Raw genomic sequence first — 72089 nt, 5'->3', positions numbered from 1 at the left:
GGGGGACCCCGCTGATCCCCGGCTTGCGCATCGCGCCCCTCTGGCCGACTGAGTGCCGGCACGCTCGTTTCGTGGGTTGACTTAGGCATACGGAGTTCATTCCTAGTCTAAGCATACGGAGTTCATTCCCAGTTAAGATTGGATTGGACCCAGGGTTGCGGCAGCACATGCTGGGCTCGGGCATGTGCTGGTGCCGCATTTTTCTTCTTCGGGGCACAATCGGCTGAGCATCGTCGGAGAACCTGACCGACGATATTGGGGTTCCGACGATCGGGGGGGTCGGGGGGTATGCGCACATAGGTGCGATGGGTTCTGGTACTTGGCCCTTATATTGGCCCCCCTATCCCTCATCAAACCTTGAGAACTCACACCCCCTTAAAGGGCATTTGAGATTTTACAAGTTTGCTGCCAGTAGCCATTAAAGTGTCTAAAATGGGGACACTTTTTTCAAATGGTCACAAAATATTGTACACTTTGAGTTTTTAGCTGAATTTTTTTGTGCATGCCAACAAAAATACAATGATCACGTCTACCAAGTTTGGGGCCAAAACTCCTTCTGAAAAAATTTTAAAAAATTCCAAACTGTAAAAAGTTTCAAAAATTATGAAAAATAGAAAACGAGTCGTCCTACCATGAAACTTCACGTGAAGGCTTAAGGGACCATTGTATGAATTTAGAAGCCATAAAAATGGCATTGGCATGTAGAAATATGAAGATGTGCCTAAACCCACCTACCACCCTATCGATCCACGGCTTGTACATCCCGTCTCTTTGGCCGACGTAGTGCCGCCCGCCAGCCCGCACGTCCGCTTGTTTCGTCGGTTGGCTTAGGCATACGGAGTTCATTCCTAGTCTAAGATTAGATCGGATCGAGGGTTGTGGCAGCAGGATCGGCAGCACACAGAGGGGGACCCGATCGATCCCCGGCTTGCGCATCCTGCCCCTCTGGCCAGCTGAGCGCCTGCACGCTAATTTCATGGGTTGACTTAGGCATACAAAGTTCATTCCTAGTCTAAGCATACGGAGTTCATTCCCAGTCTAAGATCAGACCGGACCGAGGTTTGCGGCAGCACATGCTGGGCTCGAGCATGTGCTGGTGCCGTATTTTTCTTCGTCGGGGCACCATCGTCGGTACGTCATCGGAGAACCTGACCGGCGGCACTGGGGTTCCGGTGATCGGGGGGGCCGGGGGGGTGTGCGCACATGATGTGCGATGGGTGCTGGTACTTGGCCCTTATATTTGCCCACTATCCCTCATCAAACCTCGAGAACTCACACCCCCTTAAAGAACATTTGAGATTTTACAGGTTTGCTGCCAGTAGCCATTAAAGTGTCTGAAATGGGGACACTTTTTTCAAATGGTCACAAAATCTTGTAAACTTCGAGTTTTTAGCTGAATTTTTTTGCGCATGCCACAAAAAATACAAGGATCACGTCTACCAATTTATGGCCAAAACTCCTTTCGAAAAAATTTTAAAAAATCCCGAACCGTAAAAAGTTTCAAAAATCGTGAAAAATCGAACACAAGTCGTCTTGCCATGAAGCTTCACGTGAAGGCTTAAGGGACCATTGTATGAATTTACAAGCCATAAAAATGGCATTGGCATGTAGAAATATGAAGATGTGCCTAAACCCACCTACCACCCTATCAATCCACGGCTTACGCATCCCGTCTCTCTGGCCGACATAGTGCCCGCCCGCCCGCCCGTCCGCTCGTTTCGTCGGTTGGCTTAGGCATATGGAGTTCATTCCTAGTCTAAGATTAGATCAGACCGAGGGTTGCGGTAGCAGGATCGACAGCACGCAGAGGGGACCCGGCCGATCCTCAACTTACGCATCCTGCCCATCTGGCCGGGTGAGCACCTGCACGTTCGTTTCGTGGGTTGACTTAGGCATACGGAGTTCATTCCCAGTCCAAGCTTACGGAGTTCATTCCCAGTCTAAGATCGGATCGGACCGAGGGTTGCGGTAGCACATGCGGGGCTCAAGCATGTGCTGGTGCCGCATTTTTCTTCGTCGAGGCACCATCGCTAGAGGATCACCGAAGAACCTAACCGGCTGCATTGGGGTTTCGACGATCGGAGGGGCCGGGGGGTGTACGCACATGATGTGCATTGGGTGCTAGTACATGGCCCTTATATTGGCCCCTTATCCCGCATCAAACCACAAGAACTCACACCCCCTTAAAGAGCATTTGAGATTTTACAGGTTTGCCACCAGTAGCCCTTAAAGTGTCTGAAATGGGGACACTTTTTTCAAATGGTCACAAAAACTTGTACACTTCGAGTTTTTTGCTGAATTTTTTTGTCCACGCCAACAAAAATACAAGGATCACGTCTACCAAGTTTGGGGCCAAAACTTCTTCCAAAAGAATTTTAAAAAATCCCGAACCGTAAAAAGTTTCAAAAATCATGAAAAATAGAAAACGAGTCATCTTGCCATGAAACTTCACGTGAAGGCTTAAGGGACCATTGTATGGATTTACAAGCCATAAAAATGGCATTGGCATGTAGAAATATGAAGTTGTGCCTAAACCCACTTACCACCCTATCGATCCACGGTTGGCGCATCTCGTCTCTCTGGTCGGTGTAGTGCCCGCCTGCCCTCCCGCCCGCTCGTTTCGCCGGTTGGCTTAGGCATATGGAGTTCATTCCCAGTCTAAGATCGGACCAGACTGAGGGTTGCACCAGCAGGATCGGCAGCACGTAGATGGGGACCCGATCGATCCCCGACTTGCGCATCCCGCCCATCTGGCCTGCACGCTCGTTTCGTGGGTTGACTTAGGCATACGAAGTTCATTCCTAGTCTAAGCATACAGAGTTCATTCCCAGTCTAAGATCAGATCGGACCGAGGGTTGTGGCATCACATGCTGGGCTTGGGCATGTGCTAGTGCCACATTTTTCTTCGTCGGGGCACCATCGCCGGAGAACCTGACCGACGGCATTGAGGTTCCGACGATCGGGGGACCGGGGGGGTGTGCGCACATGATGTGTGATGGGTGCTGGTACTTGGCCCTTATATTGGCCCCCTATCTGTCATCAAACCTCGAGAACTCACACCCCCTTAAAAAGCATTTGAGATTTTACAGGTTTGCTGCCAGTAGCCATTAAAGTGTCTAAAATGGGGACACTTTTTTCAAATGGTCACAAAATCTTGTACACTTCGTGTTTTTAGCTGAATTTTTTTGTGCATCCAAACAAAAATACAAGGATCACGTCTACCAAGTTTGGGGCCAAAACTCCTTTCAAAAAAATTTTAAAAAATCCTGAACCCCAAAAAGTTTCAAAAATCATGAAAAATAAAAAACAAGTCGTCTTGCCATGAAACTTCACATGAAGGCTTAAGGGACCATTGTATGAATTTACAAGCTGTAAAAATGGCATTGGCACATAGAAATATAAAGATCTACCTAAACCCACCTAGCAGCCTATCGATCTACGGCTTGCGCATCCCGTCTCTCTGGCCGACGTAGTGCTCGTCCGCCACCCGCTCGCTCGTTTTGTCGGTTGGCTTAGGCATATAAAGTTCATTCCTAGTCTAAGATCAGACCAGACCGAGGGTTGTGGCAGTAGGATTGGTAGCACGTAGAGGGGGACCCGACCGATCCCCGGCTTGCGCAACCCGCCCCTCTGGTGGGCTGAGCGCCCGCATGCTCATTTGGTTGGTTGACTTAGGCATACGGAGTTCATTCCCAGTCTAAGCATACGGAGTTCATTCCCAGTCTATGATCGGACCGAATCGAGGGTTGCGGCAGCACATGCTGGGCTCGAGCATGTGCTGGTGCTGTATTTTTCTTCGTCGGGGCACCATCGTCGGAGCATCGTCGGAGAACCTGGCCGACGGCATTAGGGTTCCGGCGATCGGGGGGGCCGGGGGGTGTGCGCACATGATGTGTGATGGAAGCTGGTACTTGGCGCTTATATTGGCCCCCTATCCCTCATCAAACCTCGAGAACTCACACCCCCTTAAAGAGCATTTGAGAACTTACAGTTTGCTGCCAGTAGCCATTAAAGTGTCTAAATTGGGGACACTTTTTTCAAATGGTCACAAAATCTTATACACTTCGAGTTTGTGGCTGAATTTTTTTGTGCATGCCAAAAAAAAATACAAGGATCACGTTTACCAACTTTGGGGCCAAAACTCCTTCCGAAAAAATTTTAAAAAATCCCAAAACCTAAAAAGTTTCAAAAATTGTGAAAAATAGAAAACGAGTTGTCTTGCCATGAAACTTCATGTGAGGGCTTAAGGGACCGTTGTATAAATTTACAAGCCATAAAAATGGCATTGGCATGTAGAAATATGAAGATGTGCCTAAACCCACCTACCACCCTATTGATCCACGGCTTGCGCATCTCGTTTTTCTGGCCAGCGTAGTGCCTGCCCGCCCGCCCGCTCGTTCATTTCGTCAGTAGGCTTAGGCATACGGAGTTCATTCCCAGTCGAAGATCAGACCGGATCGAGGGTTGTGGCAGCAGAATCAGCAGCACACAGAGGGAGGCCCGACTGATCCCCAACTTGCGCATCCTGCCCCTCTGGCCGGCTGAGCGCCCGCACGCTCGTTTCATGGGTTGACTTAAGCATACGGAGGTCATTCCCAGTTTAAGCATACAGAGTTCATTCCCAGTCTAAGATCGGATCATACCGAAGCTTGCGGCAGCACATGCTGGGCTCGAGCATGTGCTGGTGCTGCATTTTTCTTCATCGAGGCAACATCGTCGGAGCATCGTCGGAGAATCTGAACGACGGTATTGGGGTTTCGGTGATCGGGGGGGCCGAAGGGGGGTGTGCTCACATGATGTGTGATGGGTGCTGGTACTTGGCCCTTCTATTGGCCCCCTATCCCTCATCAAACCTCAAGAACTCACACCCCTTTAAAGAGCATTTGAGATTTTACGGGTTTGCTGCCAGTAGCCATTAAAGTATCTAAAATGGGGACACTTTTTTCAAATGGTCACAAAATCTTGTACACTTCGAGTTTTTAGCTGAATTTTTTTGTGCATGCCAACAAAAATACAATGATCATGTCTACAAAGTTTGGGGCCAAAAATCCTTCCAAAAGAATTTTAAAAAATCCCGAACCTTAAAAAGTTTCAAAAATCATGAAAAATAGAAAACGAGTCATCTTGCCATGAAACTTCACGTGAAGGCTTAAGGGACCATTGTATGAATTTACAAGCCATAAAAATGGCATTGGCATGCAGAAATATGAAGATGTACCTAAACCCACCGACCACTCTATTGATCCACGGCTTGCGCATCCCGTCTCTCTGGCCGGCGTAGTGTCCGCCCGCCCGCCCGCTTGTTTCGTCGGTTGGCTTAGGCGTAGGGAGTTCATTCCCAGTCTAAGATCAAATCAGATCAAGGGTTGTGGCAGCAGGATCGATAGCACACAGAGGGGGACTCGGCTGATCCCCGGCTTGCGCATCCCACCCCTCTGGCCGGCTGAGCACCGACACGCTCGTTTCGTGGGTTGACTTAGGCATACGGAGTTCATTCCCAATCTAATGTTACGAATTTTATTCCCAGTCTAAGATCGGACCGTACCGAGGGTTGCGACAGCACATGCTGGGCTCGGGCATGTGCCGGTGCCGTATTTTTCTTCGTCGGGGCACCATCGCCAGAGCATAGCCGGAGCATCACCGGAGAACCTGACCGGCGACATTGGGGTTCCGACGATCTTGGGGGCCGGGGGGGTGCGCCTACATGATGTGTGATGGGTGCTGGTACTTGGCCCTTATATTGGCCCCCTATCCCTCATCAAACCTCGAGAACTAACACCCCCTTAAAGAGCATTTGAGATTTTACAGGTTTGCTGCCAGTAGCCATTAAAGTGTTTGAAATGGGGACACTTTTTTCAAATGGTCACAAAATCTTGTACACATCGAGTTGTTAGCTGAATTTTTGTGTGCATGCCAACAAAAATACAAGGATCGCGTCTACCAAGTTTGGGGCCAAAACTCCTTCCGAAAAAATTTTAAAAAATCTCGAACCGCAAAAAGGTTCAAAAATCGTGAAAAATAGAAAACGAGTCGTCTTGCCATTAAACTTCACGTGAAGGCTTAAGCGACCATTGTATGAATTTACAAGCCATAAAAATGGCATTGGCATGCAGAAATCTGAAGATGTACCTAAACCCACCTACCACCCTATTGATCGACGGCTTACGCATCCCGTCTCTCCGGCCGGCGTAGTGCCAGCCCGATCGTTTCTTCGGTTGGCTTAGGCATACGGAATTCATTCCCAGTCTAAGATTGGACCAGATCGAGGGTTATGGTAGAAAGATTGACAGCACGTATCGAGGGACCCGACCGATCCCCGGCTTACGCATCCCACCCCTCTGGCCGGCTGAGCGCCCGCATGCTCGTTTCGTGGGTTGACTTAGGCATACGGAGTTCATTCTAATCTAAGCATACGGAGTTCATTCCCAGTCTAACATCAGACCGGATCGAGGGTTGCGGCAGCACATGCTGGGCTCGAGCATGTGCTGGTGCTGTATTTTTCTTCATCGGGGCACCATCGCTAGAGCATCGCCGGAGAACCTGAGCGGTGGTATTGGGGTTCCGACGATCGAGGGGGCCGAGGGAGTGTACGCACATGATGTGCGATGGGTGCTGGTACTTTGCCCTTATATTGGGCCCTATCCCTCAAATAACCTCGAGAACTCACACCCCCTTAAAGAGCATTTGAGATTTTACAAGTTTGCTGCTAGTAGCCATTAAAGTGTCTGAATGGGGACATTTTTTTCAAATGGTCACAAAATCTTGTACACTTCGAGTTTTTAGCTGAATTTTTTTGTGCATGCCCACAAAAATACAAGGATCACGTCTACCAAGTTTGGGGCCAAAACTCCTTCCGAAAAAAATTTAAACAATCCCAAACCACAAAAAGTTTCAAAAATCGTGAAAAATAGAAAACGAGTCATCTTGCCATGAAACTTCACGTGAAGGCTTAAGGGACCATTGTATGAATTTACAAGCCATAAAAATGGCATTGGCACATAGAAATATGAAGATGCACCTAAACCCACTTACCACACTCTCGATCCACGGCTTACGCTTCTCGTCTCTCTGGCCGTCGTAGTGCCCGCCCGCCCGTCTGCCCGCTCGTTTCATCGGTTGGCTTAGGCATACGGAGTTCATTCCTTGTCTAAGATCGGACCAAACCGAGGGTTGCAGCAGCAGGATCGGCAGCACACAGAGGGGGACCTGGTCGATCCCCAGCTAGCGCATCCCGCCCTTCTGGCCGGTTGAGCGCCCGAACGCTCATTTCGCGGGGTAACTTTGGCATACGGAGTTCAAAAATCGTGAAAAATAGAAAACGAGTCATCTTGCCATGAAACTTCACGTGAAGGCTTAAGGGACCATTGTATGAATTTACAAGCCATAAAAATGGCATTGACACACAGAAATATGAAGATGTGCCTAAACCCAGCTACCACCCTATCGATCCACGGCTTGCGCATCCCGTCTCTCTAGTCGGCGTAGTGCCCGCCAGCCCGTCTGCCCGCTCGTTTCATCGGTTGGCTTAGGCATACGAAGTTCATTCCCAGTCTAAGCATACGGAGTTCATTCCCAGTCTAAGGTCAGATCGGACCGAGGGTTGTTGCAGCACATGATGGGCTAGGGCATGTGCTGGTGCTGCACTTTTCTTCACCGGGGCACCATCACCGGAACATCGTCGGAGAACCTAACCGACGGCATTGGGGTTCCAACGATCGGGGATGCTGGGGGGGTGTGCACACATGATGTGTGATGGGTGCTGGTACTTGGCCCTTATATTGTCCCCCGATCCCTAATCAAACCTCGGGAACTCACACCCCCTTAAATAGCATTTGAGATTGTACAGGTTTGCTGCCAGTAGGAATCAAAGCGTCTGAAATGGGGACACTTTTTTCAAATGGTCACAAAATCTTATACAGTTCGAGTTTCTAGCTGAATTTTTTTGTGCATGCCGAAAAAAATACAAGGATCACATCTACCAAGTTTGGGGCTAAAACTCCTTCCAAAAAAATTTTAAAAAATCCTGAACCGTAAAAAGTTTCAAAAATCATGAAAAATAGAAAACGAGTCGTCTTGCCCTGAAACTTCACGTGAAGGTTTAAGGGACCATTGTATGAATTTACAAGCCATAAAAATGGCATTGGCATGCAGAAATATGAAGATGTGCCTAAACCCACCTACCACCCTATCGATCCACGACTTTCGCATCCCGTCTCTTTGGCCGGTGTAGTGCCCGCCCACCCACCCACCCGCTCGTTTTGTCGGTTGCCTTAGCAATACAGAGTTCATTCCCAGTCTAAGATCAGACCAGATCGAAGGTTGCGGTAGCAGGATCGTCAGCACGTAAAAGGGGACCCAATCGATCCTCGACTTGCGCATCCCGCCCCTCTGGCCGACTGAGCGATCGGACTCTCATTTCGTGGGTTGACTTAGGCATACGGAGTTCATTCCCAGTCTAATATCGGACCAAACCGAGGGTTACGGCAGCACATGCTGGGCTCAGGCATGTGATGGTGCCACATTTTTCTTCACTAGGGCACATCGTCGGAGCATCCCGGGAGAACCTGACCGACGGCATTGGGGTTCCCAGTCTAAGCATACGGAGTTCATTCCCAGTCTAAGATTGGATTGGACCGAGGGTTACAGCAGCACATGCTGGGCTCGGGCATGTGCTGGTGCCGTATTTTTCTTCGCCGAGGAACCATCGCTGGAGCAACGCCAGAGAACCTGACTGGCGACATTCGGGTTCCGGCGATCGGAGGGACCGGGGGGGGTGTGCGCACATGACGTGGGATGGGTGCTAGTACTTGGCCCTTATATTGGCCCTATATCCCTCATCAAACCTCAAGAACTCACACCTCCTTAAAGAGCATTTGAGATTTTACAGGTTTGCTGCCGGTAGCCATTAAAGTGTCTAGGACACTTTTTTCAAATGGTCACAAAATCTTGTACAATTCGAGTTTTCAGCTGAATTTTTTTGTGCATGCCATAAAAAATACAAGGATCACGTCTAGTTTGGGGCCAAAACTCCTTCCAAAAGAATTTTAAAAAATCTCGAACCACAAAAAGTTTCAAAAATCATGAAAAATAGAAAATGAGTCATCTTGCCATGAAACTTCACATGAAGGCTTAATGGACCATTGTATGAATTTACAAGCCATAAAAATATCATTGGCACACAGAAATATGAAGATGTGCCTAAACCCACCTACCACCCTATCGATCCACGACTTGCGCATCCCGTCTCTCTGGTCGACGTAGTGCCGGCCTACCCGCCCGCCCGTTCGTTTCATCGGTTGGCTTAGGCATACGGAGTTCATTCCCAGTCTAAGATTGGACCAGACTAAGGGTTACGATAGCAGGATCGATAGCACGCAAACGGGGACTTGACCAATCCCCGGCTTGCGCATCCCGCCCCTCTGGCCGGCTGAGCCCCCGTACGCTCGTTTCGTGGCTTAACTTAGGCATACGGAGTTCATTCCCACTCTAAGCATACGGAGTTCATTCCCAGTCTAAGATCAAACTGGACCGAGGGTTGAGACATCACATGCTGCACTCGAGCATGTTCTGGTGTCGCATTTTTCTTCGTTCGGGCACCATCGTCAGAGAACCTGACCGGCGGCATTAGTGTTCCGGCGATCAGGGGGGCCGGGGGGGCTATGCACATGATGTGCGATGGGTGCTGGTACTTGGCCCTTATATTGGCCCCCGATCCCTCATCAAACCTCGAGAACTCACACCCCCTTAAAGAGCATTTGAGATTTTACAGGTTTGCTGCTAGTACCCATTAAAGTGTCTTAAATGGGGACACTTTTTTCTAATGGTTACAAAATCTTTTACACTTCGAGTTTTTAGCTGAATTTTTTTGTGCATGCCAACAAAAATACAAGGATCACGTCTACCAAGTTTGGGGCCAAAAATCCTTTTGAAAAAATTTTAAAAAATCCCAAACCGCAAAAAGTTTCAAAACTCGTGAAAAATAGAAAATGAGTCGTCTCGCTATGAAACTTCGCGTGAAGGCTTAACGGACCATTGTATGAATTTACAAGCCGTAAAAATGGCATTGGCATGCAGAAATATGAAGATGTGCCTAAACCCACCTACCACCCTATCGATCCATGGCTTGCGCATCCCGTCTCTCTAGTCGATGTAGTGCCCGCCCGCCCGCCCGCTCGCTCGTTTCGTCAGTTGGCTTAGGCATACGGAGTTCATTGCCAGTCTAAGATCGAACCAGACCGAGGGTTCCAATAGCAAAATTGACAGCGCGTAGAAGGGGACCCGACCGATCCCCAGCTTGTGCATCCCGCCCCTCTGGCCGGTTGAACGCCCGCACACTCGTTTCATGGGTTGACTTAGGCATACGAAGTTCATTCCTAGTCTAAGCATACAGAGTTCATTCTCAGTCTAAGATCGGACCAGACTGAGGTTTGCGGCAGCACATGCTGGGCTCGGGCATGTGCTGGTGCTGCATTTTTCTTCGCCGAGGCACCATCTTCGGAGCATCGTCGGAGAACCTGACCGACGGCATTGGCGTTCCGGCGATCGGGGGGGCCGGGGGGTGTGCGCACATGATGTGCGATGGGTGCTGGTACTTGGCCCTTATATTGGCCCCCTATCCCTCATCAAACCTGGAGAACTCACATCCCCTTAAAGAGCATTTGAGATTTTACAGGTTTGCTACCAGTAGCCATTAAAGTGTCTAAAATGGGGACACTTTTTTCGAATGGTCAAAAAATCTTGTACACTTCGAGTTTTTAGCTGAGTTTTTTTGTGCATGCGAAGAAAAATAATAAGGATCATGTCTACCAAGTTTGGGGCCAAAACTCTTTTTGAAAAAAATTTAAAAAATCCCGAACCGTAAAAAGTTTTGAAAATCATGAAAAATAGAAAACGAGTCGTCTTGCCATGAAACTTCACGTGAAGGCTTAAAGGACCATTGAATGAATTTACAAGCCATAAAAATGGCTTTGGCACACAGAAATATGATGATGTACCTAAACCCAACTACCACCCTGGTCGGCGTAGTGCTCGCCCGCCCGTCCGCCCGCTCGTTGCGTCGGTTGGCATACAGAGTTCATTCTCAGTCTAAGATCAGACCGGACCGAGGGTTGTGGCAGCATGATCGGCTGCACATAGAGGGGGACCCGACCAATCCTCGGCTTACGCATCCCGCCCTTCTGGTCGGCTGAGTGCCCGCACACTCGTTCCGTGGGTTGACTTAGGCATACAGAGTTCATTCCTAGTCTAAGCATACGGAGTTCATTCCCAGTCTAAGATCGAACCAAAAAGAGGGTTACAGCAGTACATGCTGGGCTCGAGCATGTGCTGGTGCTGTATTTCTCTTCACCGGGCATCATCGTCGGAGAACCTGACCGACGGCATTGGGGTTGCAGTGATCGGGGGGGTCAGGTGGTGTGCGCACATGATGTGCGATGGGTGCTGGTACTTGGCCCTTATATTGGCCCCCTATCCTTCATCAAACCTCGAGAACTCACACCCCCTTAAAGAGCATTTGAGATTTTACAGGTTTGCTGCCAATAGCCATTAAAGTGTCTGAAATGGGGACACTTTTTTCAAACGGTCACAAAATCTTGTACACATCGAGTTTTTAGCTGAATTTTTTTGTACATGCTAACAAAAATACAAGGATCACATCTACCATGTTTGGGGCCAAAGCACCTTCCAAAAAAATTTTAAAAAATCCTGAACCGCAAAAAGTTTCAAAAATCATGAAAAATAGAAAACGAGTCGTCCTGCCATGAAACTTCACGTGAAGGCTTAAGGGACCATTGCATGAATTGACAAGCCATAAAAATGGCATTGGCATGCAGAAATATAAAGATGTGCCTAAACGCACCTACCACCCTATCGATCCACGGCCTACGCATCCCGTTTCTCTGGCTGGCGTAGTGCCCGCCTGCCCGCTCGTTTCGTCAATTGGCTTAGGCATACAGAGTTCATTCCCAGTCTAAAATTGGACCGGACTGAGGGTTGCAGCAGCATCAAAAGGGGGACCCGGCCGATCCCCGGCTGGTGCATCCCACCCCTCTGGCCGGCTGAGCACCCGCACGCTCGTTCCGTGGGTTGATTAGGCATACGGAGTTCATTCCCAGTCTAAGCATATGGAGTTCATTCCGAGCCTAAGATCGGACCAGACCGAGGGTTGCGACAGTGCATGTTGGGCTCGAGCATGTGCTGGTGCCGCATTTTTCTTTGCCCGGGGCACCATCGTCGGAGTATCACCGGAGAACCTGACCGGCGGCATTAAGGTTCCGACGATCGGGGGGGCGGGGGGGTGTGCGCACATGATGTGCGATGGGTGCTGGTACTTGGCCGTTATATTGGCCCCCTATCCCTCATCAAACCTCCAGAACTCACACCCCCTTAAAAAGCATTTGAGATTTTGTAGGTTTGCTCCCAGCGGCCATATAGTGTTTGAAATGGGGACACTTTTTTCAAATGGTCAAAAAATCTTATACACTTCGAGTTTTTAGCTGAATTTTTTTGTGCATGCCAAAAAAAATACAAGGATCACGTCTACCAAGTTTGGGACCAAAAATCATTCCGAAAAAAGTTTAAAAAATCTCAAATAGCAAAAAGTTTCAAAAATCATGAAAAATAGAAAACGAGTTGTCTTGCCATGAAACTTCACGTGAAGGCTTAAGGGACCATTATATGAATTTACAAGCCATTAAAAGTGGCATTGGCATGCGAAAATATGAAGATGTGCCTAAACCCACCTACCACCCTATCGATCCATGGCTTGTGCATCCTGCCTCTTTGGCCAGCGTAGTGCCCTCCCGCCCGCCCGTCCGCTCGTTTCGTCGGTTGGCTTAGGAATACGGAGCTCATTCCTAGACTAAGATCAAATCGGACCGAGAGTTACGGCAGTAGGATCGGCAGCACGCAGAGGGGGACGTGACCGATCCCCGACTTGCGCATCCCGCCCCCCTGGCCAGCTGAGCGCCCGCATGCTCGTTTCGTGGGTTGACTTAAGCATATGGAGTTCATTCCCAATCTAAGATCGGACCAGACCGAGGGTTGCGGCAGCACATGCTGGGCTAGGGCATGTGCTGGTGCCAAATTTTTCTTTGTCGGGGCACCATCGCCGAAGCATTGTCAGAGAACCTGATCGGCGGCATTGGGGTTCTGGCGATCGAAGGGACCGGGGGGTATGCGTACATGATGTGCGATGGGTGCTGGTACTTGGCCCTTATATTGGCCCCCTATACCTCATCAAACCACGAGAACTCATACCTCTTTAAAGAGCATTTGAGATTTTACAAGTTTGCAGCCAGTAGCCATTAAAGTGTCTGAAATGGGGACACTTTTTTCAAATGGTCATAAAATCTTGTACACTTCGAGTTTTTAGCTGAATATTTTTTTGCATGCCAAAAAACAATACAAGGATCACGTCTACCAAGTTTGGTGCCTAAACCCACCTACCACCCTAACGATCCACGGCTTGGGCATCCCGCCCACCCGCCCTCTCGCTCGTTTCGTCAGTTGGCTTAGGCATACGGAGTTCATTCCCAGTCTAAAATTGGATCGGATCGAGGGTTGCGGCAGTAGGATTGGTAGCACACAGAGGGGGACCCGACCGATCCCCGACTTGCACATCCCGCCCTTCTGGCCGACAGAGCGCCCACACGCTCGTTTCGTGGGTTGACTTAGGCATACGGAGTTGATTCCCAGCCTAAGCATACGGAGTTCATTCCCAGTCTAAGATCGAACCGAACCGAGGGTTGCGGCAGCACATGCTGGGCTCGGACATGTGCTGGTGCCGCATTTTTCTTCGGCGAGGCACCATCGTCGAAGCATCGTCGGAGAACCTGACCGACGGAATTAGGGTTCCGACGATCGGGGGGCCGCGGGGTGTGCGCACATGATGTGTGATGGGTGGTGGTACTTGGCCCTTACCTTGGCCCCCTATCCCTCATCAAACCTGGAGAACTCACACCCCTTAAAGAGCATTTGAGATTTTACAGGTTTGCTCCTAGTAGCCATTAAAGTGTCTAAAATGGTGACACTTTTTTCAAATGGTCACAAAATCTTGTACACTTCAAGTTTTTGGCTGAACTTTTTTTTGCATGTCAAAAAAAATACAAGAATCACGCCTACCAAGTTTCGGGCCAAAACTCCTCCTGAAAAAATTTAAAAAAATCCCAAACCCGAAAAAGTTTTAAAAATAATGAAAAATAGAAAACGAGTCGTCATGCCATGAAACTTCACGTGAAGTCTTAGGGGACCATTGTATGAATTTACAAGCCATAAAATTGGCATTGGCATTCAGAAATATGAAGATGTGCCTAAACCTACCTACCACCATATCGATACACGGCTTGCGCATCCTGTCTCTCTGGCCGGCGTAGTGCCTGCCTGCTCATTTCGTCGGTTGGCTTAGGCACACGGAGTTCATTCCTAGTCTAAGATTAGACCAGACCGAGCATTGTGGCAGCAGGATCAGTAGCACGCAGAGGGGGATCAGACCGATTCTCGACTTGCGCATCCCACCCCTTTGGTCGGTTGACCGCCCGCCCGCTCGTTTCGTGGGTTGACTTAGGCATACGGAGTTGATTCCCTGTCTAAGCGTACAGAGATCACTCCCAGTCTAAGATCAAACTGGACCGAGGGTTGTGGTAGCACATGCTGGGCTTGGGCATGTGCTGGTGTCGCATTTTTCTTCGCCGGGGCACCATCGCCGGAGCATCGTCGGAGAACCTGACCGACGGCATTGGGGTTCCGGCAATCGGGGGGGCCGGGGCGTGTCCGCACATGATGTGCGATTGATGCTGGAACCTGGCCCTTATATTGGCCCCTATCCCTCATCAAACCTCAAGAACTCACACCCCCTTAAAAGGCATTTGAGATTTTACAGGTTTGCTGCCAGTAGCCGTTAAAGTGTCTTAAATGGGCACACTTTTTTCAAATGGTCACAAAATCTTGTAAACTTTGAGTTTTTAGCTGAAGTTTTTTTTGCAAGCCAACAAAAATACAAGGATCATGTCTACCAAGTTTGGGGCCAAAATTCCTTCGAAAAAAACTTTAACAAATCTCGAACCGTAAAAAGTTTTGAAAATCGTGAAAAATAGAAAATGAGTCGTCTTGCCATTAAACTTCACGTGAAGGCTTAAGGGACCATTGTATGAATTTACAAGCCAGAAAAATGGCATTGGCATGCAAAAATATGAAGATGTGCCTAAACCCACCTACCACCCTATCGATCCACGGCTTGTTCATCCCGTCTCTCTGGCCGGCGTAGTGCCCGTCCACTCGCTAGTTTCGTTGCTTGGCTTAGGGATATGGAGTTCATTCCTAGTCTAAGATCAGATCAGACTGAGGGTTGCGGCAGGAGGATCGACAGCACGCAAAGGGGGACCCGACCGATCCCCGACTTACGATCCCACCCCTCTGTGCGCCTGAGTGCCCGCCTACTCGTTTCGTGGGTTGACTTAGGCATACGGAGTTCATTCCTAGTCTAAGATCAAACTGGATCAAGGGTTGCGACAGCACATGCTGGGCTCGGGCATGTGTTGGTGCCATATTTTTCTTCGTCGGGGCACAATCGTCGGAGAACTTGACCGATGACATTGGGGTTCCGACGATCGGGTGGGCCAGGGGGGGTGTGCGCACATAATGTGCGATGGGTGCTGGTACTTGGCCCTCATATTGGCCCCTTATCCCTCATCAAACTGCAAGAACTCACACCCCCTTAAAGAGCATTTGAGATTTTATAGGTTTGCTACCAGTAGCCATTAAAGTGTCTGAAATGGGGACAGTTTTTTCAAATGGTCCCAAAATCTTGCCAGGAAACTTCACGCGAAGGCTTAAGGGACCATTGTATGAATTTACAAGCCATAAAAATGGCATTGGCACATATAGATATGAAGATGTGCCTAAACCCACCTACAACCATATCGATCCATGGCTTGCACATCCCGTCTCTCTGGCCGGCGTAGTGCCCGTCTGCCCGCCTGCCAGCTCGTTCTGTCAGTTGGCTTAGCCATACAGAGTTCATTCCTAGTCTAAGATTGGACCAGATCGAGGGATGTAGCAGCAGGATCGGCAGCACACAGAAGGGGACCCGGTCGATCCCCGACTTGCGCATCCCGCCCCTCTGGCCAGTTGAGTGCCCGCACGCTCATTTCGTGGGTTGACTTAGGCATTCGGAGTTCATTCCCAATCTAAGCATACGGAGTTCATTCCAAGTCTAAGATCAGACCGGACGGAGGGTTGCAACAGCACATGCTAGGCTCGGGCATGTGCTGGTGCAGCATTTTTCTTCGTCGGGGCACCATCATCGGAGCATCGCCGGAGAACCTGATCGACGACGTTAGGGTTCCAGCGATAGGGGGGCTGGGGGGTGTGCTCACATGATGTGCGATGGGTGCTGTTACTTGTCCCTTATATTGTCCCCCTATCCCTCCTCAAACCTCGAGAACTCACATCCGCTTAAAGAGCATTTGAGATTTTACAGGTTTACTGCCAGTAGCCATTAAAGTGTCTGAAATGGGCACACTTTTTTCAAATGGGCACAAAATCTTGTAAACCTCGAGTTTTTAGCTGAAGTTTTTTTTGCAAGCAACAAAAATACAAGGATCACGTCTACCAAGTTTGGGGCCAAAATTCCATCGAAAAAAATTTTAAAAAATCTTGAACCGTAAAAAGTTTCAAAAATCGTGAAAACTGAAAATGAGTCATCTTGCCATTAAACTTCACGTGAAGGCTTAAGGGACCATTGTATGAATTTAAAAGCCATAAAAATGGCATTGGCACATAGAAATATGAAGATGTGCCTAAACCCACCTACCACCCTATCGATCCACGGCTTGCGCATCCATTCTTTTTGGCCGGCGTAGTGCCCGCCCGCCCGCCCGCCCGCCCGCCCGCTCGTTTCATCAGTTGGCTTAGGCATACAGAGTTCATTCCCAGTCTAAGATTGGATCGGGCCGAAGGTTGTGGCAGCAGGATCGACAGCACGCAGAGGGGGACCCGGTCGATCCCCGGCTTGGGCATCCCGCCCCTCTGGCCGGTTAAGGGCCCGCACGTTCATTTCGTGGGTTGACTTAGGCATACGGAGTTCATTCCCAGTCTAAGATCAGATCGGACCGAGGGTTGCGGCAGCACATGCTGGGCTTGGGCATGTGCTGGTGCCACATTTTTCTTCACCGAGGCACCATCGTCGGAGCATCACCGGAGAACTTGACCGGTGGCTCTGGGGTTCCGACGATCGGAGGGGCCAGGGGGGTGTGCGCACATGATATTTTATGGGTGCTGGTACTTGGCCCTTATATTGGCCCACTATTCCTCATCAAATCTTGAGAACTCACACCCCTATAAAGAGCATTTGAGATTTTACAAGTTTGCTGCCAGTAGCCATTAAAGTGTCTGAAATGGGGACACTTTTTTCAAATGGTCACAAAAGCTTGTACACTTTGAATTTTTACCTGAATTTTTTTGTGCAAGCCAAAAAAGATACAAGGATCACGTCTACCAAGTTTGGGGCCAAAACTCCTTCTGAAAAAATTTTAAAAAATCCCGAACCGCAAAAAGTTTTGAAAATCGTGAAAAATAGAAAATGGGTTGTCTTGCCATGAAACTTCACGTTAAGGCTTATGGGACCATTGTAGGAATTTACAAGCCATAAAAATGGCATTGGCACATAGAAATATGAAGATGTGCCTAAACCCACCTACCACCCTATCGATCCATGGCTTACGCATCCCATCTCTCTGGCTGACGTAGTGCCCGCCCGCCCGCCTGCCCGCTCGTTTCGTCGATTCGCTTAGGCATATGGGGTTCATTCCCAGTCTAAGATCAGATTGAACAGGATCGGCAGCACGTAGAGGGGGACCCAGCCGATCCCTGGCTTGCGCATCCCGCCCCTTTGGCCGGCTGAGCGCCCACATGCTCGTTTCGTAGATTGACTTAGGCATCCGGAGTTCATTCCCAGTCTAAGATCGGATCGAACTGATGGTTGCGACAACACAGGCTGGGCTAGGGCATGTGCTAGTGCTGCATTTTTTCTCGCCAGGGCACCATCGCCGGAGCATCGTCGGAGAACCTGACCGGCGGCATTGGGGTTCCGACGATCGGGGGGGCCGACGGGGGGTGTGCACACATGATGTGCGATGGGTGCTGGTACTTGGCCTTTATATTGGCCCCCTATCCCTCATCAAACCTCAAGAACTCACACCCCCTTAAAAAGCTTTTGAGATTTTACAGGTTTGCTGCCAGTAGCCATTAAAGTGTCTGAAATGGGGACATTTTTTTTCAAATGGTCACAAAATCTTGTACACTTTGAGTTTTTAGCCGAATATTTTTGGGCATGCCAACAAAAATACAAGGATTACATCTACCAAGTTTGGGGCCAAAACTCCTTTCGAAAAAATTTTAAAAAATCCCAAACCGTAAAAACTTTCAAAAATCGTGAAAAATAGAAAACGAGTCATCTTGCCATGAACTTCACGTGAAGGCTTAAGTTACCATTGTATGAATTTACAAGCCATAAAAATGGCATTGGCACGCAGAAATATGAAGATGTGCCTAAACCCAGCTAACACCCTATCGATCCACGGCTTGTGCATCCCGCCTCTCTGGCCGATGTAGTGACCGCCCGCCCGTCTGCTCATTTTTCATCGATTGCCTTAGGTATACGGAGTTCATTCCCAGTCTAAGATCGGATCGGACCGAGGGTTGCGATAGCACATGCTGGGCTCGAGCATGTGCTGGTGCCGCATATTTCTTCGTCGGAGAACCGTTCGCCCGCTCGTTTCATCGGTTGGCTTCGGCATACGGAGTTCATTCCCAGTCTAAGATCGGATCGGACCGAGGGTTGCGGCAGCACATGCTGGGCTCGGGCATGTGCTGGTGCCGTATTTTTGTTCGTCGGGGTACCATCGCCGGAGAACTTGGCCGACGGCATTGGGGTTCCGACGATCGGGGGTCCAGGGGGGTGTGCGCACATAATGTGCGATGGGTGCTGGTACTTGGCCCTCATATTGGCCCCCTATCGTCATCAAACCTTGGGAACTCACACCCCCTTAAATAATATTTCAGATTTTACAGGTTTGCTGCCAGTAGCCATTAAAGTGTCTGGAATGGGGACACTTTTTTCAAATGGTCACAAAATCTTGTACGCTTCGAGTTTTTAGCTGGATTTTTTTGTGCATGCCAACAAAAATACAAGGATCACGTCTACCAGGTTTGGGGCCAAAACTCCTTCCGAAAAAATTTTAAACAATCCCGAACCGCAAAAAGTTTCAAAAATCATGAAAAATACAAAACAAGTCGTCTTGGCATGAAACTTCATATGAAGGCTTAAGTGACCATTGTATGAATTTACAAGCCATAAAAATGGCATTGGCACCCAAAAATATGAAGATGTGCCTAAACCCACCTACCACCCTATCGATCCACGGCTTACGCATCCCGTCTCTCTGGCCGGCGTAGTGCCCGCCCGCCCGCCCGCCTGCTCGTTTCATCGGTTGGCTTAGGTATACGGAGTTCATTCCCAGTCTAAGATCGGACCCGACCGAGGGTTACGGCAGCACATGCTGGGCTCGAGCATGTGCTGGTGCCGCATATTTCTTCGTCGGGGTACCATCGTCGGAGAACCTGACCGACAGCGTTGTGGTTTCGATGATCGGGGGGGCCGGGGGGGTGCACGCACATGATGTGCGATGGGTGCTGGTACTTGGCCCTTATATTGGCCCCCTATCAATCATCAAACCTTGAGAACTCACACCCCCTTAAAGGGCATTTGAGATTTTACAGGTTTGCTACCAGTAGCCATTAAAGTGTCTGAAATGGGGACACTTTTTTCAAATGGTCACAAAATCTTGTACAGTTCGAGTTTTTAGGTAAATTTTTTTTGCATGCCAACAAAAATACAAGGATCATGTCTACCATGTTTGGGGCCAAAACTCCTTCCAAAAAAATTTTAAAAAATCCCGAACCGCAAAAAGTTTCAAAAAGCGTGAAAAATAAAAAATGAGTCATCTTGCCATGAAACTTCTAGTTAAGGCTTAAGGGACCATTGTATGAATTTACAAGCCATAAAAATGGCATTGGCATGTAGAAATATGAGGATGTGCCTAAACCCACCTACCACCCGATCGATCCACGACTTGCGCATCTCGTCTCTCTGGCCGAAGTAGTGCCCGCCCGCCCGCCCACTCATTTCATCGGTTGGCTTAGGCATACGGAGTTCATTCCCAGTCTAAGATCGGATCGGATCAATGATTACGGCAGCAGGATCGACAGCACGCAGAGGGGGACCCGGCCAATCCCCGACATACTCATCCTGCCACTCTGGCTGGCTGGCTGAGCGCCCGCACACTCATTTCGTGGGTTGACTTAGTCATACGAAGTTCATTCCCAGTCTAAGCATACAGAGTTCATTCCCAGTCTAAGATCGGACCGGATCGAGGGTTACGGCAGCACATGCTGGGCTCAGGCATGTGCTGGCCAACGGCATTGGGGTTTCAGCGACCAGGGGGGCCAGGGGGGACTTTACACATGATGTGCGATGGGTGCTGGTACTTGGCCCTTATATTGGCCCCCTATCCCTTATCAAACCTCGAGAACTCACACCCCCTTGAAGAGCATTTGAGATTTTACAGGTTTGCTGCCAGTAGCCATTAAAGTGTTTGAAATGGGGACACTTTTTTTAAATGGTCACAAAATCTTGTAAACTTCGCGTTTTTAGCTGAATTTTTTTGTGCATGCCAACAAAAACACAAGGATCATGTCTACCAAGTCTGGGGCCAAAACTCCTTCCGAAAAAATTTTAAAAAATCTCGAACCGCAAAATGTTTTGAAAATCATGAAAAATTGAAAACGAGTCGTCTTGCCATGAAACTTCACGTGAAGGCTTAAGGGACCATTGTATCAATTTACAAGCCATAAAAATGGCATTGGCATGCAGAAATATGAAGATGAGCCTAAACCCACCTACCACCCCATCGATCCACGGCTTGCGCATCCCGTCTCTCTTGTCAGCGTAGTGCTCGCCAGCCCGCCCGTCCGCTTGTTTCATCAGTTGGCTTAGAAATATGGAGTTCATTCCCAGTCTAATATCAGACCAGATGGAGGGTTGTGGTAGCAGGATCGATAGCACGCAGAGGGGGACCCGACCGATCCCCGGCTTGCTCATCCCGCCCTTTTGGCCGGCTGAGCACCCGTACGCTTGTTTCGTGGGTTGACTTAGGCATACAGAGTTCATTCTCGGTCTAAGCATACGAAGTTCATTCCCAGTCTAAGATCAGATCGGATCGAGGGTTACGATAGCACATGCTGGGCTCGGGCATTCACTGGTGCCGCATTTTTCTTCGTCGGGGCACCATCGTCGGAGCATCGTCGAGAACCTGACCGGCAGCATTGGGGTTTCGATGATCGGGGGGCCGGGGGGGTGTACGCACATGATTTGTGATGGGTGCTAGTACTTGGCCGTTATATTGGCCCCCTATCCCTCATCAAACCTTGAGAACTCACACCCCCTTAAAGAGCATTTGATATTTTACAGGTTCGTTGCTAGTACCAATTAAAGTGTCTGAAATGGGGATACTTTTTTCAAATGGTCACAAAATCTTGTACACCAGATCGAGGGTTGTGACAGCAAGATCGGTAGCACGTAGAGGGGGACCCGACCGATCCCCGGCTTGTGCATCCTGCCCCTCTGGCCGCCTGAGCGCCCGCACGCTCATTTCGTGGTTTGACTTAGGCATACAGAGTTCATTCCCAGTTCATTTTGCAAATGGTCACAAAATGTCATACACTCTGAGTTTTTGGCTGAACGTTTTTGTGCATGCCAACAAAAATACATGGATCTCGTCTACCAAGTTTGGGGCCAAAATTCCTTTCGAAAAAATTTTAAAAAATCTCGAACCGCAAAAAGTTTCGAAAATCATGAAAAATAGAAAACCAGTCGTCTTGCCATGAAACTTCACGTAAAGGCTTAAAGGACCATTGTATGAATTTACAAGCCATAAAAATGGCATTGGCGGACAGAAAATATGAAGATGTGCCTAAACCCACCTACCACCCTATTGATCCATGGCTTGCGCATCCCGTCTCTCTGGCCGGAGAAGTGCCCACCCGCCCGCCCCCCCGCTCATTTCGTCGGTTGGCTTAGGCATACGGAGTTCATTCCCAGTCTAAGATTGGACCGAACTGAGGGTTGTGGCAGCAGGATCGGCAGCACATAGAGGGGGACCCAACCAATCCCCGACTTACGCATCCCACCCCTCTGGTTGAGCGCCTGAATGCTCGTTTCGTGGGTTGACTTAGGCATACGGAGTTCATTCCCAGTCTAAGATCGGATCGGACCGAGGGTTGCAACATCACATGCTGGGCTCGAGCATGCGCTAGTGTCGCATTTTTCTTCATCGGGGCACCATTGTCGGAGCATCGTCGGAGAACCTGACCGGCGGCATTGAGGTTCTGACGATCGGGGGGGCCAGGGGGTGTGCGCACATGATGTGCGATCTGTGCTGGTGCTTGGCCCTTATATTGGCCACCTATCCCTCATCAAACCTTGAGAACTCACACCCCCTTAAGGAGCATTTGAGATTTTACAGGTTTGCTGCCAGTAGCAATTAAAGTGTCTGAAATGGGGACAATTTTTTCAAATAGTCAAAAAATATTGTACACTTCGAGTTTTTAGCTGAATTGTTTTGTGCATGCCAACAAAAACACAAGGATCACGTCTACAAAGTTTGGGGCCAAAAATTCTTCCGAAAAAATTTTAAAAAATTTCAAAACATAAAAAGTTTCAAAAATTGTGAAAAATAGAAAATGGGTCGTCTTGCCACGAAACTTCACGTGAAGGCTTAAGGGACCATTGTATGAATTTACAAGCCATAAAAATGGCACTGGCACACAGAAATATGAAGATGTGCCTAAACCCACCTACCACCCTATCGATCCACGGCTTGCACATCCCGTCTCTCTGGCCAGCATAGTGCCCGCCCGCCCGCTCGTTTCGTCGGTTGGCTTAGAAATATGGAGTTCATTCCCACTCTAAGATTGGACCAGACAGAGGGTTGTGGAAGCAAGATTGGCAGCACGCAGAGAGGGACCCGGTCAATCCCTGACTTGTGCATCTCGCCCCTCTGGCCGGCTGAGCACCCGCACGCTCGTTTCGTGGGTTGACTTAGGCATACGGAGTTCATTCCTAGTCTAAGCAGACGGAGTTTATTCCCAGTCTAAACATACAAAGTTCATTTCTAGTCTAAGATCAGACCAGACCGAGGGTTGCGACAGCACATGCCCGACTCAGGCATGTGCTGGTGCCGCATTTCTCTTCGCCGGGGCACCATCGCCAGAGCATCGTCGGAGAACCTGACTGGCGGCATTGGGGTTCCGGCGATCGGGGGGTCGGTGGGGGGGGGTGTGCGCACATAATGTGTGATGGATGCTGGTACTTGGCCCTTATATTGGCCCCCTATTCCTCATCAAACCTTGAGAACTCACACCCCCTTAAAGAGCATTTGAGATTTTACAGGTTTGCTGCCAATTGCCATTAAAGTGTCTGAAGTGGGGAAACTTTTCTCAAATGGTCCCAAAATCTTGTACACTTCGAATTTTTAGCTGAAAATTTTTGTGCATGCCAACAAAAATACAAGGATCACGTCTACCAAGTTTGGGACCAAAACTCCTTCCGAAAAAATTTTAAAAAATCCCAAACCGTAAAAAGTTTCAAAAATCTTGAAAAATAGGAAATGAGTCGTTTTGCCATGAAACCTCACGTGAAGGCTTAAGGGACCATTGTATGAATTTACAAGCCATAAAAATGGCATTGGGTGGCAGAAAGATGAAATGTGCCTAAACCCACCAACCACCCTATCGATCCACGGCTTGCGCATCCCGTCTATATGGCCGACGTAGTGCCCACTTACCCGCCCGCCCGCTCATTTCGTCGGTTGGCTTAGGCATACGGAGTTCTTTCCCAGTCTTAGATTGGACCTAACTGAGGGTTATGGCAGTAGGATCGACAGCACGCAGAGGGGGACCCGACCGATCCCTGGCTTGAGCATCCCACCCCTCTGGCCGACGGAGCGCCCGCACGCTTGTTTTGTGGGTTGACATACGCATACGGAGTTCATTCCCAGTCTAAGATCGGAATGGACCGAGGGCTGCGACAGCACATGCTGGGCTCGGGCATGTGCTGGTACCGTATTTTTCTTTGTCGGGGCACCATCACCTGAGCATCGTCGAAAAACCTGACCGACGGCATTGGGGTTCCGACGATCGGGGGGGCTGGGCGGGTGTGCGTACATGATGTGCGATGGGTGCTGGTACTTGGCCCTTATATTGGCCCCCTATCCGTCATCAAACCTTGAGAACTCACACCCCTTAAAGAGCATTTGAGATTTTACAGGTTTGCTGCTAGTAGCCATTAAAGTGTCTGAAATGGGGACACTTTTTTCAAATGGTCACAAAATCTTATACACTTTGAGTTTTTAGCTGAATTTTTTTGTGCATGCCAACAAAACTACAAGGACCACATCTACCAAGTTTGGGGCCAAAACTCCTTTTGAAAAAATTTTAAAAAATCATGAACCGTAAAAAGTTTTGAAAATCATGAAAAATAGAAAACGAGTCGTCTTGCCATGAAACTTCGCATGAAGGCTCAAGGGACCATTGTATGAGTGCCCGAACGCTCGTTTCGTGGGTAGACTTAAGCATACGGAGTTCATTCCAAGTCTAAGCATATGGAGTTCATTCCTAGTCTAAGATCAGATCAGACCGATGGTTACGACAGTACATGCTGGGCTCGAGCATGTGCTGGTGCCACATTTTTCTTCATCGGGGTACCATCGTCAGAGCATTGCCGGAGAACCTGACCGACGGCATTGGGGTTCCGATGATTGGGGGGGCTGGGGGGTGTGCGCACATGATGTGCGATGGGTGCTGGTACTTGGCCCTTATATTGGCCCCCTATCCCTCATCAAACCTCGAGAACTTGCACCCCCTTAAAGAGCATTTGACATTTTACAGGTTTGCTGCCAGTAGCCATTAAAGTGTCTAAAATGGGGACACTTTTTTCAAATGGTCACAAAATCTTGTACACTTCGAGTTTTTAGCTGAATTTTTTTATGCATGCCAACAAAAATACAAGGATCACGTTTGCCAAGTTTGGGGCCAAAACTCCTTCCGAAGAAATTTTAAAAAATCCCAAACCGTAAAAAGTTTTGAAAATTGTGAAAAATAGAAAACGAGTCGTCTTGCCATGAAACTTCACGTGAAGGCTTAAGGGACCATTGTATGAATTTACATGCCATAAAAATGGCATTGGCATGCAAAAATATGAAGATGTGCCTAAACCCGCCTACCACCCCATCGATCCACGGCTTGCGCATCCCGTCTCTCTGGCCGGCTTAATGCCCTCCCATCCGCCCGCTTGTTTCGTCAGTTGACTTAGGCATACGGAGTTCATTACCAATCTAAGATCAAACCAGACTGAGGGTTGCGGTAGCAGGATCAAAAGCACATAGAGGGAGACCCGGTCGATCCCCGGCTTATGCATCCTACCCCTCTGGCCGACTGAGCGCCTGCACGCTCGTTTCGTGGTTTCACTTAGGCATACAGAGTTCATTCCCAGTCTAAGCATACGGAGTTCATTCCCAGTCTAAGATCGGACCGGACCGACGGTTGCGACAGCACATGCTGGGCGCAGGCATGTGCTGGTGCTGCATTTTTCTTCGTCGGGGCACCATCGTCGGAGAACCTGGCCGGCAGCATTGGGGTTCCGACGATCGGGGGGCCGAGGGGGTGTGCGCACATGATGTGCGATGGGTGCTGGTATTTGGCCCTTATATTGGCCACTTAACCCTCATCAAGCCTCGAGAACTCACCTCCCCTTAAAGAACATTTTAGATTTTACAGGTTTGCTGCCAGTAGCCATTAAAGTGTCTAAAATGGGGACACTTTTTTCAAATGGTCCGAAAATCTTGTACACTTCGAGTTTTTAGCTGAATTTTTTTATGCATGCCAACAAAAATACAAGCATCACGTCTACCATGTTTGGGGCCAAAACTCCTTCAAAAAAATTTTAAAAAATCTCGAACCGTAAAAAGTTTCGAAAATCGTGAAAAATAGAAAACGAGTCGTCTTGCCATGAAGCTTCACGTGAAGCCTTAAGGGACCATTGTATGAATTTACAAGCCATAAAAATGGCATTGGCATGCAGAAATATGAAGATGTGCCTAAACCCACCAACCGCCCTATCGATCCACGGCTTGCGCATCTCGTCTCTCTGGCCGACGTAGTGCCAACCCGCCCGCCCGCCCGCTCATTTCGTCGGTTAGCTTAGGCATACGGAGTTCATTCCCAGTCTAAGATCAGACCGAACCGAGGGTTGCGCAGCAGGATCGACAGCATGGTGATGGGGACTCGGTCGATCCCCAACTTGCGCATCCCACCCCTTGGCCGGCTGAGCGCCCGCACGCTCGTTTTGTGGGTTGAGTTAGGCATACGGAGTTCATTCCTAGTCTAAGATCGGACCGAACCAAGGGTTGCGGTAGCACATGCTGAGCTCTGGCATGTGTTGGTGCAACATTTTTCTTCACCGGGGCACCATCGTCGGAGCATCACTGGAGAACTTGACCAGCGGCATTGGGGTTCCGACGATCGGGGGGGCCGGGGGGTGTGCGCACATGATGTGCGATGGGTGCTGGTACTTGGCCCTTATATTGGCCCCCTATCCCTCATCAAACCTTGAGAACTCACACCCCCTTAAAGAGCATTTGAGATTTTATAGGTTTGCTGCCAGTAGCCATTAAAGTTTTTGAAATGGGAACTCTTTTTTCAAATGGTCACAAAATCTTGTTCAGTTTGAGTTTTTAGCGGAATGTTTTTGTGCATGCCAAAAAAAATACAAGGATCACGTCTACCAAGTTTGGGGCCAAAACTCCTTCCGAAGAAATTTAAAAAAATCATGAACCGTAAAAAGTTTTGAAAATCGTGAAAAATAGAAAACGAGTCGTCTTGCCATGAAACTTCACGTGAAGGCTTAAGGGACCATTGTATGAATTTACAAGCCATAAAAATGGCATTGGCATGCACAAATATGAAGATGTGCCTAAACCCACCCACCACCCTATCGATCCACGGCTTGCGCATCCCGTCACTCTGGACGGCATAGTGCCCGCTCGCCTGCCTGCCCACTCGTTTCGTCGGTTGGCTTAGGCATACGGAGTTCATTCCCAGTCTAAGATTGAACCAGACCGAGGGTTGCGGCAGCAAGATTGACAGCACGCAGAGGGGGACCCGGCCCATCCCTGACTTGCGCATCCTGCCCCTCTGTCCGACTGAGCGCCCCCACGCTCATTTCGTGGGTTGGCTTAGGCATACGGAGTTCATTCCCAGTCTAAGCATACGGAGTTCATTGCCAGTCTAAGATCGGACCAGACCGAGGGTTGCGGCAGCACATGCTGGGCTCGAGCATGTGCTGGTGCCACATTTTTCTTCACCGGGGCACCATCGTCGGAGCATCACCGGAGAACCTGACTGACGGCATTGGGGTTCTGGCAATCGGGGGAGGTGTGCGCACATGATGTGCGATGGGTGCTGGTACTTGGCCCTTATATTGGCCCCCTATCCCTCATCAAACCTCGAGAACTCACACCCCTTAAAGAGCATTTGAGATTTTACAGGTTTGCTGCCAGTAGCCTTTAAAGTGTCTAAAATGGGGACACTTTTTTCAAATGGTCACAAAATCTTGTACACTTCGAGTTTTTAGCTGAAATTTTTTATGGATGCCAACAAAAATACAAGGACGCTGTCTACCATGTTTGGGACCAAAACTCCTTCTGAAAAAATTTTAAAAAATCCTGAACCGTAAAAAGTTTTGATAATCGTGAAAAATAGAAAACGAGTCATCTTGCCATGAAACTTCACGTGAAGGCTTGCGGGACCATTGTATGAATTTACAAGCCATAAAAATGGCATTGGCATGGAGAAATATGAAGATGTGCCTAAACCCACCTACCACCCTATCGATCCATGGCTTGCGCATCCGCCCGCCCGCCCGCTCGTTTCGTCGATTGGCTTAGGCATACGGAGTTCATTCCCAGTCTAAGATTGGACCAGACCATGGGTTGCGGCAGCAAGATTGGCAGCAGGCAGAGGGGGACCTGGTCGATCCCCGGCTTACGCATCTCGCCCCTCTGGCCGGTTGAGCGCCAGCACACTCATTTCGTGGGTTGACTTAGGCATACGGAGTTCATTCCTAGTCTAAGCATACGGAGTTCATTCCCAGTCTAAGATCGGACCGAACCAAGAGTTACGGCAGCACATGCTGGGCTCGGGCATGTGCTGGTGCCTCATTTTTCTTCACCGGGGCACGATTGTCGGAGCATCACCGGAGAACCTGACTGACGACATTGGGGTTCTGGCGATCGGGGGAGGTGTGCGCACATGATGTGCGATGGGTGCTGGTACTTGGCCCTTATATTGGCCCCCTATCCCTCATCAAAGCTCGAGAACTCACACCCCCTTAAAGAGCATTTGAGATTTGACAGTTTTGCTGCCAGTAGCCTTTAAACTGTCTCAAATGGGGACACTTTTTTCAAATGGTAACAAAATCTTGTACACTTCGAGTTTTTAGCTGAACTTTTTTGTGCATACCAACAAAAATATACGGATCACGTCTTCCAAGTTTGGGGCCAAAACTCCTACCAAAAAAATTTTAAAAAATCCCGAACCGCAAAAAGTTTCGAAAATCATGAAAAATAGAAAACGAGTCGTCTTGCCATGAAACTTCACATGAAGGCTTAAGGGACCATTGTATGACTTTACAAGTCATAAAAATGGCATTGGCACATAGAAATATGAAGATGTGCCTAAACCCACCTACCACCCTATCGATCCACGGCTTGCGCATCCTGTTTCTCTGGCCGGTATAGTGCCCGCTCGCCCGCTCGTTTTGTCGATTGGCTTAGGCATACGGAGTTCATTCCCAGTCTAAGATCAGACCGGACCAAGGGTTACAGTAGCAGGATCGGCAGCACATACTGGGGGACCCGATCGATCCCCGGCTTGTGCATCCCGCCCCTTTGGCTGGCTAGCACCCGCACGCTCGTTTCGTGGGTTGACTTAGGCGTACGGAGTTCATTCCTAGTCTAAGCATACGGAGTTCATTCCCAGTCTAAGATTGGACCGGACCGAGGGTTGCGGCAGCACATGCTGGGCTCGGGCATGTGCTGGTGCCGTATTTTTCTTCGTCGGGGCACCATCGTCGGAGCATCGTCGGAGAACCTAACCGACGGCATTGGTGTTCCGATGATCCGGGGGGCCGGAAAGGGGATGTGTGCACATGATGTGCGATGGATGCTGGTACTTGGCCCTTATATTGGCCCCCTATCCCTCATCAAACTTTGAGAACTCACACCCCCCCTTAAAGATCATTTGAGATTTTACAGGTTTGCTGTGAGTAGCAATTAAAGTGTCTAAAATGGGGATACTTTTTTCAAATGGTCACAAAATCTTGTACAGTTCGAGTTTTTAGCTGAATTTTCTTGTGCATGCCAAAAAAAATAGAAGGATCACGTCTGCCAAGTTTTTGGCCAAAACTCCTTCCGAAAAAATTTTAAAAAATCTTGAACCGTAAAAAGTTTCAAAAATCATGAAAAATAGAAAACGAGTCGTCTTGCCATGAAACTTCACGTGAAGGCTTCAGGGACCATTGTATGAATTTACAAGCCATAAAAATGGCATTGGCATGTAGAAATATGAAGATATGCATAAACCCACCTACCACCCTATTGATCCACGGCTTGCGCATCCCATCTGTCTGGCCGACGTAGTGCCCGCCCACCCGCCCGCTCGTTTCGTCGGTTGGCTTAGCCATATGGAGTTCATTCCCTGTCTAAGATTGGAACAGACCGAGGGTTGCAGCAGCAGGATCGACAGCACGCAGAGGGGGACCCGGCCAATCCCCGACTTGCGCATCCCGCCCCTTCGGCCGGCTAAACGACCGCATGCTTATTTCGTGGGTTGACTTAGGCATACGGAGTTCATTCCTAGTCTAAGCATACGGAGTTCATACCTAGTCTAAGATCGGACCGGACCGAGGGTTGCCGCAGCACATGCTGGGCTCGGGCATGTGCTGGTGCCACATTTTTCTTTGCTGGGGCACCATCATCGAAGAACTTGACCTGCGGCATTAGGGTTTCGGCGATCGGGGGGGCCAGGGGGTGTGCGCACATGATGTGCTATGGGTGCTGGTACTTGGCCCTTATATTGGCCCCCTATCCCTCATCAAACCTCGAGAACTCACACTCCCTTAAAGAGCATTTGAGATTTTACAGGTTTGCGGCCAGTAGCCATTAAAATGTCTGAAATGGGGACACTTTTTTCAATTGGTCACAAAATTTTGTACACTTCGAGTTTTTAGCTGAACTTTTTTGTGCATGCCAACAAAAATACAAGGATCACATCTACCAAGTTTGCTGCCAAAAGTACTTCCAAAAAATTTTAAAAAATCTCAAACCGTAAAAAGTTTCTAAAATCGTCAAAAATAGAAAACGAGCCGTCTTGCCATGAAACTTCATGTGAAGGCTTAAGGGACCATTCTATGAATTTACAAGCCATAAAAATGGCATTGGTACATAGAAATATGAAAATGTGCCTAAACCCACCAACCACCCTATCGATCAACGGCTTGCGTATCCCGTCTCTCTGGCCGGCGTAGTGCCCGCCCGCCCCCCTACCCGTTCATTTTGTCAATTGGCTTAGGCATACGAAGTTCATTCCCAGTCTAAGATCAGCTCGGACCAAGGGTTGCGGCTGCAAGATCGGTAGCACGCAGAGGGGGACCCGACTGATCTTCGGCTTATGCATCCCGCCCCTCTGGTCGGCTAAGCACCCGCACGCTCATTTCGTGGGTTGACTTAGGCATACGGAGTTCATTCCAAATCTAAGCATATGGAGTTCAATCCCAGTCTAAGATTGGACCGGACCGAGGGTTACGACAGCACATGCTGGGCTCAGGCATGTGCTGGTGCCACATTTTTCTTTGTCGGGGCACCATCATCAGAGCATTGTCGGAGAACCTGACCGGCGGCATTGGGGTTCTGGCGATCGGGGGGTCGGGGGGTGTGCACACATGATGTGTGAAGGGTGCTGGTCCTTGGCCCTTATATTGGCCCCCTATCCCTCTTCGAACCTCGAGAACTTACAGCCTCTCAAAGAGTCGTCTTGCCATGAAGCTTCACGTGAAGGCTTAAGGGACCATTGTATGAATTTACAAGCCATAAAAATGGCATTGGCGTGCCAAAATATGAAGATGTGCCTAAACCCACCTCCCACCCTATCGATCCACGGCTTACGCATCCCGTCTCTCTGGCCGACATAGTGCCCGCCCGTCCGCCCGCCTGCTCGTTACGTCGGTTGGCTTAGGCATACGCAGTTCATTCTTAGTCTAAGATCAAACTGGATCAAGGGATAAGGCAGCAGGATCGATAGCACATAGAGGGGGACCCGACCGATCCCTAGCTTGTGCATCTTGCCCCTCTGGCCGACTGAGCGCCCGCACGCTTGTTTCGTGGGTTGACTTAGGCATACGGAGTTCATTTGCAGTCTAAGCATACGGAGTTCATTCCTAGTATAAGATCGGATCAGACCCAAGGTTGTGGTAGCACATGCTGGGCTCGGGCATGTGCTGGTGCCGCATTTTTCTTCGCCAGGGCACCATCATCGGAGCATCGTCGGAGAACCTGACCGACGGCATTGGGGTTGCGGCGATCGGGGGGCCGGGGGGGTGTGCGCTCATGATGTGCGATGGGTGCTGGTACTTGGCCCTTATATTGGCCCCCTATCCCTCATCAAACCTTGAGAACTCACACCCCCTTAAAAAGCATTAGAGATTTTACAAGTTTGCTGCCAGTAGCCATTAAAGTGTCTGAAATGTGGACACTTTTTTCAAATGGTCACAAAATCATGTACACTTCGAGTTTTTAGCTGAATTTTTTTGTGCACGCCAAAAAAATACAAGGATCACGTCTACCATGTTTGGGGCCAAAACTCCTTCCATAAAAATTTTAAAAAATCTCGAACCGTAAAAAATTTTAAAAATCGTGAAAAATAGAAAACGAGTCGTCTTGCCATGAAACTTCACGTGAAGGCTTAAGGGACCATTGTATGAATTTACAAGCCAAAAAAATGGCATTGGCACGTAGAAATATGAAGATGTGCCTAAGCCCACCTACCGCCCTATCGATCCACAGCTTGCGTATCCTGTCTCTCTGTCCGGCGTAGTGCCCGCTCGTCGCTCGTTTCGTCAGTTGGCTTACGCATACGGAGTTCATTCCCAGTCTAAGATCCAACTAGACAGAGGGTTGCGATAGCAGGATCGGCAGCTCGCAGAGGGGGACCGGATCGATCATCGGCTTGCGCATCTCGCCCCTCTTGCCGGTTGCACGCCCGCACACTCGTTTCGTGGGTTGACTTAGGCATACGGAGTTCATTCCTAGTCTAAGCATACGGAGTTCATTCCCAGTCTAAGATCGGATAGGACCGAGAGTTGCAGCAGCACATGCTGGTCTCGGGCAAGTGCTGGCACGGCATTTTTCTTCACCTGGGCACCATCGTCGGAGCATCACCGGAGAACCTGACCGACGGCATTGGGGTTCCGACGATCGGCGGGGCCGGGGGGGTACGCGCACATGATGTGCGATGGGTACTGGTACTTGGCCCTTATATTGGCCCCCTATCCCTCATCAAACCTCGAGAACTCACACCCCCTTGAAAAGCATTTAAGATTTTATAGGTTTGCTGCCAGTAGCCATTAAAGTGTCTGAAATGGGGACATTGAAATGGTCCGAAAATCTTGTACACTTCGAGTTTTTAGCTAAATTTTTTTGTGCATGCCAACAAAAATACAAGGATCAGGTCTACCATGTTTGGGGCCAAAACTCCTTCGAAAAAATTTAAAAAAATCTTGAACCGTAAAAAGTTTTAAAAATTGTGAAAAATAGAAAACGAGTCGTCTTGCCATGAAACTTCATGTGAAGGCTTAAGGGACCATTGTATGCATTTACAAGCCATAAAAATGGTGTTGGCACACAGAGATATGAAGATGTGCCTAAACCCACCAACCACCCTATCGATCCACGGCTTGCGAATCCCGTCTCTTTGGCCGGCATAGTGCCCGCCCATCCGCTCGTTTCGTCGGTTGGCTTAGGCATACGGAGTTCATTCCCAGTCTAAGATTGGACCGAATCGAGGGTTGCAGCAACAGGATCGGCAGCATAGTGAGGGGGACCCAGTCGATCCCCGGCTTGTGCATCCCACCCCTTGGTCGGCTGAGCGCCCGCACACTCGTTTCGTGGGTTGAGTTAGGCATACAGAGTTCATTCCCAGTCTAAGCATACGGAGTTCATTCCCAGTCTAAGCATACAGAGTTCATTCCCAGACTAAGATCGAACTGAACCAAGGGTTACGACAGCACATGCTGGGCTCTGGCATGTGCTGGTGCTGCATTTTTCTTCACCGGCGCACCATCGTCGGAGAACCTGACCGGCGGCATTAGGGTTCCGTCAATCGAGGGGTCCGAGGGGGTGTTCGCACATGATGTGCGTGGGTGCTGCTACTTGGCCCTTATATTGGCCCCCTATCCCTCATCAAACCTCGAGAACTCACACTCCCTTAAAGAGCATTTGAGAGTTTATAGGTTTGCTGCCAGTAGCCATTAAAGTATCTGAAATGACAACACTTTTTTCAAATGGTCACAAAATCTTGTTTAGTTCGAGTTTTAAGCTGAATGTTTTTGTGCATGCCAACAAAAATACAAGGATCACGTCAACCAAGTTTGGGGCCAAAACTCCTTCCGAAGAAATTTTAAAAAATCCTGAACCGTAAAAAGTTTTGAAAATCGTGAAAAATAGAAGATGAGTCATCTTGCCATGAAACTTCACGTGAAGGCTTAAGGGACCATTGTATGAACTTACAACCCATAAAAATGGCATTGGCATGCACAAATATGAAGATGTGCCTAAACCCACCTACCACCCTATCGATCCACGGCTTGCGCATCCCGTTTCTCTGGCTGGCATAGTGCCCGCCTGCCCGTCTGCCTGCTCGTTTCATCGGTTAGCTTAGGCATACGGAGTTCATTCCCTATCTAAGATCGAACCGGATCGAGGGTTGCAGTAGCAGGATCGACAGCACGCAGAGGGGGACCCGGTCGATCCCTGGCTTGCGCATCCCGCCCCTCTGGCCGGATGAGCGCCCGCATGCCCGTTTCGTTGGTTGACTTAGGCATACGGAGTTCATTCCCAGTCTCAGATCAGACCGAACCGAGGGTTGTGGTAGCACATGCTAGGCTCGGGCATGTGCTGGTGCCATATTTTTCTTCGTCGGGGCACCATCGTTGGAGAACTTGAATGGCGGCATTAGGGATCCGACGATCAGCGGAGCCGGGGGGTGTGCGCACATGATGTGCGATGGGTGCTGGTACTTGGCCCTTATATTGGCCCCCTATCCCTCATCAAACCTCGAGAACTCACACCCCCTTAAAGAGCATTTGAGATTTTACAGGTTTGCTGCCAGTAGCCATTAAAGTGTCTAAAATGGGGACACTTTTTTCAAATGGTCACAAAATCTTGTACACTTCGAGTTTTTAGCTGGATTTTTTTGCGCACACCAACAGAAATACAAGGATCACGTCTACCAAGTTTGGGGGTGAAAACTCCTTTTGAAAAAATTTTAAAAAAATCCCGAACCGCAAAAAGTTTCAAAAATCATGAATAATAGAAAACGAGTCGTCTTGCCATGAAACTTCACGTGAAGGCTTAAGGGACCATTGTATGAATTTACAAGAAATAAAAATGGCATTGGCACACAGAAATATGAAGATGTGCCTAAACCCACCTACCACCCTATCATCCACGGCTTGTGCATTCCGTCTCTCTGGTCGGCGTAGTGCCCGCCCGTCCACTCGTTTCGTCGGTTGGCTTAGGCATACGGAGTTCGTTCCCAGTCTAAGATCAGACTGGACCAAGGATTGTAGCAGCATGATCAGCAGCATGCAGAGGGGGATCCGATCGATCCCCGACTTGCGCATCCCGCCCCTCTAGCCGGCTGAGCGCCCGCACGCTCATTTCATGGGTAGACTTAGGCATACGGAGTTCATTCCCAGTCTAAGCATACGGAGTTCATTCCCAATCTAAGATCGGACCGGATCGAGGGTTGCGGCAACAAATGTTGGGCTCGGGCTTATGCTGGTGCCGAATTTTTCTTCGCCAGGGCACCATCGCCGGAGCATCATCGGAGAACCTGACCAGCGATATTCGGGTTCCGATGATCGGGGGGCCGGGGGTGTGTGCGCACATGATGTGCGATGGGTGCTGGTACTTGGCCCTTATATTGGCCCCTATCCCTCATCAAACCTTGAGAACTCACACCCCCTTTAAGAGCATTTGAGATTTTACAGGTTTGTTGCCAGTAGCCATTAAAGTGTCTGAAATGGGGACACTTTTTTCAAATGGTCACAAAATCTTGTACACTTCGAGTTTTTAGCTAAATTGTTTTGTGCATGCCAACAAAAATACAAGGATCACGACAACCATGTTTGGGGTCGAAACTCCTTCCGAAAAAATTTTAAAAAATCCCGAACCGTAAAAAGTTTCAAAAACCATGAAAAATAGAAAACAAGCCGTCTTGCCATGAAACTTCACGTGAAGGCTTAAGGGACCATTGTATGAATTTACAAGAAATAAAAATGGCATTGGCACGTAGAAATATGAAGATGTGCCTAAACCCACCTACCACCCTATCATCCACGGCTTACGTATCCCGTCTCTCTGGTCGGCTAGTGCCCGCCCGCCCACTCGTTTCGTCGGTTGGCTTAGGCATACGGAGTTCATTCCCAGTCTAAGATCAGACCGGACCAAGGATTGCAGCAGCACGATCAGCAGCATGCAGAGGGGGACCCGATCGATCCCCGACTTGTGCATCCCGCCCCTCTAGCCGGCTGAGTGCCCGCACGCTCATTTCGTGGGTAGACTTAGGCATACGGAGTTCATTCCTAGTCTAAGCATACGGAGTTCATTCCCAGTCTAAGATCAGACCGAACCGAGGGTTGTTGCAGCACATGTTGGGATCGGGCATATGCTAGTGTCGCATTTTTCTTCGTCGGGGTACCATCGTCGGAGCATCACCGCAGAACCTGACCGACGGCATTAGGGTTCTGACGATAGGGGGGCCGGGGGGGTGTGCGCACATGATGTGCAATGTGTGCTGGTACTTGGCCCTTATATTGGCCTCCTATCCCTCATCAAACCTTGAGAACTCACACCTCCTTAAAGGGCATTTGAGAATTTACAAGTTTGCTGCCAGTAGCCATTAAAGTGTTTAAAATGGGGACACTTTTTTCAAATCATCACAAAATCTTGTACACTTCGAGTTTTTAGTTGAATGTTTTTATGCATGCCAACCAAAATAAAAGGATATGTCTGCCAAGTTTGGGGCCAAAAATCCTTCCGAAAAAAATTTAAAAAATCCCAAACCACAAAAAGTTTCAAAAATCATGAAAAATAGAAAAAAAGTCGTCTTGCCATGAAACCTCAGGTGAAGGCTTAAGGGACCATTGTGTGAGTTTACAAGCCATAAAAATGGCATTGGCATGAAGAAATATGGAGATGTGCCTAAACCCACCTACTACCTATCGATCCACGGCTTGCGCATCCCGTCTCTCTGCCCGACGTAGTGCTCGTCCGCCCACCCACCCGTTGTAAGATCAGACCGGATTGAGGGTTACGGCAGCAGGATCGGCAGCACGCAGAGGGGGACCCGGCCGATCCCCGGCTTGCGCATCCCGCCCCTCTGGCCTGCTGAGCACCCGCACGCTCATTTCATGGGTTGACTTAGGCATACAGAGTTCATTCCAAGTCTAAGATCAGACCGAACCGAGGGTTACGGCAGCACATGCTGGGCTCAGGCATGTGCTGGTGCTGCATTTTTCTTCACCAGGGCACCATCGTCGAAGCATCGCCGGAGAACTTGACTGGAGGCATTGCGATCCCGATGATCGGGGGGGCCGAGGGGGGTGTGCGCACATGATGTGTGATGGGTGCTGGTACTTGGCCCTTATATTCGCCCCATATCCCTTATCAAACCTTGAGAACTCACACCCCCTTAAAGAGCATTTGAGGTTTTATAGGTTTGCTGCCAGTAGCCATTAAATTGTCTGAAATTGGGACACTTTTTTCAAATGGTCACAAAATCTTGTACACTTCGAGTTTTTAGCTGAATTTTTTTTGCATGCCAACAAAAATACAAGGATCACATCTACCAAGTTTGGGGCCAAAACACCTTCTGAAAAAATTTTAAAAAATCTCAAACCGTAAAAAGTTTTAAAAATCGTAAAAAATAGAAAACGAATCGTCTTGCCATGAAACTTCACGTGAAGGCTTAAAGGACCATTGTATGAATTTACAAGCCATAAAAATGGCATTGGCACGTAGAAATATGAAGATGTGCCTAAACCCACCTACCATCCTATCGTTCCACGGCTTGCGCATCCCGTCTCTCTGGTCTACGTAGTGCCCGCCCGCCCGTCTGCCCACTCGTTTCGTCGGTTGGCTTAGGCCTACGGACTTCATTCCCAGTCTAAGATCAGACCAGACCGAGGGTTACGACAGTAAGATCGATAGCACGTATAGAGGGACCCGGCCAATTCCTGGCTTGCGCATCCCGCTCCTCTGGCCGGCTGAGCACCCGCATGCTCATTTCATGGGTTGACTTAGGCATACGGAGTTCATTCCCAGTCTAAGCATACGGAGTTTATTCCCAGTCGAAGATCAGACCAAACTGAGGGCTACGGTAGCACATGCTGGCCTCAAGCATGTGCTGGTGGCACTTTTTTCTTCGCCGGGGCACCATCGTCTGAGCATCGTCGGAGAACCTGACCGACGGCATTGAGGTTTCGATGATCGGGGGTGCCGAGGGGGTGTTCACACATGATGTGCGATGGGTGCTGGTACTTGGCCCTTATATTGGCCCCCTATCCCTCATCAAACCTTGAGAACTCACACGCCCTTAAAGAGCATTGAGATTTTATAGGTTTGCTACCAGTAGCCATTAAAGTGTCTAAAATGGGGACACTTTATTCAAATGGTCACAAAATCTTGTACACTTCGAGTTTTTAGCTGAATGTTTTTGTGCATGCCAACAAAAATACAAGGATCACGTCTACCAAGTTTGGGGCCAAAATGCCTTCCGAAAAAATTTTAAAAAATCCTGAACTACAAAAAGTTTCAAAAATCATGAAAAATAGAAAACGAATCGTCTTGCCATGAAACTTCACGTGAAGGCTTAAGGGACCATTGTATGAATTTACAAGCCATAAAAATGGCATTGGCAAGCAGAAATATGAAGATGTGCCTAAACCACCTACCACCCTATCGATCCACGGCTTGCGCATCCCGTTTCTCTGGCCAGCGTAGTGCCTGCCCGCCCGCCCGCTCGTTTCGTCGATTGGCTTACGCATACGGAGTTCATTCCCAGTCTAAGATCGGACCAAATCGAGGGTTACGACAGTAGGATCGGTAGCACGCAGAGGAGGACCCGACTAATCCTCGGCTTATGCATCCCGCCCCTCTGGCCAACTGAGCGCCCGCACTCTCGTTTCATGGCTTGACTTAGGCATATGGAGTTCATTCCCAGTCTAAGCATACGAAGTTCATTCCCAGTCTAAGATCGGACCGGATCGAGGGTTGCGGCAGCACATGCTGGACTCGAAGATGTGCTGGTGCCACATTTTTCTTCGTAGGGGCTCCATCACGGGAGCATCGCTGGAGAACCTGGCCGACGGCATTGAGGTTCCGGCGATCGGGGGGGCCGGGGGGGTGTGCGCACATGATGTGCGATGGGTGATGGTACTTGGCTCTTATATTGGCCCCCTATCCCTCATCAAACCTTGAGAACTCACACCCCTTAAAGAGCATTTGAGATTTTACAGGTTTGCTGCCAGTAGCCATGAAAGTGTCTGAAATGGAGACACTTTTTTCAAATGGTCACAAAATCTTGTATACTTCGAGTTTTTAGCTGAATTTTTTTGTGCACGCCAACAAATATACAAGGATCACGTCTACCAAGTTTGGGGCCAAAACTCCTTCTGAAAAAATTTTAACAAATCCCAAATCGCAAAAAGTTTTGAAAATCTTGAAAAATAAAAAACGAGTCATCTTGGCATGAAACTTCACATGAAGGCTTAAGGGACCGTTGTATGAATTTACAAACCATAAAAATGGCATTGGCATGCAGAAATATGAAGATGTGCCTAAACCCACCTACCACCCTATCGATCCACGACTTGCGCATCCCGTCTCTCTGGCCGGCAAAGTGCCCGCCCGAGTTTTTAGCTGCCAGTAGCCATTAAAGTGTCTGAAATGGGGACACTTTTTTCAAATGGTCACATAATCTTGTACACTTCGAGTTTTTAGCTGAATTTTTTTGTGCATGCCGAAAAAAATACAAGGATCACATCTACCAAGTTTGGGGCCAAAACCCCTTCCAAAAAAATTTTAAAAAATCTAGAACAGCAAAAAGTTTCAAAAATCGTGAAACTTCACGTGAAGGCTTAAGGGACCATTGTATGAATTTACAAGCCATAAAAATTGCATTGGCATGCAAAAATATGAAGATGTGTCTAAACCCACCTGCCACCCTATCATTCCATGGCTTGCGCATCCTGTCTCTCTGGCCGGTGTAGTGCCCGCCCGCTCGCTCGTTTCGTCAGTTGGCTTAGGCATACAGAGTTCATTCCCAGTCTAAGATAGGACCAAACTAAGGGTTGTGGTAGCAGGATCGGTAGCACGCAGAGTGTGACCCGACTGATCCCCGACTTACGCATCCCGCCCCTATGGCCGGCTGAGCACCCGCATTCTCGTTTCGTGGGTTAACTTAGGCAAATTGAGTTCATTCCCAGTCTAAGCATACATAGTTCATTCCTAGTCTAAGATCGGACTGGACCGAGGGTTGCGGCAGCAGATGCTAGGCTCAGACATGTGCTGGTGCCACATTTTTCTTCATCGGGGCACCATCGCCGGTGCATCGCCGGAGAACCTGACCGACGGCATTGGGATTCGGACGATCGGGGGGGCTGGGGGGGTGTGCGCACATGATGTGCTATAGGTGCTGGTACTTGCCCGTTATATTGGCCCCCTATACCTCATCAAACCTTGAGAACTCACACCCCCTTAAAGAGCATTTGAGATTTTACAGGTTTGTGCCAGTAGCCATTAAAGTGTATGAAATGGGGACACTTTTTTCAAATCGTCACAAAATCTTGTACACTTCGATCTTTTAGCTGAATTTTTTTGTGCATGCCAAACAAAATACAAGGATCACGTCTACCAAGTTTGGGGCCAAAAATTCTTTCAAAAAAATTTTAAAAAATCCCGAACCGTAAAAACTTTCAAAAATCGTAAAAAATAGAGAACGAGTCGTCTTGCCATGAAACTTCACGTGAAGGCTTAAGGGACCATTGTATGAATATACAAGCCATAAAAATGGCATTGGCACACAAAAATATGAAGATGTGCCTAAACCCACCTACCACCCTATCGATCCACGGCTTGCGCATCTTGTCTCTCTGGGCGGCGTAGTGCCAGCCCGCCCGCCCGCTCGTTTCGTCGGTTGGCTTAGGCATACGGAGTTCATTCCCAGTCTAAGATCAGACCGGACCAAGGATTGCAGCAGCATGATCAGCAGCATGTAGAGGGGGACCCGATCGATCCCCGACTTGCGCATCCCGCCCCTCTAGCTGGCTGAGCGCCCGCACACTCATTTCGTGGGTAGACTTAGGCATACGGAGTTCATTCCCAGTCTAAGCATACGGAGTTCATTCCCAATCTAAGATCGGACCGGACCGAGGGTTGCAACAACAAATGTTGGGCTCGGGCTTGTGCTCGTGCCAAAATTTTCTTCGCCAGGGCACCATCGCCGAAGCATCGTCGGAGAACCTGACCAGCGATATTGGGGTTCCGACGATCGGAGGGGCTTGGGGGGTGTGCGCACATGATGTGCGATGGGTGCTGGTACTTGGCCCTTATATTGGCCGCTATCCCTCATCAAACCTGGAGAACTCACACCCCCTTAAAGAGCATTTGAGATTTTACAGGTTTGTTGCCAGTAGCCATTAAAGTGTCTGAAATGGGGACACTTTTTTCGAATGGTCACAAAATCTTGTACACTTCGAGTTTTTAGCTGAATTTTTTTGTCCATGCCAAAAAAAATACAAGGGTCACATCCACCAAGTTTGGGTGCAAAAATCCTTTCGAGAAAATTTTAAAAAATCCCAAACCGTAAAAAGTTTCAAAAATCGTGAAAAATAGAAAACGAGTCGTCTTGCCATGAAACTTCATGTGAAGGCTTAAGGGACCATTGTATGAATTTACAATCCATAAAAATGGCATTGGCATGCAAAAATATGAAGATGTGCCTAAACCCACCTACCACCCAATCGATCCACGGCTTGCGCATCCCGTCTCTTTGGCCAGCATAATGCCCGCCCTCCCTCTCGCCCGCTCGTTTCGTCGGTTGGTGTAGGTATATAGAGTTCATTCCCAGTCTAAGATTGGATCGGACTGAGGGTTGTGGCAATAGGATCGGTAGCACATTGAGGGGGACCCAACCGATCCTCGGCTTGCGCATCCTGCCCCTTTCGTCGGCTGAGCGCCCGTACGCTCGTTTCGTGGGTTGACTTAGGCATATGGAGTTCATTCCCAGTCTAAGCATATGGAGTTCATTCCCAGTCTAAGATCAAAATGGACCAAGGGTTGCTTCAGCACATGTTGGGCTTAGGCATGTGCTGGTGCCGCATTTCTCTTTGCCGAGGCACCATCGCCGGAGCATCGTCGGAGAACCTGACCGGCGGCATTTGGGTTCCGATGATCGGGGGGGCCGGGGGGTGTGGCACATCATGTGCGATGGGTGCTGGTACTTCGCCCTTATATTGGCCCCCTATCCCTTATCAAACCTCGAGAAGTCACACCTTCTTAAAGAGCGTTTGAGATTTTACAGGTTTGTTGCTAGTAGCCATTAAAGTGTCTGGAATGGGGACACTTTTTTCAAATGGTCATAAAATCTTGTACAATTCGAGTTTTTAGCTGAATTTTGTTGTGCATGCCAACAAAAATACAATGATCATGTCTACCAAGTTTGGGGCCAAAACTCCATCTAAAAAAATTTTAAAAAATCCCGAACCGCAAAAAGTTTCAAAAATCTTGAAAAATAGAAAACGAGTCGTGTTGCCAGGAAACTTCACATGAAGGCTTAAGGGACCATTGTATGAATTTACAAGCCATAAAAATGGCATTGGCACACAGATATATGAAGGTGTGCCTAAACCCACCTACCACCCTATCGATCCACGGCTTGCGCATCCCGTCTCTCTGGCTGGCGTAGTGCCCGCCCACCCGCCTGCCCGCTTGTTTCGTTGGTTGGCTTTGGCATACGGAGTTCATTCCCAGTCTATGATCAGACCAGACCAAGGGTTGCGGCAGTAGGATCAGCAGCACGCAAAGGGGACTTGACCGATCCCCGGCTTGCACATCCCGCCCCTCTGGCCAACGGAGCGCCCGCACGCTCGTTTTGTATGGGTTGACTTAGGCATTCAGAGTTCATTCCCAGTCTAAGCATACGGAGTTCATTTCCAGTCTAAGATCAGACCGGACCGAGGGTTACGGCAGTACATGCTGGGCACACCCATGTGCTGGTCTCGCATTTTTCTTTGCCCGGGCACCATCGTCGGAGAACCTGACCGACGGCATTAGGGTTCCGGTGATCAGGGGGCCCGGGGGGGTGTGCGCACATGATGTGCGATGGGTGTGGGTGCTTGGCCCTTATATTGGCCCCTTATCCCTCATCAAACCTTGAGAACTCACCCCCCCCTTAAAGAGAATTTGAGATTTTACAGGTTTACTGCCAGTATTCATTAAAGTGTCTAAAATGGGAACACTTTTTTCAAATGGTCACAAAATCTTGTACACTTCGAGCTTTTAGCTGAATTTTTTTGTGCATGACAAAAAAAATACAAGGATAATGTCTACCAAGTTTGGGGCCAAAACGTCTTCCAAAAAAATTTTAAAAAATCCCGAACCGCAAAAAGTTTTGAAAATCACCAAAAATAGAAAACGAGTCATCTTGCGATGAAACTTCACGTGAAGACTTAAGGGACCATTGTATGAATTTACAAGCCATAAAAACGGCATTGGCACACAGAAATATGAAGATGTCCCTAAACCCACCTACCACCCTATCGATCCACGGCTTGTGCATCCCATATCTCTGGCCGACGTAGTGCCCACCCGCCCGTTCGCTCGTTTTGTCGGTTGGCTTAGGCATACGGAGTTCATTCCCAGTGTAAGATTAGATCGGAGTGAGGGTTGTGGTAGCATGCAGAGGGGGACCCAACCGATCCCCAGCTTGCGTATCCCACCTCTCTGGCCGGCTGAGCGCCCGCAAGCTCGTTTCATGGGTTAACTTAGGCATACGGAGTTCATTCTCAGTCTAGGCATACGGAGTTCATTCCCAGTCGAAGATCAGACCAGACCGAGGGTCGTAGCAGCACATGCTGGGCTCAAGCATGTGCTGCTGCCGCATTTTTCTTGGCTGGGGCACCATCGTCGGAGCATCGCCAGAGAACCTGACCGGCGGCATTGGGGTTCCGGCGATCAAAGGGGCCGGGGGGTGTGCGCAGATGATGTGCGATGGGTGCTGGTACTTGGCCCTTATATTGGCCCCCTATCCCTCATCAAACCTTGAGAACTCACACCCCCTTAAAGAGCATTTGAGATTTTACAGGTTTGCTGCCAGTAGCCATTAAAGTGTCTTAAATGGGACACTTTTTTCAAATGGTCACAAAATCTTGTACACTTCGAGTTTTTTGCTGAATTTTTTTGTGCCTGCGAACAAAATTACAAGGATCACGTGTACCAAGTTTGGGGCCAAAACGCCTTCTGAAAAAATTTTAAAAAATCCCAAACCACAAAAAGTTTCTAAAATCGTGAAAAATAAAAAATGAGTCGTCTTGCCATGAAACTTCACGTGAAAGCTTAAGGGACCACTGTATGAATTTACAAGCCATAAAAATGGCATTGGCACGTAGAAATATGATGATGTGCCTAAACTCACCAACCACCCTATCAATCCACGGCTTGCGCATCCCGTCTCTTCGGCTGGCGTAGTGCCCGTCCGCCCGCCCGCCCGCCCGTCTAAGCATACGAAGTTCATTCCCATTCTAAGATCGGACCAGATCGAGGGTTGCAGCAGTACATGCTGGGCTCGGGCAAGTGCTGGTGCCGCATTTTTCTTCGTCGAGGCACCATCGCCGGAGAACCTGATCGGCGGCGTTCGGGTTCTGGCGATCGCGGGGGCCGGGGGGGTGTGCGCAATTGATGTGCGATGGGTGTGGGTACTTGGCCCTTATATTGGCCCCCTATCCCTCATCAAACCTTGAGAACTCACACCCCCTTAAAAAGCATTTGAGATTTTACAGGTTTTCTGCCAGTAGCCATTAAAGTGTCTGAAATGGGGACACTTTTTTCAAATGGTCACAAAATCTTGTACACTTCGAGTTTTTGGCTGAATTTTTTTGTGCATGCCAAAAAAAATACAAGGATCATGTCTACCAAGTTTGGGGCAAAAAATCCTTCCGAAAAAATTTTGAAAAATCCCAAACAACAAAAAGTTTCAAAAATCGTGAAAAATAGAAAACGAGTCATCTTGCCATGAAACTTCACGTGAAGGCTTAAGGGACCAATGTATGAATTTACAAGCCATAAAAATGGCATTGGCACACAAAAATATGAAGATGTGCCTAAACCCACCTACCACCCTATCGATCCACGGCTTGCGTATCCCGTCTCTCTGGCCGGCATAGTGCCCGCCCACCCGTTCGTTTCGTCGGTTGGCTTAGGCATACAGAGTTCATTCCCAGTCTAAGATCAGACCGGATCGAGGGTTGTGGCAGTAGGATTGGCAGCACGCAGAAGGGGACGCGACCGATCCCCGGCTTGCGTATCCTGCCCCTCTGGCCGGCTGAGCGCCTGCACGCTCGTTTCGTAGGTTGACTTAGGCATACAGAGTTCATTCCCAGTCTACGCATACAGAGTTCATTCCCAGTCTACGCTCAGGCATGTGCTGGTGCCGCATTTTTCTTCATCGGGGCACCATCGTCGGAGCATCGCTGGAGAACCTGACCGGCGGCATTTGGGTTCCGGCGATCGAGGGGGCCAGGGGGGTGTGCGCACATGATGTGCGATGGGTGCTGGTACTTCACCCTTATATTGGCCCCTTATCCCTCATCAAACCTTGACAACTCACACCCCATTAAAGAGCATTTGAGATTTTACAGGTTTGCTGCCAGTAGCCATTAAAGTGTCTGAATTAGGGACACTTTTTTCAAATGGTCACAAAATCTTGTACACTTGGAGTTTTTAGCTGAATTTTTTTGTGCATGCCAAAAAAAATACAAGGATCACGTCTATCATGTTTGGGGTCAAAACTCCTTACAAAAAAATTTTAAAAAATCTTGAACCGTAAAAAGTTTGGAAAATCATGAAAAATAGAAAACGAGTCGTCTTGCCATGAAACTTCACGTGAAGGCTTAAGGGACCATTTTATGAATTTACAAGCCATAAAAATGGAATTGGCACGCAGAAATATGAAGATGTGCCTAAACCCACCTACCACCCTATCGATCCACGGCTTGCGCATCCCATCTCTCTGGCCGGCGTAGTGCCCGTCCGCCTGCCCGCCCGCTCGTTTCGTCGGTTGGCTTTGGCATATGAAGTTCATTCCCACTCAAAGATTTGATCGGACCGAGGGTTGCAGTAGCAGGATCAGCAGCACACGAGGGGGACCCGATCGATCCCCAGCTTAGGCATCCCAGCCCTCTGGCCAGCTGAGCGCCCGCACGCTCGTTTCGTGGGTTGACTTAGGCATACGAAGTTCATTCCCAGTATAAGATCGGACCGGACCGAGGGTTGCAGCAGCACATGCTGGGCTCGGGCATGTGCTGGTGCCGTATTTTTCTTCGTTGGGGCACCATCGTCGGAGCATCGTCGGAGAACCTGGCCGGCAGCATTGGGGTTCCGGCGATCGGAGGGACCGGGGGGGGTGTGCGCACGTGATGTGCAATGGGTGCTGGTACTTGGCCCTTATATTGGGCCCCTATCTCTCATCAAGCCTCAAGAACTCACACCCCCTTAAAGAGCATTTGAGATTTTATAGGTTTGCTGCCAGTAGCCATTAAAGTGTCTGAAATGGGGACACTTTTTTCAAATGGTCACAAAATCTTGTACACTTCGAGTTTTTGGCTGAATTTTTTTGTGCATGCCAACAAAAATACAAGGATCACGTCTACCAAGTTTGGGGCCAAAAATCCTTTCGAAAAAATTTTAAAAAATCCCAAACCACAAAAAGTTTCAAAAATCATGAAAAATAGAAAACGAGTCATCTTGCCATGAAACTTCACGTGAAGGCTTAAGGGACCATTGTATGAATTTACAAGCCATAAAAATGGCATTGGCACACAGAAATATGAAGATGTGCCTAAACCCACCTACCTCGCTATCGATCCACAGCTTGCGCATCCCGTCTCTCTGGCCGGCGTAGTGCCCGCCCGCCCGTCAGCCCGCTCGTTTCGTTGGTTGATTAGGCATACGGAGTTCATTCCCTATCTCAGATCAGACCAGACCGAGTGTTGCAGCAGCAGGATCGGTAGCACACAGAGGAGGACCCGACCAATCCCCTACTTACGCACCCGCCCCTCTGATCGGTATACGGAGTTCATTCCTAGTCTAAGATTGGATCGAACCGAGGGTTGTAGCAACAGGATCAGTAGCACATAGAGGGGGTCCCAACTGATCCCCGGCTTTCGCATCCCTCCACTCTGGTAGGCTGAGCGCCCGCAAGCTCGTTTCGTGGGTTAACTTAGGCATACAGAGTTCATTCCCAGTTTAAGCATACAAAGTTCATTCCCAGTCTAAGATCGGATCGGACCGAGGGTTGCGGCAGCCCTTGCTGGGCTCGGGCATGTGCTGGTGCCGTATTTTTCTTCACTGGGGCACGATCACTGAAGCATCCCCGAAAACCCTGACCGACGTCTTTAGGGTTCCGACGATCGAGGGGGCCGGGGGGGTTGTGCGCGCAACTTGTACGATGGGTGCTGGTACTTGGCCCTTATATTGGCCCCCTATCCCTCATCAAACCTTGAGAACTCACACCCCCTTAAAGAGCATTTGAGATTTTACAGGTTTGCTGCCAGTAGCCATTAAAATGTCTGAAATGGGGACACCTTTTTCAAATGGTCACAAAATCTTGTACACTTCGAATTTTTAGCTGAATTTTTTTATGCATGCCAACAAAAATACAAGGATCACGTCTACCAAGTTTGGGGCCAAAAATCCTTGCGACAAAATTTTAAAAAATCCTGAACCGTAAAAAGTTTTGAAAATCGTGAAAAATAGAAAATGAGTCGTCTTGCCATCAAACTTCACATGAATGCTTAAGGGACCATTGTATGAATTTACAAGCCATAAAATGGCATTGGCACGTAGAAATATGAAGATGTGCCTAAACCCACCTACCACCCTATCGATCCACAGCTTGCGCATCCCGACTCTCTGGCCAGCGTAGTGCCAGCCCACCCGTCCGCCCGTTCCTTTCATCGGTTGGCTTAGGCATACGGAGTTCATTCCCAGTCTAAGATCGGACCAGACTGAGGGTTCCAGTAGCAGGATCGACAGCACATAGAGAGGGACCCGACCAAACCCGACTTGCGCATCCTGCCCCTCTGGCCGGCTGAACACCCGCACGCTCGTTTCGTGGGTTGACTTAGGCATATGGAGTTCATTCCCAATCTAAGCATACGAAGTTCATTCCCAGTCTAAGATCGGACCAGACCGTGGGTTGCGGCAGCCCATGCTGGGCTCAGGCATGTGCTGGTTCCGCATTTTTCTTCATCGAGGCACCATCGCCGGAGAACCTGACTGGTGGCATTGGGGTTCCGGCGATCGGGGGGGCCGGGGGGGTGTGCGCACATGATGTGCGATGGGTGCTGGTACTTGGCCCTTATATTGGCCCCCTATCCCTCATCAAACCTCGAGAACTCACACCCCCTTAAAGAGCATTTGAGTTTTTATAGGTTTGCTGCCAGTAGCCATTAAAGTGTCTGAAATGGGGACACTTTTTTCAAATGGTCACAAAATCTTGTACACTTTGAGTTTTTCGCTGAATTTTTTTGTGCACGCCAACAAAAATACAAGGATCACGTCAACCAAGTTTGGGGCCAAAACTCCTCCGAAAAATTTTTAAAAAATCTCGAACTACAAAGAGATTCAAAAATTGTGAAAAATAAAAAATGGGTCGTCTTGCCATGAAACTTCACGTGAAGGCTTAAGGGACCATTGTATGAATTTACAAGCCATAAAAATGGCATTGGCACGTAAAAATATGAAGATGTGCCTAAACCCACCTACCATCCTATCGATCCATGGCTTACGCATCCCATCTCTCTGGCCGGTGTAGTGCCCGCCTGCCCGCCCGCTCGTTTTGTCGGTTGGCTTAGGCATACGGAGTTCATTCCCAGTCTAAGATCAGACCAACCGAGGGTTATGGCAGTAGGATTGGTAGCACGCAAAAGGGGACCCGACCGATCCTCAGTCTAAGATCGGATCGGACCAAGGGTTACGGTAGCACATGCTGGGTCGGGCATGTGTTGGTGCCGTATTTTTCTTCGTCGGGGCGCGATCACCAGAGAACCTGACCGGCGGCATTGGGGTTCCAGAGATCAGGGGGGCTGGGGCGGGTGTGCTCACATGATGTGCGATGGGTGCTGGTACTTGGCCCTTATATTGCCCCCTATCCCTCATCAAACCTTGAGAACTCACACCCCATTAATGAGCATTTGAGATTTTACAGGTTTGCTGCCAGTAGCCATTAAAGTGTCTGAAATCGGGACACTTTATTCAAATGGTCACAAAATCTTGTACACTTCAAGTTTTTAGCTGAATCTTTTTGTGCATGCCAACAAAAATACAAGGATCACGTCTACCAAGTTTGGGGGAAAAAACTTTCCCAAAAAATTTTAAAAAATCTTGAACCGCAAAAAGTTTTGAAAATCGTGAAAAATAGAAAACGAGTCGTCTTGCCATGAAACTTCACGTGAAGGCTTAAGGGACCATTGTATGAATTTACAAGACATAAAAATGGCATTGGCATGCAGAAATATGAAGATGTGCCTAAAATCACCTATCACCCTATCGATCCACGGCTTGCGCATCCCATCTCTCTGGCCGACGTAGTGCCCGCCCGCCCACCCGCACGCTCGTTTAATCGGTTGGTTTAGGCATACGGAGTTCATTCCCAGTCTAAGATCAGACCGAACTGAGGGTTGCAATAGCAGGATCTGCAGCATGCAGATGGGGACCCGATCGATCCCCGGCTTGTGCATCCTGCCTCGCTGGCCGGCTGAGCACCCGCACACTCATTTCGTGGGTTGACTTAGGCATATGGAGTTCATTCCCAATCTAAGCATATGGAGATCATTCCCGGTCAAAGATCGAACTGGACCATGGGTTGTGACAGCACATGTTGGGCTCGAGCATATGTTGGTGCCGTATTTTTCTTCACCGAGGCACCATCGTCGGAGAACCTGACCGACGGCATTAGGGTTCTGGCGATCGGGGGGTGTGCGCACATGATGTGCGATGGGTGCTGGTACTTGGCCCTTATATTGGCCCTCTATCCGTCATCAAACCTCGAGAACTCACACCCCCTTAAAGAGCATTTGAGATTTTACAGGTTTGCTGCCAGTAGCCATTAAAGTGTCTGAAATGGGGACACTTTTTTCAAATGGTCACAAAATCTTGTACACTTCGAGTTTTTTGATGAATTTTTTTGTGCATGCCAACAAAAATACAAGGATCACGTCTACCAAGTTTGGGGCCAAAACTCCTCCAAAAAAATTTTAAAAAATCTCAAACTGCAAAAAGTTTCAAAAATCGTGAAAAATAGAAAATGAGTCGTCTTGCCATAAAACTTCACGTGAAGGCTTAAGGGACCATTGTATGAATTTCCAAGCCTTAAAAATGGCATTGGCTTGCAGAAATATGAAGATGTGCCTAAACCCACCTACCAACCTATCGATCCATGGCTTATGCATCCCGTCTCGCTGGCCGACGTAGTGCCCGCCTACCCGCCCGCTCGTTTCGTCGGTTGGCTTAGGCATACGGAGTTCATTCCCAGTCTAAGATCAAACCAACCGAGGGTTGCGACAGTAGGATCGGTAGCACGCATAGGATCGACAGTAGCATTGGAGTTTTTGGTTGAGTTTTTTTATGCATGCCAATAAAAATACAAGGATCAAGTCTACCAAGTTTGGGGCAAAAACTCATTTCGAAGAAATTTAAAAAAATCTTGAACCGTAAAAAGTTTCAAAAATCATGAAAAATAGAAAATGAGTCATCTTGCCATGAAACTTCACGTGAAGGCTTAAGGGACCATTGTATGAATTTACAAGCCATAAAAATGGCATTGGCACGTAGAAATATGAAGATGTGCCTAAACCCACCTACCACACTATCTATCCAAGGCTTGCGCATCCCGTCTCTCAGGCCGGCGTAGTTACCGCCTGCCTGCCCGCCTGCTCGTTTCATCGGTTGGCTTAGGCATACGGAGTTCATTCCTAGTCTAAGGTCAGACCAGACCGAGGGTTGCGGCAGTAAGATTGGCAGCAAGCAGAGGGTCACCCGGTCGATCCTCGGCTTGTGCATCCCCCCCTCTGGTCGGTTGAGCGCCCGTTCGCTCGTTTCGTTGGTTGACTTAGGCATACAGAGTTCATTCCCAGTCTAAGATATGACCAGACCAAGGGTCGCGACAGCACATGCTGGGCTCGAGCATGTGCTGGTGCCACATTTTTCTTCCCCGGGGTACCATCATCGGAGCATCGTCGGAGAACTTGACCAGCGGTATAGGGGTTCCGGCGATCGGGGGGCCGGGGGGTGTGCGCACATGATGTGCGATGGGTGCTGGTACTTGGCCCTTATATTGGCCCCCTATCCCTCATCAAACCTCGAGAACTCACACCCCCTTAAAGAGCATTTGAGATTTTACAGGTTTGCTGCCAGTAGCCATTAAAGTGTCTGAAATGGGGACACTTTTTTCAAATGGTCTCAAAATCTTGTACACTTCTAGTTTTTGGCTGATTTTTTTTTTGCATGCCAAAAAAAATACAAGGATCACGTCTAATAAGTTTGGGGCCAAAAATCCTTCCAAAAAAATTTTAAAAAATCCCAAACCGTAAAAAGTTTTGAAAATCATGAAAAATAGAAAACGAGTCGTCTTGCCATGAAACTTCACGTGAAGGCTTAAGGGACCATTGTATGAATTTACAAGCCATAAAAATGGCATTGGCATACAGAAATATGAAGATGTGCCGAAACCCACCTACCACACTATCGATCCACGGCTTGCGCATCCCGTCTCTACGCCGGCCCGCTCGTTTCGTCGGTTGGCTCAGGCATACGGAGTTCATTCCCAGTCTAAGGTTAGACCAGACTGAGGGTTGTGACATTAAGATTGATAGCAAGCAAAAGGTGACCCGACCGATCCTCGGCTTTTGCATCCCCCCCTCTGGTTGGTTGAGTGCCCGTACGCTCGTTTCAATGGTTGACTTAGGCATACGGAGTTCATTCCCAGTCTAAGCATACGAAGTCCATTCTCAGTCTAAGATCGGATCGGACCGAGGGTCGCGGCAGCACATGCTGGGCTCGGGCATGTGCTAGTGCCGCATTTTTCTTCCCCGGGGCACCATTGTCGGAGCATCGTCAGAGAACTTGACCAGCGCTATTGAGGTTCCGGCGATCGGGGGGCTGGGGGGTGTGCGCACATGATGTGCGATGGGTGCTGGTACTTGGCCCTTATATTGGCCCCCTATCCCTCATCAAACCTCGAGAACTCACACCCCCTTAAAGAGCATTTGAGATTTTACAGGTTTGCTGCCAGTAGCCACTAAAGTGTCTGAAATGGGGACACTTTTTTCAAATGGTCTCAAAATCTTGTACACTTAGAGTTTTTGGCTGAATTTTTCTGTGCATGCCAAAAAAAATACAAGGATCACGTCTAATAAGTTTGGGAAAAAAACTCCTTCCGAAAAAATTTTAAAAAATCCCAAACCGTAAAAAGTTTCGAAAATCATGAAAAATAGAAAATGAGTCATCTTGCCATGAAACTTCACGTGAAGGCTTAAGGAACCATTGTATGAATTTACAAGTCATAAAAATGGCATTGGCATGCCGAAATATGAAGATGTGCCTAAACGCACCTACCAACCTATCGATCCACGGCTTACGTATCTCGTCTCTCTGGCCGGTGTAGTGCCCGCCCGCCCGCCCGCCCACTCGTTTCGTCGGTTGGCTTAGGCATATGGAGTTCATTCCCAGTCTATGATTAGACCAAAATGAGGTTTGCGACAACAAGATCGGTAGCACACAGAGGGTGACCCGATCGATCCCTAGCTTGTGCATCCTGCCCCTCTGGCCGGCTGAGCGCCCGTACGCTCGTTTCGTGCGTTGACTTAGGCATACGGAGTTCATTCCCAGTCCAAGATCGGACCAGACCGAGGGTCACGGCAGCACATGCTGGGCACTGGCATGTGCTGGTGCCGCATTTTTCTTCCCCGGGGCACCAGCGTCGGAACATCGTCAAAGAACTTGACCGACGGTATTGGGGTTCCGACGATCGGGGGGGCCGGAGGGGTGTGCACACATGATGTGAGATGGGTTCTGGTACTTGGCCCTCATATTGGCCCCCTATCCCTCATCAAACATCAAGAACTCATACCCCCTTAAAAAGCATTTGAGATTTTACAGGTTTGCTGCCAGTACCCATTAAAGTGTCTGAAATGGAGACACTTTTTTCAAATGGTCACAAAATCTTGTACACATTGAGTTTTTAGCTGAATTTTTTTGTGCATGCCAAAAAAAATACAAGGATCACATCTACCAAGTTTGGGGCCAAAACTCCTTCCAAAAAAATTTTAAAAAATCCCGAACCGTAAAAAGTTTTGAAAATCATGAAAAATAGAAAACGAGTCATCTTGCCATGAAACTTCACGTGAAGGCTTAAGGGACCATTGTATGAATTTACAAGCCATAAAAATGGTATTGGCATGCCGAAATATGAAGATGTGCCTAAACCCACCTACCACCCTATCGATCCACGGCTTGCGCATCTCGTCTCTCTGGCCGGCGTAGTGCCCGCCCGCCCGCCCGCCCACTCGTTTCGTCGGTTGGCTTAGGCATATGGAGTTCATTCCCAGTCTATGATGGGACCGGATCGAGGGTTGCAGCAGCAAGATCGGCAGCACACAGAAGGTGACCCAGTCAATCCCCGGCTTGCGCATCCTGCCCCTCTGGCCGACTGAGCGCCTGTACGCTCATTTCGTGGGGTGACTTAGGCATACGGAGTTCATTCCCAGTCTAAGCATATGGAGTTCATTCCCAGTCTAAGATCGGACCAGACCGAGGGTCGTGGCAGCACATGCTGGGTGCGGCCATGTGCTGGTGCCACATTTTTCTTCCCCGGGGCACCATCGTCGGAGCATCGTCGAAGAACTTGACCGACGGTTTTGGGGTTCCGACGATCGGGGGGCCGGAGGGGTGTGCGCACATGATGTGCGATGGGTGCTGGTACTTGGCCTTTATATTGGCCCGCTATCCCTCATCAAACCTCAAGAACTCACACCCCCTTAAAAAGCATTTGAGATTTTACAGGTTTGCTGCCAGTAGCCATTAAAGTGTCTGGAATGGAGACACTTTTTTCAAATGGTCACAAAATCTTGTACACTTTGAGTTTTTAGCTGATTTTTTTTGTGCATGCCAACAAAAATACAAGGATCATATCTACCAAGTCTTGGTTCAAAACTCCTTCTGAAAAAATTTAAAAAAATCCCGAACCGCAAAAAGTTTCAAAAATCATGAAAAATAGAAAACGAGTCGTCTTGCCAAAAAACTTCACGTGATGGCTTAAGGGACCGTTGTATGAATTTACAAGCCATAAAAATGGCATTGGCATGCAAAAATATCAAGATGTGCCTAAACCCACATACCACCCTATCGATCCATGGCTTGCGTATCTCATCTCTCTGGTCGGCATAGTGCCCGCCCGCCCGCCCGCCCGCCCGCACACTCGTTTCATCAGTTGGCTTAGGCATACGGAGTTCATTCCCAGTCTAAGATCAGACCAGACCAAGTTCTGCGGCAGCAGGATCGACAGCACGTAGAGGGGGACCCGATCGATCCTCGACTTACGCATCCTGCCCCTCTGGCCGACTGAGCACCTGCACGCTTGTTTCGTGGGTTGACTTAGGCATACGGAGTTCATTCCCAGTCTAAGCATACGGAGTTCATTCTCAGTCTAAGATTGGATCGGACTGAGGGTTGTGATAGCACTTGTAGGGCTCGGGCAGTTGCTGGTGCCGCATTTTTCTTCGCCGGGGCACCATCGCCGAAGAACCTGACTGGTGGCATTGGGGTTCCGATGATCGGGGGGGCCAGGGGGTGTGCGCACATGGTGTGCGATGGGTGCTAGTACATGGCCCTTATATTGGCCCCCTATCCCTCATCAAACCTCGAGAACTCACACCCCCTTAAAGAGCATCTGAGAATTTACAAGTTTGCTGCCGTAGCCATTAAAGTGTCTGAAATAGGGACACTTTTTTCAAATGGTCACAAAATCTTGTACACGTCGAGTTTTTAGCTGAATTTTTTTGTGCATGCCAACTAAAATACAAGGATCATGTCTACGAAGTTTGGGGCCAGAACTCCTTCCAAAAAAAGTTTAAAAAATCCCGAACCGCAAAAAGTTTCAAAAATCGTGAAAAATAAAAAACGAGTCGTCTTGCCATGAAACTTCACGTGAAGGCTTAAGGGTCCATTATGAATTTACAAGCCATAAAAATGGCATTGGCATGTAGAAATATGAAGATGTGCCTAAACCCACCTACCACCCTATCGATCCACGGCTTATGCATCCTGTCTCTCTGGCCGGCGTAGTGCCCCCCCCGCCTACCCGTCTGCTCATTTCGTCGGTTGGCTTAGGCATACGAAGTTCATTCGCAGTCTAAGATCAAACCGGATCGAGGGTTGCTGTAGCAGGATCAACAGCACAGAGAGAGGGACCCGACCTATCCTCGGCTTGTGCATCCTGCCCCTTGGCCGGCTGAGCGCCTGCACGCTCGTTTCATGGGTTGACTTAGGCATACGGAGTTCATTCCCAGTCTAAGATCAGACCGAACCGAGGGTTGCAACAGCACATGCTGGGCTCGGGCATGTGCTAGTGCCGCATTTTTCTTCACCAGGGCACCATTGCCAGAGCATCGTCGGAGAACCTAACCGGCGGCATTGGGGTTCCGGCGATCGGGGGGGCCGGGGATGGGGGTGTGCGCACATGATGTGCGATGGGTGCTGGTACTTGGCCCTTATATTGGCCTCCTATCCCTCATCAAGCCTCTAGAACTCACACCCCTTAAAGCGCATTTGAGATTTTACAGGTTTGCTGCCTGTAGCCATTAAAATGTCTGAAATGGGGACACTTTTTTCAAATGGTCACAAAATCTTGTACACTTCGAGTTTTTAACTGAATTTTTTTGTGCATGCCAAAAAAAATACAAGGATCATGTCTACCAAATTTTGGGACAAAAATTCTTTCAAAAAAATTTTGAAAAATGCCGAACCGTAAAAAGTTTCAAAAATTGTGAAAAATAAAAAACGAGTCGTCTTGCCATGAAACTTCAGGTGAAGGCTTAAGGGACCATTGTATGAATTTACAAGCCATAAAAATGTCATTGGCATGCAAAAATATGAAGATATGCCAAAACCAGCCTACCACCCTATCGATACACGGCTTGCGCATCCCGTTTCTCTGGTCGACGTACTGCCCGCCCCCCTGCCCGTTCATTTTGTCGGTTGGCTTAGGCATACGGAGTTCATTCCCAATCTAAGATCAGACCAGACTGAGGGTTGCGGTAGCAGGATCGGCAGCACGCAGAGGGGGACCTAGCCGATCCCTGGTTTGTACATCCCGCCCCTCTGGTCGGCTGAGCGCCCGCACGCTAGTTTCATGGGTTGACTTAGGCATACGGAGTTCATTCCCAGTCTAAGCAAACAGAGTTCATTCCCAGCCTAAGATCGGACCGGTCCGAGGGTTGCGATAGCACACCTGTGCTTGGGCATGTGCCGGTGTCGCATTTTTCTTCGTCGGGGCGCCATCCCCGGAGAACCTGACTGGCGGCATTGGGGTTCCGGCGATCTGGGGGGCTGGGGGGATGTGCGCACATGATGTATGATGGGTGCTGGTACTTAGCCCTTATTTGGCCCCCTATCCCTCATCGAACCTCGAGAACTCACACTCCCTTAAAGAGCATTTGAGATTTTACAGGTTTGATGCCAGTAGCCATTAAAGTGTCTGAAATGGGGACACTTTTTTCAAATGGTCACAAAATCTTGTACACTTCGAGTTTTAGCTGAATTTTTTTACGCATGCCAACAAAAATACAAGGATCACGTCTACCAAGTTTGGGACCAAAACTCCTTCTGAAAAAATTTTAAAACCATAAAAAGTTTTGAAAATCATGAAAAATAGAAGACAAGTCGTCTTGCCATGAAACTTCACGTGAAGGCTTAAGGGACCATTGTATGAATTTACAAGCCATAAAAATGGCATTGGCACGTAGAAATATGAAGATGTGCCTAAACCCAGCTACCACCCTATCGATCCATGGCTTGCGCATCCCATCTCTTTCACCGACGTAATGCCCACCCGCCCATCTGCCCGCTCGTTTCGTCGGTTGGCTTAGGCATACAGAGTTCATTCCCAATTTAAGATCGAACTGGACCGAGGGCTGCGGTAGCAGGATCAGTAGCACACAGAGGGGGACACGGTTAATCTTCGGCTTGCGCATCCCGCCCCTCTGGCCGGTTGAGTGCCCGCAGGATCGTTTCGTGGGTTGACTTAGGCATACGGAGTTCATTCCCAGTCTAAGCATACGGAGTTCATTCCCAGTCTAAGCATACGAAGTTCATTCTCAGTCTAAGATCGGACCAGACCGAGGGTTGCGGCAGCACATGCTGGGCTCAGGCATGTGCTGGTGCCACATTTTTCTTCGTCGGGGCATCATCACCTGAGAACCTGACCAGCGGCATTGGGGTTTCGACGATCGAGGGTGCCGAGGGGGGTGTGCGCACATGATGCGCGACGGGTGCTGGTACTTGGCCCTTATATTGGCCCCCTATCCCTCATCAAACCTTGAGAACTCACACCCCTTAAAGAGCATTTGAGATTTTACAGGTTTGCTACCAGTAGCCATTAAAGTGTCTGAAATGGGGACACTTTTTTCAAATGGTCACAAAATCTTGTACACTTCGAGTTTTTAGCTGAATTTTTTTGTGTATGCCAAAAAAAATACAAGGATCATGTCTACCAATTTTGGGGCCAAAGCTCCTACCGAAAAATTTTAAAAAAATCCTGAACCTCAAAAAGTTTTAAAAATCATGAAGAATAGAAAATGAGTCGTCTTGCCATGAAACTTCACGTGAAGGCTTAAGGGACCATTGTATGAATTTACAAGCCATAAAAATGGCATTGGCACATAGAAATATGAAGATGTCCCTAAACCCACCTACTACCCATGTCGATCCACGGCTTGCGCATCTCGTCTCTTTAGTCGAAGTAGTGCCCGCCCGCCCACCCGCCCGCTCGTTTCGTCGATTGGCTTAGGCATACGGGGTTCATTCCCAATCTAAGATCAGACTGGACCGAGGGTTGCGGCAGCAAGATCGGTAGCACGCAGAGGGGGACGCAGTCGATCCCCGGCTTGCGCATCCCGCCCCTCTGGTCGGCTAAACGCCCGCAGGCTTGTTCCGTGGGTTGACTTAGGCATATGGAGTTCTTTCCCAGTCTAAGCATACGGAGTTCATTCCCAGTCTAAGATCAGACCGCACCGATGGTTGTGGCAGCACATGCTGGGCTCAGGCATGTACTGGTGCCGTATTTTTCCTCATCGCGACACCATCGTCGGAGAACCTGACCGGCGGCATTGGGGTTCAGGCAATCGGGGGGCCGGGGGGGGTGTGCGCACATGATCTGCGATGGGTGCTGGCCCTTATATTCGCCCCCTATCCCTCATCAAACCTTGAGAACTCACACCCCCTTAAAGAGCATTTGAGATTTTACAGTTTGCTGCCAGTAGCCATTAAAGTGTCTGAAATGGGGACACTTTTTTCAAATGGTCACAAAATCTTGTACACTTCGAGTTTTTTGCTGAATTTTTTTGTGCATGCCAATAAAAAAACAAGGATCACGTCTACCAAGTTTTGTTTCAAAACTCCTTTCAAAAAAAAATCCCGAACCGTAAAAAGTTTCCAAAATCATGAAAATAGAAAACGAGTCATCTTGCAATGAAACTTCACATGAAGGTTAAGGGACCATTGTATGAATTTACAAGCCATAAAAATGGCATTGGCACGTAGAAATATGAAGATGTGCCTAAACCCACCTACCATCCTATCGATCCATGGCTTGCGCATCCCGTCTCTCTGACCGGCGTGGTGCCCGCCTGCCCGCCCACCCGCGCATTTCATCCATTGGCTTAGGCATATGGAGTTCATTCCCAGTCTAAGATTGGACTGGATCGAGGGTTGCAACAGTAGGATCGACAGCACATAGCGGGGGACCCGACCGATCCCCGACTTACGCATCCCACCCCTCTGGCCGGCTGAGCACACGCACGATCGTTTCGTGGGTTGACTTAGGCATACGGAGTTCATTCCCAGTCTAAGCATACGGAGTTCATTCCTAGTCTAAGATCGGATCAGACCGAGGGTTGCGACAGCACACTGGGCTCGGGCATGTGCTGGTGCCGCATTTTTCTTCCCCGGGGCACCATCGTCGGAGCATCACCAGAGAACCTGACCGACGGCATTAGGGTTTCAGCGATCGGGGGGCCGGGGGTTGTGCGCACATGATGTGCGATGGGTGCTGGTACTTGGCCCTTATATTGGCCCCCTATCCCTCATCAAACCTCGAGAATTACACTCCCTTAAAGAGCATTTGAGATCTTACAGGTTTGCTGCCAGTAGCCATTAAAGTGTCTGAAATGGGATAGTTTTTTCAAATGGTCACAAAATCTTGTACACTTCGAGTTTTTAGCTGAATTGTTTTGTGCATGCCAAAAAAAATACAAGGACCACGTCTACCAAGTTTCGGGCCAAAACTCCTTTCGAAAAAATTTTAAAAAATCTCGAACCGCAAAAAGTTTTGAAAATCGTGAAAAATAGAAAACGAGTCGTCTTGCCGTGAAACTTCACGTGAAGGCTTAGGGGACCATTGTATGAATTTACAAGCCATAAAAATGGTATTGGCACATAGAAATATGAACATGTGCCTAAACCCACCTACCACCCTATCGATCCATGGATTGCACATCCCGTCTCTCAAGCCGGCGTGGTGCCCGCCCGCCCGCTCGTTTCGTCAGTCGGCTTAGGCATACAGAGTTCATTCCCAGTCTAAGATCAGATCGAATCAAGGCTTGTGACTGCAGGATCGACAGCATGCAGGGGGGGACTAGACCGATCCCCGGCTTGTGCATCCCACCCTTCTGACCGGCTGCGCGCCTGCACGCTCAATTCGTGTGTTGACTTCGGCATACGGAGTTCATTCCTTGTCTAAGCATACGAAGTTAATTCCCAGTCTAAGATCGGACCGAAACCAAGGGTTGTGGCAGCACATGCTGGGCTCGAGCATGTGCGGGTACCGTATTGTTCTTCGTCGGGGCACCATCGTCGAAGCATCGCCGGAGAACCTGACTGGTTGCATTAGGGTTCCGACGATCGGGGGGGCCGGGGGGTGTGCACACATGATGTGCGATGCGTGCTGGTACTTGGCCCTTATATTGGCCCCCTATCCCTCATCAAACCTCAAGAACTCACACCCCCTTGAAGTGCATTTGAGATTTTTCAGGTTTACTGCCAGTAGCCATGAAAGTGTCTGAAATGGGGACACTTTTTTCAAATGGTCACAAAATCTTGTACACTTTGAGTTTTTAGCTGAATTTTTTTGCGCACACCAACAAAAATACAAGGATCACGTCTACCAAGTTTGGGGTAAAAATCCTTCCGAAAAAATTTTAAAAAATCTCGAATCGCAAAAAGTTTCAAAAATCATGAAAAATAGAAAACGAGTCATCTTGCCATGAAACTTCACGTGCAGGCTTAAGGGACCATTGTATGAATTTACAAGCCATAAAAATGGCATTGGCATGCAGAAATATGAAGATGTGCCTAAACGCACCTACCACCCTATCGATCCACTGCTTGTGGATCCTATCTCTCTGGCTGGCATAGTGCCCGTCCACTCGTCTGCCCGTTCATTTCGTCGGTTGGCTTAGGCATACGGAGTTCATTCCCAGTCTAAGATCAGATCAAATCGAGGGTTGCGGTAGCAAGATCGGTAGCACGCAGAGGGGGACCCGACCGATCCACGACTTGTGCATCCCGCCCTTCTGGCCGAATGAGCACCCGCACGTTCATTTTCTGGGTTGACTTTGGCATACAGAGTTCATTCCCAGTCTAAGCATACAGAGTTAATTCCCAGTCTAAGATCGGACCGGACCGAGGGTTGTGGCAGCACATGCTGGGCTCGAGCATTCGCTGGTGCCACATTTTTCTTCGTCGGGGCACCATCGCCGGAGAACCTGACCGGCAATCGAGGGGGCCGAGGGGGCTGTGCGCACATGATGTGTGATGGGTGCTGGTACTTGGCCCTTATATTGGCCCCCTATCCCTCATCAAACCTCGAGAACTCACACCCCCTTAAAAAGCATTTGAGATTTTACAGGTTTGCTGCCAGTAGCCATTAAAGTGTCTAAAATTAGGACACTTTTTTCAAATGGTCACAAAATCTCGTACACTTCGATTTTTTAGCTGAATTTTTTTGAGCACGCCAACAAAAATACAAGGATCACATCTACCAAGTTTGGGGTCACAACACCTTTCAAAAAAATTTTAAAAAATCTCGAACTGCAAAAAGTTTTGAAAATCATCTAAAATAGAAAATGAGTCATCTTGCCATTAAACTTCACGTGAAGGCTTAAGGGACCGAGGGTTTCGACAGCACATGCTGGGCTCGGGCATGTGCTGGTGCTTCATTTTTCTTCACCGGGGCACTATCGCCGGAGCATCGCCGAAGAACCTGACCAGCAGCATTGGGGTTCCGGTGATCAGGGGGGCCGAAGGGGGGTGTGCGCACATGATGTGCGATTGGAGCTGGTACTTGGCCCTTCTATTGGCCCCCTATACCTCATCAAACCTTGAGAACTCAAACCCCCTTAAAAAGCTTTTGAGATTTTACAGGTTTGCTGCCAGTAGCAATTAAAGTGTCTAAAATGGGGACACATTTTTCAAATGGTCACAAAATCTTGTACACTTTGAGTTTTTAGCTGAATTGTTTTGTGCATGCCAAAAAAAATACAAGGATCACGTCTACCAAGTTTGGGGCCAAAACTCCTTCCAAAAAAATTTTAAAAAATCTCGAACCGCAAAAAGTTTCCAAAATCGTGAAAAATAGAAAATGAGTCATCTTGCCATGAAACTTCACGTGAAGGCTTAAGGGACCACTATATGAATTTACAAGCCATTAAAATGGCATTGGCAAGCAGAAATATGAAGATGTGCCTAAACCCACCTACCACCCTATCGATCCATGGCTTACGCATCCTGTCTTTCTGGTCGGCGTAGTGCCTGCTCGGCCGCTCATTTCGTCGGTTGGTTTAGGCATATAGAGTTCATTCCCAGTCTAAGATCGGACCGGACCGAAGGTTGCGGCAGCAGGATCGATAGCACGTGAAGTGGGACTCGGTCGATCCCCAGCTTGGGTTCATTCCCAGTCTAAGATCGAACCAGACTGAGGGTTGCGGTAGTACATGCTAGGCTCGAGCATTTGCTGGTGCCACATTTTTCTTCTTCGGGGCACCATTGTCGGAGCATCGTCGGAGAACCTGCCCGGTGGAATTGGGGTTCCAGTGATCGGGGGGGCCGGGGGGGTGTGCGCACATGATGTGCGATGGGTGCTGGTACTTAGCCCTTATATTGGCCCCCTAACCCTCATCAAACCTCAAGAACTCACACCCCCATAAAGAGCATTTGAGATTTTACAGGTTTGCTGCTAGTAGCAATTAAAGTGTCTGAAATGGGGACACTTTTTCAAATGGTGACAAAATCTTGTGCACTTTGAGTTTTTAGCTAAATTTTTTTGTGCATACCAACAAAAATACAACGATCACATCCACCAAGTTTGGGGCCAAAAATCCTTTCAAAAAAATTTTAAAAAATCCCGAACCGTAAAAAGTTTTGAAAATCGTGAAAAATAGAAAACAAGTGTCTTGCCATGAAACTTCACGTGAAGGCTTAAGGGACCATTGTATGAATTTACAAGCCATAAAAATGGCATTGGTACACCGAAATATGAAGATGTGCCTAAACCCACCTATCACCCTATCGATCTACGGCTTGCGCTTCCTGTCTCTCCGCCCCGTGCAGTGCCCGCCCGCCCGCCCACCCGTTCGTTCCGTCGGTTGGCTTAGGCATACGAAGTTCATTCCTAGCCTAAGATCAGACCGGACCGAGGGTTGCGGCAGTAGGATCGACAGCACACGGAGGGGGACCCGATCGATCCTCGACTTCCAGATCCCGCCCCTCTGACCGACTGAGCGCCCGCACGCTCATTTTGTGGGTTGACTTAGGCATACGGAGTTCATTCCCAGTCTAAGCATACAGAGTTCATTCCCAGTCTAAGATCAGACCAGACTGAGGGTTGCAACAGCACATGCTATGCTCGAGCATTTGCTGGTGCGCATTTTTCTTCGTCGGGGCACCATCACCGGAGCATCGCCAGAGAACCTGACCGGCGGCATTAGGGTTTCGACGATCGAGGGGCCCTGGGGGGTGTGCGCACATGATGTGCGATGGGTGTTGGTACTTGGCCCTTATATTGGCCACCTATGCCTCATCAAACCTTGAGAACTTACACCCCCTTAAAGAGCATTTGAGATTTTATAGGTTTGCTGCCAGTAGCCATTAAAGTGTCTAAAATGGGGACACTTTTTTCAAATGGTCACAAAATCTTGTACACTTCAAGTTTTTAGCTGAATTTTTTTGTGCATGCCAAAAAAATACAAGGATCACGTCTACGAAGTTTGGCGCAAAACTCTTTCAGAAAAAATTTTAAGTAATCTCGAACCGCAAAAAGTTTCAAAAATCTTGAAAAATAGAAAATGAGTCGTTTTGCCATGAAACTTCACGTGACGGCTCAAGGGACCATTGTATGAATTTACAAGCCGTAAAAATGGTATTGGCATGCAGAAATATGAAGATGTGCCTCAACCCACCTACCACCCTATCGATCGACGACTTGTGCATCCCGTCTCTTTGGTCGGCATAGTGCCTGCCTGCCCGCTCATTTCATCGATTGGCTCAGGCATATGGAGTCCATTCCCAGTCTAAGATCAGACTGGATTGAGGGTTGCGGCAGCAGGATTGGCAGTACGCAGTGGGGGACCCGACCGATCCCCGGCTTGCGCATCCTACCCCTCTGGCCAGCTAAGCGCCTGCACGCTTGTTTCGTGGGTTGACTTAGGCATACGGAGTTCATTCCCGGTCTAAGCATACGGAATTCATTCCCAGTCTAAGATCGGATCAGATCGAGGGTTACGGTAGAACATGCTGGGCTAAAGCATGTGCTGGTGCCACATTTTTCTTCGTCGGGGCACCATCGTCGGAGCATCACCGGAGAACCTGACCGGCGGCATTAGGGTTCCGGCGATCGGGGGGGTCGGGGGGTGTGCGCACATGATGTGCGATGGGCGCTGGTACTTGGCCCTTATATTGGCCTCCTATCCCTCATCAAACCTTGAGAATTCACACCCCCTTAAAGAGCATTTGAGATTTTACAGGTTTGCTGCCAGTAGCTATTAAAGTGTCTGAAATGGGGACACTTTTTTCAAATGATCACAAAATCTTGTACACTTCAAGTTTTTAGCTGAATTCTTTTATGCACAACAACAAAAATACAAGGATCACGTCTAAAAAATTTCGAGGCAAAGACTCATTTCAAAAAAATTTTAAAAAATCCCAAACTAGAAAAAGTTTTGAAAATCATGAAAAATAAAAAACGAGTCATCTTGCCATTAAACTTCACGTGAAGGCTTAAGGGACCATTGTATGAATTTACAAGCCATAAAAATGGCATTGGCATGCAGAAATATGAAGATGTGCCTAAACCCACCAACCAGCCTATCGATCCATGGCTTTTGCATCCCGTCTCTCTGGTCGGCGTAGTGCCCGCCCGCTCGTTTCGCCCGTTGGATTAGGCATACGAAGTTCATTCCCAGTCTAAGATCAAACCAGAATGGGGGTTACGGTAGCAGGATCGGCAGCACGTCGAGGGGGACTCGACCAATCCCTGGCTTGCGCATCCCATCCCTCTGGCTGGCTGAGCGCCCTCATGCTCGTTCTGTGGGTTGACTTAGGCATACGGAGTTCATTCCCAGTCTAAGCATAGGGAGTTCATTCCCAGTCTAAGATCAGACCGGACCGAGGGTTGTGGCAGCACATGCTAGGCTCAGGCATGTGCTGGTGCCGTATTTTTCTTCGTCGGGGCACCATCGTCGAAATTTACAAGCCATAAAATGACATTGGCATGCAGAAATATGAAGATGTGCCTAAACCCACCTACCACCCTATCGATCCAAGGCTTGCGCATCCCGTCTCTCTGGCCGGCATAGTGCCCGCCCGCCCGCCCGCTTTGTTTCGTCGGATGGCTTAGGCATACGTAGTTCATTCCCAGTCTAAGATTGGATCGGACCGAGGGATGCGGCAGCAGGATCGGCAGCACACCAAGGGGGACCCGACTGATCCTCGACTTGCGCATCCTGCCCCTTTGGCCAGCTGAGTGCCCGCACGCTCATTTCGTGGGTTGACTTAGGCATACGGCGTTCATTCCCAGTCTAAGCATACGGAGTTCATTCCTAGTCTAAGATCGGACCGGCCGAGGGTTGCGGCAGCACATGCTGGGCTCGAGCATGTGCTGGTGCCGCATTTTTCTTCGCTGGGGCACCATCGCCGGAGCATCCTGGGAGAACCTGACCGACGACATTGGGGTTTCGATGATCGGGGGGACCGGGGGATGTGCACACATGATGTGCAATGGGTGCTGGTACTTGGCTCTTATATTCGTCCCCTATCATTCATCAAACCTGGAAAACTCACACACCCTTAAAGAGCATTTGAGATTTTACAGGTTTGTTGCCAGTAGCCATTAAAGTGTCTGAAATGGAGACATTTTTTTCAAATGGTCACAAATTCTTATACACTTTGAGTTTTCAGCTGAATTTTTTTTTGTATTCCAAAAAAAATACAAGGATCACGTCTACCAAGTTTGGGGCCAAAACTCCTTTCGAAAAAATTTTAAAAAATCTCAAACCACAAAAAGTTTTGAAAATCGTGAAAAATAGAAAACGAGTCGTTTTGCCGTGAAACTTCACGTGAAGGCTTAAAGGACCATTGTATGAATTTACAAGCCATAAAAATGGCATTGGCATGCAAAAATATGAAGATGTACCTAAACCCACCTACCACCCTATCGATCCACGACTTGCACATCCCGTCTCTCTGGCCGGCGTAGTGCCCGCCCGCCCGCCCGCCTACTCGTTTCATCGGTTGGCTTAGGCATACAGAGTTCATTCCCAGTCTAAGATCAGACCGAACGGAGGGTTACGGTAGTAGGATCGACAGCATGTAGAGGGGGACCCGACCGATCCCTAGCTTGCGCATCCTGCCCCTCTGGCCGGCTGAGAGCCCGCACGCTCGTTTCATAGGTTGACTTAGGCATACGGAGTTCATTCCCAGTCTAAGCATACCGAGTTCATTCCCAGTCTAAGATCGGACAGGACCGAGGGTTGCGGCAGCACATCCTGGGCATGGGCATGTGATGGTGCCACATTTTTCTTCGCCGGGGCACCATCGTCGAAGAACCTGACTAGCAGCGTTGGGGTTCCGACGATCGGGGGGCTGGTACTTGGCCCTTATATTGGCCCCTATCCCTCATCAAACCTCGAGAACTCACACCCCTTAAAGAGCATTTGAGATTTTACAGGTTTGCTGCCAGTAGCCGTTAAAGTGTCTGAAATGGGGACAGTTTTTTCAAACGGTCACAAAATCTTGTACACTTCGGGTTTTTAGCTGAATATTTTTGTGCATGCCAATAAAAATACAAGGATCATGTCTACCAATTTTGGGGCCAAAACTCCTTCCAAAAAAATTTTAAAAAATCTCGAACTGCAAAAAGTTTCCAAAATCGTGAAAAATAGAAAACGAGTGTCTTGCGATGAAACTTCACATGAAGGCTTAAGGGACCATTTTATGAATTTACAAGCCAAGAAAATGGCATTGGCACGTAGAAATATGAAGATGTGCCTAAACCCACCTACTAGCCTATCGATCCGTGGCTTGAGCATCCCTTCTCTTTGGTCGACGTAGTGCCCGCCCGCCCACCCGCCCGTTCGTTTCATCAGTTGGCTTAGGCATACGGAGTTCATTCCCAGTCTAAGATCGAACCGGATAGAGGGTTGGGGTAGCAGGATCAGCGGTACGCAGAGGGGGACTTGGCCAATCCCCGACTTATGTATCCCGCCCCTCTGGCCGGTTGAGCGCCTGCACGCTCATTTCGTGGGTTGACTTAGGCATACCGAGTTCATTCCCAGTCTAAGCATACCGAGTTCAAAAATCGTGAAAAATAAAAAACGAGTCGTCTTGCCATGAAACTTCACATGAAGGCTTAAGGGACCATTTTATGAATTTACAAGCCATAAAAATGGCATTGGCATACAGAAATATGAAGATGTACCTAAACCCACCTACCACCCTATCGATCCACGGTTTGCACATCCCGTCTCTCTGGATGGCGTAGTACCCGCCCGTTCGTCTGCCTGCTCGTTTCATCGGTTGGCTTAGGCATACGGAGTTCATTCCTAGTCTAAGATTAGACTGAACTGAGGGTTGTGGCAGTAGGATTGACAGCACGTAGAGGGGGACCCGACCGATCCCTGGCTTGCGCATCCTACCCCTCTGGCCGGCTGAGAGCCCGCACGCTCATTTCATGGGTTGACTTAGGCATACGGAGTTCATTACCAATCTAAGCATATGGAGTTCATTCCTAGAGTAAGATCGGATCAGATTGAGGGTTGCGATAGCACATCCTAGGCTCGGGCATGTGCTGGTGCCACATTTTTCTTCGTCGGGGCACCATCGTTGGAGCATCGTCGGAGAACCTGACCGACGGCATTGGGGTTCCGGCGATCGAGGCCGGGGGGTGTATGCGCACATGATGTGCAATGGGTGCTAGTACTTGGCCCTTATATTGGCCCCCTATCCCTTATCAAACCTCGAGAACTCACACCCCCTTAAAGAGCATTTGAGATTTTACAGGTTTGCTGCCAGTAGCCATTAAAGTGTCTGAAATGGGGACACTTTTCTCAATTGGTCACAAAATCTTGTACACTTCGAGTTTTTAGCTGAATTTTTTTGTTCATGTCAACAAAAATACAAGTATCACGTCTACCAATTTTGGGGCCAAAATTCCTTCCGAAAAAATTTTAGAAAATCCTGAACCGCAAAAAGTTTTGAAAATCATGAAAAATCGAAAACGAGTTGTCTTGCCATGAAACTTCACGTGAAGGCTTAAGGGACCATTGCATGAATTTAAAAGCCATAAAAATGGCATTGGCACGCAGAAATATGAAGATGTGCCTAAACCAACCTACCACCCTATTGATCCACGGCTTGCGCATCCCGTCTCTCTGGTCGGCGTAGTGCCCGCCTGCCCGCTCGTTTCGTCGGTTGGCCTAGGCGTAGAAGTTCATTCCCAGTCTAAGATCAGATCAGATTGAAGGTTGCGGCAGCAGGATCGATGGCACGCATAGAGGGACCCGGTCGATCCCCGGCTTGCGCATCCCGCCCCTCTGGTCGACTGAGCACCTGCACGCTCATTTCGTGGGCTGATTTAGGCATACGGAGTTCATTCCTAGTCTAAGCATACGAAGTTCATTTCTAGTCTAAGATCGGATCGGACCACGGGTTACGGCAGCACAAGCTGGGCTCGGGCATGTGCTGGTGCCGTATTTTTCTTCGTCGGGGCACCATCGTCGGATCATCGCCGGAGAACCTAACCGGCGGCATTCGGGTTCTGGCGATTGGGAGGGCCAGGGGGGTTTGCGCACATGATGTGCGGTGGGTGCTGGTACTTGGCCTTATATTGGCCCCCTATCCCTCATCAAACCTCGAGAACTCACACCCCCTTAAAGAGCATTTGAGATTTTACAGGTTTGCTACCAGTAGCCATTAAAGTGTCTGAAATTGGGACACTTTTTTCAAATGGTCACAAAATCTTGTACACTTCGAGTTTTTAGCTAAATTTTTTTATGCATGCCAAAAAAAAAAATACAAGGATCACGTCTACCAAGTTTGGGGCCAAAACTCCTTCTGAAAAAATTTAAAAAAATCCCGAACTGTAAAAAGTTTTGAAAATTGTGAAAAATAGAAAACGAGTCGTCTTGCCATGAAACTTCACATGAAGGCTTAAGGGACCATTTTATCAATTTACAAGCCATAAAAATGGCATTGGCATGCAGAAATATGAAGATGTGAATAAACCCACCTCCCACCCTATCGATCCACGACCTGCGCATCCCGTCTCTCTGGTCAGCGTAGTGCCCGCCCGCCCGCTTGCCCGCTCATTTCGTCGGTTGGCTTAGGCATACGGAGTTCATTCCCAGTTTAAGACCAGATCGGACCAGACTGGACCAAGGGTTGCGGTAGCAGGATCGACAGCACACAGAGAGGGACCCGACCGATCCCCGGCTTGCGCATCCCGCCCCTCTGGCCGGCTGAGCGCCCGTACGCTCGTTTCGTGGGTTGACTTAGGCATACGGAGTTTATTCCCAGTCTAGGCATATGGAGTTTATTGCCAATCTAAGATCAGATCAGACCGAGGGTTGCGGCAGCACATGCTAGGCTCGGGCATGTGCTGGTGCCGTATTTTTCCTCACCGGGGCACCATCGCCGGAGCATGGCCAGAGAACCTGACCGGCGGCATTGGGGATCCGACGATCGGGAGGGTCGGGGCGGTGTGCGCACATGATGTGCAATGGGTGCTGGTTCTTGGCCCTTATAGTGGCCCCCTATCCCTCATTAAACCTCGAGAACTCACACCCCCTTAAAGAGCATTTGAGATTTTATAGGTTTGCTACCAGTAGCCATTAAAGTGTTTGAAATTGGGACACTTTTTTCGAATGGTCACAAAATCTTGTACACTTCGAGTTTTTAGCTGAATTTTTTTGCGCATGCCAACAAAAAGACAAGGATCACGTCTACCAAGTTTTCGGCCAAAACTCCATCCGAAAAATTTTTAAAAAAACCTGAACCGTAAAAAGTTTTAAAAATGGTGAAAAATAGAAAACGAGTCGTCTTGCCATGAAACCGCACGTGAAGGCCTAAGGGACCATTGTATGAATTTACAAGCCATAAAAATGGTATTGGCACATAGAAATATGAAGATGTGCCTAAACCCACTTACCACCCTATCTATCCATGGCTTGCGCATCCCGTCTCTCTAACCGGCGTAGTACCTGCCCTCCCATCCGCTCGTTTCGTCGGTTGGCTTAGGCATACGAAGTTCATTCTCAGTTTAAAATCAGACCGAATGGAGGGTTGCAGCAGCAGGATCGACAGCACGCAGAGGGGGACCCGGTTGATCCCCGGCTTACGCATCCCGCCCCTCTGGCCGACTGAGTGCCCGCATGCTCGTTTCATCGGTTGACTTAGGCATACGGAGTTCATTTCCAGTCTAAGATTGGATCGGACCGAGGGTTGCAGTAGCAGGATCGGCAGAACGTAGAGGGGGACCCAGTCGATCCCCGGCATTGGGGTTCTGACGATCGAGGGGGTCGGGGGGTGTGCACACATGATGTGCGATGGGTGCTGGTACTTGGCCCTTATATTGGCCCCCTATCCCTCATCAAACCTCGAGAACTCACACCCCCTTAAAGGGATTTGAAATTTTACAGGTTTGCTGCCAGTAGCCCTTAAAGTGTCTGAAATGGGGACACTTTTTTCAAATGGTCAAAAATCTTTTACACTTTGAGTTTTTAGCTGAATTGTTTTGTGCGTGCCAACAAAAATACAAGGATCACGTCTACCAAGTTTGGGGCCAGAAATCCTTCCAAAAAAATTTCAAAAAATTCTGAACCGTAAAAAGTTTCAAAAATCTTGAAAAATAGAAAACGAGTCATCTTGCCATGACACTTCACGTGAAGGCTTGAGGGACCATTGTAGGAATTTACAAGCCATAAAAATAGCATTGGCACGCAGAAATATGAAGATATGCCTAAACCCACCTACCACCTTATCGATCCACAGCTTGCGCATCCCATCTCTCTAGACGACGTAGTGCCCGCCCGCCCACCCGCTCGTTTCGTCGGTTGGCTTAGGCATACGGAGTTCATTCCCAGCCTAAGATCAGACCGGACCGAGGGTTGTGGTAGCAGGATCGACATCACGCAAAGGGGGACCCGACTGATCCCTGGCTTGCGCATCCCGCCCTTTTGGCCGGCTGAGCGCCCGTATGCTCGTTTCATGGGTTGACTTAGGCATACGGAGTTCATTCCCAGTCTAAGATTGGATCGGACCAAGGGTTACGACAGCAGGATCGGTAGCACGCAGAGTGGGACCCAGTCGATCCCCGTCATTAGGGTTTTAGCGATCGGGGGGGTCGGGGGGTGTGCCCAAATGATGTGCGATGGGTACTGGTACTTGGCCCTTATATTGGCCCCCTATCCCTCATCAAACCTCGTGAACTCACAACCCCTTAAAGAGGATTTTAAAAAATCCCAAACCGTAAAAGTTTCAAAAATCATGAAAAATAAAAAACGAGTCGTTTTGCCATGAAACTTCACGTGAAGGCTTAAGGGACCATTGTATGAATTTACAAGCCATAAAAATGGCATTGGAATGGAGAAATATGAAGATGTACCTAAACTCACCTACCACCCTATCGATCCACGGCTTGTGCATCCCGTCTCTCTGGTCGGCGTAGTGCCCGCCCACCCGCCCGCTCGTTTCGTCGGTTGGCTAAGCCATACGGAGTTCATTCCCAGTCTAAGATCAGACCAAACTGAGGGTTATGGCAGCAGGATCAACAGCACGTAGAGTGGGACCCGGTCGATCCTCGACTTACGCATCCCGCCCCTCTGGCCGGCTGATCGCCCGCACGTTCGTTTCATGGGTTGACTTAGGCATACGGAGTTCATTCCCAATCTAAGCAGACGGAGTTCATTCCCAATCTAAGATCGGACCGGACCGAGGGTTGCGGCAGCACATGCTGGGCTCGGGCATGTGCTGGTGCCATATTTTTCTTCTTCGGGGCACCATCATCAGAGCATCGCCGGAGAACCTGACCGCCCGCATTGGGGTTTCGACAATCGGGGGGGCCAGGGGGTGTGCGGACATGATGTGCAATGGGTGCTGGTACTTGGCCCTTTTATTGGCCCCCTGTCCCTCATCAAACCTCGAGAACTCACACCCCCTTAAAGGGCATTTGAAATTTTACAGGTTTGCTGCCAGTAGCCCTTAAAGTGTCTGAAATGGGGACACTTTTTTCAAATGGTCACAAAATCTTCTACACTTTGAGTTTTTAGCTGAATTGTTTTGTGCATGCCAACAAAAATACAAGGATCACGTCTACCAAGTTTGGGGCCAAAACTACTTTCGAAAAAATTTTAAAAAATCTCGAACCGTAAAAAGTTTCAAAAATCGTGAAAAATAAAAAATGAGTCGTCTTGCCATGAAACTTCACGTGAAGGCTTAAGGGACCATTGCAAGATTTTACAAGCCATAAAAATGGCATTGGCACACGAAAATATGAAGATGTGCCTAAACCCACCTACCACCCTATCGATCCATGGCTTGCGC

This window comes from Durio zibethinus, chromosome 1 (assembly GCF_047325235.1).
Source record: "Durio zibethinus cultivar Kanyao isolate XHJ-2024 chromosome 1, ASM4732523v1, whole genome shotgun sequence".
Lineage (NCBI taxonomy): Eukaryota > Viridiplantae > Streptophyta > Magnoliopsida > Malvales > Malvaceae > Durio > Durio zibethinus.
The sequence above is the reverse complement of the archived record's forward strand: the minus strand, read 5'-3'. Positions refer to the sequence as shown.